At 46.9% G+C, this 60,948-nt stretch overlaps 1 pseudogene; it reads right to left on the bottom strand.

The window, feature by feature from the left end:
* Window positions 1-6,992: 6,992 nt before the first annotated feature.
* LOC117354994 lies at window positions 6,993-59,798 on the bottom strand (annotated as a pseudogene).
* Window positions 59,799-60,948: the final 1,150 nt, after the last annotated feature.

The raw sequence follows: 60,948 nt of genomic DNA, 5'->3' as shown, positions 1-60,948 counted from the left end.
ACTGACAAATCCCCGGGTCCGGATGGCATACATCCAAGGGTTCTGAAGGAATTAAAGGATGAGATAGCGGAACTACTGCAGCAAATTTGCAACTTATCCCTGAAAACAGGCGAGATCCCGGAAGATTGGAAGATAGCCAACGTTACGCCCATCTTTAAAAAGGGATCAAGAGGTGACCCGGGAAACTACAGGCCGGTGAGCCTGACTTCGGTTCCGGGGAAAATGGCAGAAGCACTGATAAAAGAAAACATCGATCAACATTTTGAAAAACATGAACTTCTGATAACCAGCCAGCATGGTTTCTGCAAGGGAAGATCGTGCCTAACGAACTTATTGCACTTCTTCGAAGGGATCAACAAAGGGATGGACAAAGGAGACCCCATAGACATCATATATCTAGATTTTCAAAAAGCCTTTGACAAGGTGCCCCATGAACGTCTACTCCGGAAACTGAAGAACCATGGGGTGGAAGGAGACGTACATAGATGGATCAGAAACTGGTTGGAGGGTAGAAAACAAAGGGTAGGAGTGAAGGGTCACTACTCCGACTGGAGGAGGGTCACGAGTGGTGTCCCGCAGGGCTCGGTGCTCGGGCCGCTGCTATTTAATATCTTCATAAATGATCTAGAAACAGGGACGAAGTGCGAGATAATAAAATTTGCGGACGACACCAAATTATTTAATGGAGCTCGGACTACAGAGGACTGCGAAAAGTTGCAAAGGAACTTAAACAAATTAGAAGAATGGGCGGCGAAATGGCAGATGAAGTTCAACATTGAGAAATGTAAAGTATTACATGTGGGGAGCAGAAACTCGGGGTACAACTATAAAATGGGAGGGATGCTATTGAATAAGAGTACCCAGGAAAGGGGCTTGGGGGTAATGTTGGACATGACAATGAAGCCGTCGGCACAGTGTGCAGCGGCCGCTAAGAGAGCGAATAGAATGCTTGGTATAATCAAAAAGGGTATTATAGCCAGAACGAAAGAAGTTATCCTGCCGTTGTATTGGGCGATGGTGCGCCCGCATTTGGAGTCCTGCGTCCAATATTGGTCGCCGTATCTTAAGAAGGATATGGCATTAGTCGAGAGAGTTCAAAGGAGAGCAACAAGTCTGATAATAGGTATGGAAAACCTGTCATATTCTGAGAGATTGGAGAAGCTGGGTCTCTTTTCCCTGGAGAAGAGGAGACTTAGAGGGGATATGATAGAGACTTACAAGATCATGAAGGGCATAGAGTAGAGAGGGACAGATTCTTCAAACTTTCGAAAAATAAGAGAACAAGAGGGCATTCGGAAAAGTTGAAAGGGGACAGATTCAAAACAAATGCTAGGAAGTTCTTCTTTACCCAACGTGTGGTGGACACCTGGAATGCGCTTCCAGAGGACGTTATAAGGCAGAGTACGGTACTGGGGTTCAAGAAAGGATTGGACAAATTCCTACTGGAAATGGGAATAGAGGGGTACAGATAAAAGATTACTGCACAGGTCCTGGACCTGTTGGGCCGCCGCGTGAGCGGACTGCTGGGCACGATGGACCTCGGGTCTGACCCAGCAGAGGCATTTCTTATGTTCTTATGTCACCCAGGGAGGGAAATTTGAAAGTCATTATTAATGCTTTTCTTAGCAAGCCTAAGGCATTCTCCTTTGCCTGGCAGTGATATGTGTAGGCTGCCGGAGGCTTTATTTTGAAGGACTGTAAATTGTGGAAACCAGTGCCAAGAACTTTATTTTGGTGGATTGGATCACCTGCGTGGAAGCAGGCTGTGCAAGCACTGAGGAGAGCTTTAACCTCAGTTGCAGTATTGACTGAGTCAGTAAGAAGGTGAAAGTTTTGACTTTATTTTGAACTATTTATTTTTCCCTTCTCTTTGAAGTTTGGCTTGTATGAATTTTTACTTTTGCCAAACTCATCTTTGTTTATGCTATCCTGACATTATTATTTTGATAAGTAAAAGTGAAAGATTTTGGTTCAAAATTCTACTTGTGTGGTTTTGATTATTGTTCCTGAACTGTGTCAGTCCAGTCCTAAGGGATGACTCCAGGCCGGGTCACATGCTAGTGTTCTTTTTCAATGTAGCCACTTGGAGTGCTGTGGAGTCCCGGTCGGACCATAGTGTGGGTTACATATTTGGTATCAGGAGTGGGATTTACTCTAGAAACTGCCTTCCGGGCTTTCTTTTGTACCCTGGCTTCTGTCCTAACTGGGATCTTGGCGGGCCTGGTGCCGGAATGGTCACATATCATGCCACGGGTGGATGAGTTACTTGATCGCTTAGGTCAGGCTCAGTACCTTACTACCATTGACCTTACTAAAGGTTATTGGCAGATCACTTTGACCAATAGTGCTAAGCCCAAAACTGCCTTTAGCACTCCCTATGGGTTATATCAGTTTACATGCATGCCATTTGGACTGCATGGGGCAGCTGCTACTTTTCAAAGGGCAGTAAATGAGGTTTTGAGGGGACACCATGCCTATGCAGAAGCCTACCTGGACGACATTGTGGTATACTCTCCCTCTTGGCACCAACATCTTGAGCATGTTACAGCAGTATTAGAAGCACTAAGAGGTGCAGGATTCACAGTTAATCCCAAAAAGTGTTTTCTGGGCCAACGGGAGGTTATGTATTTGGGGTACATAGTGGGTAGAGGACAGGTCAAGCCCATGGTAGATAAGGTAAGGTGTATTCAGGAATATCCCCAACCTAACACCAAGAAACAATTGCGAGGGTTTTTGGGCCTGTTAGGGTACTACAGAAGGTTTATACCCAACTTTGCCACTAGGGCTACCCCACTTACAAACATGCTGAAAAAGGATGTTACGGCTATCTTGCAGTGGGTTGGACTCGGAATAAAGGCTTTTCAAGATCTGAAAGACAGTCTGTGTCAACAGCCGGTACTGGCGGCCATTGATTTCAATAAACCGCTGATCTTTCAGATGGATGCATCAGGGTGTGGTTTAGGGGCTGTTCTCAGTCAGGAAACTCAGGGCATAGAGCACCCTGTCTTGTACCTAAGCAGGAAATTACACCCCAATGAAAAGAATTATGCCGTGGTGGAATTGGAATGCTTGGCAGCAGAATGGGCAATGAAGACATTGGATCATTATTTAGGAGAGGTAATTCACGTTAGTCACGGACCAAGTCGCCCTTAAATGGTTAGGTACCATGAGAAATAACAACGCTCAACTTACTAGGTGGTACCTAGCCCTACAAACCTTCAGATTTACGGTAGTACATTGTCCGGGGCGGTTGAACACTAACGTCGATATCCTGTCCCAAATTCATGAAAATGCTGTTCAACCCCATGCTTATCAGGATAAGCACCTTTTTAGGGTGGGGGTATGTGACCATTCCGGCACCAGACCCACCAAGGTCCCAGTTAGGACAGAAGCCAGGGTACAAAAGAAATCCTGGAAGGCAGTTTCTAGAGTAAGTCCTGTTCCTGATTCTGACAATTTACCAGTTAACCACCGGAGGGAGCCTGATCTTGCTGAGAATATATTAGCTGATCAGTATCCAGGTCACCACCGGAGGAGCTCTAGAGCTACCTTGAGCATTGCTGACTCAGCTAGGTTAGGGCGTGTCCCTGGAATACAAAAGCCAGTAGTGGAGTGCAGGCAGGCAGGCAGGTTAGGGAGAAGGTTCCAACCTTTTCTCCCTGAGGATCTCCCTGGGTCAAACAGGTGCAATAAGCCTACAGCTATGGAGAATGGACAAGCCAAGGAACTGTCTTTGCTGGACGTGGAATCGCCGATGGAAATCCAAGAAAGCTTTGCTGAAATTGGTGGAAACTTTCCTGAGGACATGGAAGTTGGCTTGATTACCAGCTGCAAACAGTAAGTTTTGTTTTTCAAGAAACTGTTTGCTTTTGAAACTTTGGGACTTTAGAGCTAGTTGTTTGAGCTCAGAATTTTTGGTTTTCTATAAAGCTATGAGTGTCTCTGGGGAGAGGCTTGCTGTCACCCAGGGAGGGAAATTTGAAAGTCATTATTAATGCTTTTCTTAGCAAGCCTAAGGCATTCTCCTTTGCCCGGCAGTGATATGTGTAGGCTGCCGGAGGCTTTATTTTGAAGGACTGTAAATTGTGGAAACCAGTGCCAAGAACTTTATTTTGGTGGATTGGATCACCTGCGTGGAAGCAGGCTGTGCAAGCACTGAGGAGAGCTTTAACCTCAGTTGCAGTATTGACTGAGTCAGTAAGAAGGTGAAATTTTGGACTTTATTTTGAACTATTTATTTTTCCCTTCTCTTTGAAGTTTGGCTTGTATGAATTTTTACTTTTGCCAAACTCATCTTTGTTTATGCTATCCTGACATTATTATTTTGATAAGTAAAAGTGAAAGATTTTGGTTCAAAATTCTACTTGTGTGGTTTTGATTATTGTTCCTGAACTGTGTCAGTCCAGTCCTAAGGGATGACTCCAGGCCGGGTCACATGCTAGTGTTCTTTTTCATTGTAGCCACTTGGAGTGCTGTGGAGTCCCGGTCGGACCATAGTGTGGGTTACATATTTGGTATCAGGAGTGGGATTTACTCTAGAAACTGCCTTCCGGGCTTTCTTTTGTACCCTGGCTTCTGTCCTAACTGGGATCTTGGCGGGCCTGGTGCCGGAATGGTCACATATCATGCCACGGGTGGATGAGTTACTTGATCGCTTAGGTCAGGCTCAGTACCTTACTACCATTGACCTTACTAAAGGTTATTGGCAGATCACTTTGACCAATAGTGCTAAGCCCAAAACTGCCTTTAGCACTCCCTATGGGTTATATCAGTTTACATGCATGCCATTTGGACTGCATGGGGCAGCTGCTACTTTTCAAAGGGCAGTAAATGAGGTTTTGAGGGGACACCATGCCTATGCAGAAGCCTACCTGGACGACATTGTGGTATACTCTCCCTCTTGGCACCAACATCTTGAGCATGTTACAGCAGTATTAGAAGCACTAAGAGGTGCAGGATTCACAGTTAATCCCAAAAAGTGTTTTCTGGGCCAACGGGAGGTTATGTATTTGGGGTACATAGTGGGTAGAGGACAGGTCAAGCCCATGGTAGATAAGGTAAGGTGTATTCAGGAATATCCCCAACCTAACACCAAGAAACAATTGCGAGGGTTTTTGGGCCTGTTAGGGTACTACAGAAGGTTTATACCCAACTTTGCCACTAGGGCTACCCCACTTACAAACATGCTGAAAAAGGATGTTACGGCTATCTTGCAGTGGGTTGGACTCGGAATAAAGGCTTTTCAAGATCTGAAAGACAGTCTGTGTCAACAGCCGGTACTGGCGGCCATTGATTTCAATAAACCGCTGATCTTTCAGATGGATGCATCAGGGTGTGGTTTAGGGGCTGTTCTCAGTCAGGAAACTCAGGGCATAGAGCACCCTGTCTTGTACCTAAGCAGGAAATTACACCCCAATGAGAAGAATTATGCCGTGGTGGAATTGGAATGCTTGGCAGCAGAATGGGCAATGAAGACATTGGATCATTATTTAGGAGAGGTAATTCACGTTAGTCACGGACCAAGTCGCCCTTAAATGGTTAGGTACCATGAGAAATAACAACGCTCAACTTACTAGGTGGTACCTAGCCCTACAAACCTTCAGATTTACGGTAGTACATCGTCCGGGGCGGTTGAACACTAACGTCGATATCCTGTCCCAAATTCATGAAAATGCTGTTCAACCCCATGCTTATCAGGATAAGCACCTTTTTAGGGTGGGGGTATGTGACCATTCCGGCACCAGACCCACCAAGGTCCCAGTTAGGACAGAAGCCAGGGTACAAAAGAAAGCCTGGAAGGCAGTTTCTAGAGTAAGTCCTGTTCCTGATTCTGACAATTTACCAGTTAACCACCGGAGGGAGCCTGATCTTGCTGAGAATATATTAGGTGATCAGTATCCAGGTCACCACCGGAGGAGCTCTAGAGCTACCTTGAGCATTGCTGACTCAGCTAGGTTAGGGCGTGTCCCTGGAATACAAAAGCCAGTAGTGGAGTGCAGGCAGGCAGGCAGGTTAGGGAGAAGGTTCCAACCTTTTCTCCCTGAGGATCTCCCTGGGTCAAACAGGTGCAATAGGCCTACAGCTATGGAGAATGGACAAGCCAAGGAACTGTCTTTGCTGGACGTGGAATCGCCGATGGAAATCCAAGAAAGCTTTGCTGAAATTGGTGGAAACTTTCCTGAGGACATGGAAGTTGGCTTGATTACCAGCTGCAAACAAGTTTTGTTTTTCAAGAAACTGTTTGCTTTTGAAACTTTGGGACTTTAGAGCTAGTTGTTTGAGCTCAGAATTTTTGGTTTTCTATAAAGCTATGAGTGTCTCTGGGGAGAGGCTTGCTGTCACCCAGGGAGGGAAATTTGAAAGTCATTATTAATGCTTTTCTTAGCAAGCCTAAGGCATTCTCCTTTGCCCGGCAGTGATATGTGTAGGCTGCCGGAGGCTTTATTTTGAAGGACTGTAAATTGTGGAAACCAGTGCCAAGAACTTTATTTTGGTAGATTGGATCACCTGCGTGGAAGCAGGCTGTGCAAGCACTGAGGAGAGCTTTAACCTCAGTTGCAGTATTGACTGAGTCAGTAAGAAGGTGAAAGTTTGGACTTTATTTTGAACTATTTATTTTTCCCTTCTCTTTGAAGTTTGGCTTGTATGAAATTTTACTTTTGCCAAACTCATCTATGTTTATGCTATCCTGACATTATTATTTTGATAAATAAAAGTGAAAGATTTTGGTTCAAACCTCTACTTGTGTGGTTTTGATTATTGTTCCTGAACTGTGTCAGTCCAGTCCTGTGGGATGACTCCAGGCTGGGTCACATGCTAGTGTTCTTTTTCAATGTAGCCACTTGGAGTGCTGTGGTGTTCAGTGTGGGTTACAATAGGCATAGCTTGATGTTATGTAGGCTGGGGTTTCAAAAATCTGATTCCCATTTAAACTTTTACAACATTCTGCACAGCATATGTTTTCACTCCAATATGAATCGTCTTGTGTATTTTTAAAGCTGAGGAATCACTATATCTTTTCCCACATTCTGGACATTAATATGGTTTCTCTCCAGTATGCATCCTCTTGTGATTTTATAAATGTGACTGCTAACTAAAGCTTTTATCACATTCTGAACATGTAAATGGTTTCTCTCCAGTATGAATCCTCTTGTGAACATTTAAATATGACTGCTTAATAAAGTTTTCACCACATTCTAAACAGGTATATGGTTTCTCTCCAGTATGAATCCTCTCGTGTATTTTTAAAATTGATAGCTGACTAAAGCTTTTCCCACATTCTGAACAGGTATATGGTTTCTCCCCACTATGAATCCTCTTGTGTGTTTTTAAAGCTGAGGTATTAGCATATCTTTTGCCACATTCTGAGCAGGAATATGGTTTCTCCCCAGTATGAATCCTCTCATGTATTTTTAAAGCCGATTGCTGACTAAAGCTTTTACCACTTTCTGAACAGGTATATGGTTTCTCTCCAGTATGAATCCTCTTGTGCATTTTTAAAGATGTGGGATCACTATATCTTTTCCCACATTCTAGACATGAGTATGGTTTCTCTCCAGTATGAATCCTGTTGTGATTTTTTAAATGTGACAGCTGACTAAATCTTTTCCCACATTCTGGACATGAATATGGTTTCTCTCCACTATGAATCCTCTTGTGATTTTTTAAATGTGTCAGCTAAAGCTTTTACCACATTCTGAACAGGTATATGGTTTTTCTCTAGTATGAATCCTCATGTGCCTTTTTAAAGCTGAGGAATCACTATATCTTTTCCCACATTCTGAACAGGTATATTGTTTCTCTTCACTATGCACCCTTTTGTGCCTATTTAAAGCTGAGGGATCACTATATCTTTTCTCACATTCTGGACATGAATATGGTTTCTCTCCAGTATGAATCCTCTTGTGATTTTTAAAAGGTGACAGCTGACTAAAGCTTTTACCACATTCTGAACAGGTATATGGTTTTTCTCCAGTATGAATACTCGTGTGCATTTTTAAAACTGAGGGATTACTATATCTTTTCCCACATTCTGAACAGATATACGGTTTCTCTCCTGTATGAATCCTCTTGTGTGTTTTTAAAGCTGAAGGACCACTATATCTTTTCCCACATTCTGAACAAGTAAATTGTTTCTCTCCAGTATGAATCCTCTTGTGTGTTTTTAAAGCTGAGGGATCACAATATCTTTTGCCACACTCTGAACAAGTAAATCGTTTCTCTCCAGTATGAATCCTTTTGTGTGTTTTTAAAGCTGAGGGATCACTATATCTTTTCCCACCTTCTGAACAGGTATATGGATTCTTTTCACTATGCATCCTTTTGTGCCTTTTTAAAGATGAGGGTCCACTATATATTTTCCCACATTCTGGACATGAATATGGTTTCTCCCCAGTATGAATCCTCTCATGTATTTTTAAAGTTGATCGCCAACTAAAGCTTTTACCACATTCTGAACAGCTATATGGTTTCTCTCCAGTATGAATCCTCTTGTGCCTTTTTAAAGCTGAAGAATTACTATATCTTTTCCCACATTCTGAACAGGTATACGGTTTGTCTCCAGTATGAATCCTGTTGTGTATTTTTAAAGCTGAGAGATCACTATAGCTTTTCCCACATTCTGAACAGGTATACGGTTTCTCTCCTGTATGAATCCTCTCATGTGTTTTTAAAGTTGATTGCTGACTAAAGCTTTTCCCACATTCTGAACAGGTATACGGTTTGTCTCCCGTATGAATCCTCTCGTGTGTTTTTAAAGTTGATGGATAATTAAAGTTTTTAGCACAGTGTGGGCATGTATATAGTTTCTCTCCAGTATGAATCCTCTTGTGTGTTTTTAAAGTTGATGGATAATTAAAGCTTTTCCCACATTCTGAACAGGTATACGGTTTCTCTCCAGTATGAATCCTCTTGTGTGTTTTTAAAGCTGAGGGATCACTATATCTTTTCCCACATTCTGAACATGTAAATGGCCTCTCACTCTGATGGATCCTCTGAAGACATTTTAAACCTGTTTGATGATAAAAATTGCTATCACAATAAACAGATGGAGAATGTTTCTCTCTCATTTGGATTATTTTGTGCTTTCTTAGATACTGTTTTAAGTAATTAGCTTTATTCCTGTTTGTTTTACCGTATTTTTCACTCCATAAGATGCACCTGACCATACGCACCCACCTGTAGAAGAGGAAAACCAAGAAAAATTTTTTTGAACCAAATGCCCTGTACCCTGTCCCTCCTCTGGTGGTCTAGTAGTAGGCTGGGACAGGGTACAGGGCATGTCTAGTAGTAGGCACAAATAGTGGCAGCCAGCCAGTCATCCAAACCCCTAGCCAGTTCCCCCTCCCCCCACAGGTACAATTTTTTTAACCCTCCGTCCCATTAAAAAAATCCCCCCCCCGTCAAAAGCCACATCTTTTTTACACCCCAACACCCCCCCTGCAAACACCTGCCGTAATCATACGTTATTAAAAATATCATCCTGGTGGTCTAGCGTGATTCCTCCCTGCTAGCCACCTTCTATTTCCCAGACAGGAGCAATGGAGGTCAGGCGCGAGCTTTCCGCGCTCCTGCCTGCTTTCTGATTGGTTGCCGTCAGTTCTCGTGTCTTATGGAGTGAAAAATATGGTAATTGTTGAATTGTTATGGGTGAATATTCAGCCAGGGGCACTAAGCATAAGCTGATAACTAGATTAGTCCCAGATAGTCACATACTGGGCCATACCTGGGCACCGGCATTAAAAATCTGGTTCATTGGTGCTGGCTGGAAGCTATGTGGATATTGCCGGTATATATAGTGTAGTTCCCAAATAGATAACTGGACACAGGACTGTTCTTACTTGCTCAGTTAGCTATGCGGTTAACAGCATTGAATGTCTCCACTGTACATCCGCATCATTTCGAGGTCTGACCTGACTCCACCACTGCCTGGATCGTGCTGGGATGGTCAGCGCTGCTACTGTTGCTTGTATGATGGACCATTTCCTAGTGATTGCTGCTCTGCTCCTCTCTTTCAGTCCTGAATGCTGCTGAACGGACTTTCCAGAGCGAGGGACTTGTGAACCAACAAAATGATATTATAGTTATTTTTCTTATGCTTTTCTTACGTACTTTAGTTTTTAATTAGTACTTCCTTCTTTGTTTTCTGCTATGTACTCTCGTCTTAATTATATGTGAACCGAGTATATAAACCAAAGATTAGATTAGATGTCATCTCTACTCGCCAAAGAGTGATTCTAAAACGGAATCAGGTCGTGCTCCTTGGGGTGAACTCTCGGGAGGGATTGGGACTTTTCCTTCTTTCTTTGAATTCCCTGTGTTGCTGGCTGTTGTTTTCCTTGTGCTCCTCTACAACACACAATCTCAGGCCGTGACTTCTAAAGATCTAATAAGAGCTCCAACATTTAGATTGTCTTATGCCTCACGGAGACGTGGCTGCGTCTGGGAGAGGAGGTGCTGTTACTACAATGCTGCCCCTCAGAGTTTAGGGTCTTTGATCGAAATCGCCAGTCTAGAAGAGGATGGGGACTGGCAAGACTCAGGCAAAGGAGCTGCAGTATTTGTTGACTCTCTTCCTCATTCGGAAGCTTTACTACTGGAATTTTCTTTTCCCTCAGCCATCTATTATTAGTTTATTGCCCCCCCCTCTCCCCCGTGTGCATCTGAATGGGATAAGGTCTCCCAAACCATTGCAGATACGATCCCCCAAAGCATTGTAGTATAATGTCCAAGATGTCTCCAAAACTGTTGAATTTTTGGGGCAGGCCCAAAACATATGACTTAAAGAAGAGCCTGATTACATTTCGGACAAGAATGAGATGCAGTAATCCCCATCCGGGCTGCTCGTTCCGGTGGAATGCAAAGTCTCAGAACAATTTTCAATTGCATTTCCCAGTGGGTGATGTTAGGAGACACCTTTTGAATGTTCTTCAGGACCGGCTGGAGCTGCTGAACCGTTAACTGACAGTGTAAGTCCTCAGCCCAAGCTGCTGCTAAAATGTCCAGATTGGGGCCCCGATTGACAGTCCCGGATCCCCACAATATGAAACCGTAAAGGAATCCTCTGTTGGGCTGAAAGGCTAAAGAGTTCCGAAAGAGCCTCCCTGCTGTCCTTAGTAAGAAAAGTCACAGGTAGGGACTGCACATAATGGCGAATCTGGTAATAAGCAAATAGGTCATTAGACTGTAAGTCAAAAGTTTGTTGTAGTTCCGCAAATGTTGCTAGGCTCCCCTCTTCTGAAAACAGGTGAAAAAGATACTGAAGTCCCTGTGCCTTCCCTCTAGAAAAGGCGGCAGTTTGCAATCCCGATTGAAACGCTCCATCACCCTGTATTGGTAAATATAAAGACACCCCAGAAGACAGTTGTGCAGATTTACACACCCACTTCCAGGTTCGCCGAGCTGGCGCAAAGATCGGATAGTGGGATATCAAAGGAAGTATCCGTGGATCTGCCACATGCAAGAATTAGCTCACATGATACAGGATCCAACAAAGATAGCTCCAATGGTGTAGCAGTAAAATCAGAAGTCCCTCTGAACCAATCATTAATATGTCTCATCTGACAAGCCATGGCATACCAACGTACATTCAATATACCATAGCTCCCCTTATCCCTAGGTAAGCACATCTGAAGAAATTGCATACGGGGGTCGCTTACCTCCGCAAAGAAAGTGTTGTAAATCTCGTTAACCGTGTATTATGGGTAAAACATAATAGCAGAGCCAGGACTTGAAAACGATATAACCATTTGGGAAAGAGCACCATATTAAAAAGGGCTACCCGACCCACCACCGAAAGGGGGAAAGTGGACCAGTTCTGTAGATTTTGTGAGGTATCATGAAGCAGTGGGGTGATATTGCTGTCATAGAGTCGTAAGGTCTCTAGGTATCCAGACCCCCAGATAGCGAATCGAGGTCAAGGGCCATGTAAAGGGGAAGTGGCCTCTCCATGTTTGCTGTAATGTCACTGGGCTGGCTAATGCCATAGATTTCTGGTAATTCAACGTAAAGCCCCAATAGATTTTAAATTTGTCAAGTGCTTGCAATAGATATGTAATAGAGTGCGGGGGGTCAGTTAGCAAAAATAGGAGATCATCCGCAAAGGCTAACACTTTGAGGGAATGGTTCCTGATGTCCACACCCACAATGTCAGGGTCGAGAGCTACAGTACGAAGAAAGGGTTCTAAGTACAACAAAAATAAGAGGGGAGACAGGGGACAGCCCTGTCGGGTACCTCTTTCAATAGGGATTGGGTCAGTAATAATGTCATTGACGAGTAGTCTTGCTGTAGGTGTCGAATATAAGGCACGTAATGCTGCGGCGTACCAACCAGATATACCCATATAATTCAATACCTCAAAGAGGAATTACAGCATGTTTAAAGGGAAAGCAACCCTTCAGACCGGCACTACCTTAGGATTTTTTATAGAACAGACTCCACTGGCTCTCAAAGCAGCATGCCTTGCTTCACTTAGGGAGCAAGGCTTACTGCTGAGGCACCTCTAAAAAAATGTTGGGGAGGTGGAGGAAATGGGGGGAGGGACCCAGCACGAGATCCGCCAGGTTTGACATCTCCGAGGTCGGACGGACCCCCAAACACGGCCCACCCAAGATCAATCTGGCACAAAAACGGGGACTAGGATCCCTAAACAAATTCCAACAGCCCTACCAAGGGAGATGGGTACAGCTCACTCACACCTGCTGGAGACTGAAAGAAGAATGATAGGACTAGGGGAAGGTACCTCTTATGTACTATTCTACAGTTTTGGTTTTAGTCTCTACCTGTTGGTCATGATGAGATATATAACCCACTCGTAAAGATTAAACTGTACCGGTCCGGAGAGTGCTAAAGAACATATGTTTCCTTAATAGAACAAAATATTTGGGGTTAATGTCTAGAACAAGATGTTGGAGCCATGACAATAGGTCCCTGAAAATGAGCTAAAAGTCACACTAACATATTTGTTTATAGAAACATATTTTTCCTGTTTACCTAGTTAGGGCAAATATTAAGAACATAAGAATTGCCGTTGCTGGGTCAGACCAGTGGTTCATCGTGCCCAGTAGTCCGCTCACGCGGCGGCCCTTAGGTCAAAGACCAGTTGCCTGAGTCTAGCCTTACCTGCGTACGTTCTGGTTCAGCAGGAACTTGTCTAGCTTTGTCTTGAATCCCTGGAGGGTGTTTCCCCTATAACAGCCTCCAGAAGAGCGTACCAGTTTTCTATCACTCTCTGGGTGAAGAAGAACTTCCTTACGTTTGTACGGAATCTATCCCCTTTTAACTTTAGAGTGCCGTCTCATTCTCTCTACCTTGGAGAGGGTGAACAACCTGTCTTTATCTACTAAGACTATTCCCTTCATTATCTAAAATGTTTCGATCATGTGCCGAGTATCCTCTTTTCAAGGGAGAAGAGGCCCAGTTTCTCTAATCTCTCACTGTACATCAACTCCTCCAGTCCCTTAACCATTGTAGTCGCTCTTCTCTGGACCCTCTCGAGTAGTACCGTGTCCTTCTTCATGTATTGATGAGCTCAAGATATTTCCAATAGAATAGAACACGTGTGCAAAGTCAGCATGTTGTCCACTTCCTTCTATTGCTGACAAGAGATGACGCCAATAACATGTGATGGGTTAAGTCATTGTTGCTAAGGAAGTAAAATTAATGGGAAATCATATGACTTGGATAGACCCATTAGAATATTGTTGAAGTATGCAATTTGTAATTGGAGGACCTACCACCTACGTCTGTTTAATAATGAATTAATGAATTATGTCAATTTCCAATAAAATGACCAGCCCAGGTAATATGATGAGACTTTTGACTGTGAACTTACGAACTTCAGTAAACAGTCAAATACTCCTCAAAGCTTTGACTATTTTAACCACAGTTTTGTGAGAGATTTCTTTATTTGATCTCCCCTGAGATAGAATTAAGAACTGAGGAATATATGGAAGAATTGGGGGAATGGATGTAGCCTATCCACATAGTTTTTCCAATCAAACAAGGTCTTACATAGGGGCATCAATACCTCCTTTTTCTTACTGTCCATTCCTCTTCCTATGCACCAAAGCCTCCTCCTAGCCAAAGAGGCAAAAACTCATAGTAACTTTTTCATGTACATCATTGTTGGGTTGACTTCATACGCCAGAGGTGTGTGACTGAATTTTGTGCTAAACTTGGAAAGAGCAGTTATAAAACTCTTGAAATGTTCTCAACCCTGAAAAAAACAACTGCGTGGAAAGAGTTCTCTTCAGATAATGAAGTGAAAAACACCACAGCCGTAGCGCTGAAAGCAATGTCAGACAAAAGCCTACTGCACGTGGGTTGATTCATAAGTCAGGGCAACTATTGTTTTTCTCTTGAAAATGTGCCAACACTGGAAATCTGATATATACATTTGAAAGTGCGCAACACGTACTTCTTAATGGTGCCACCAGATGAGAGATGAGTGCAGCGGTCTGGAATTGATCACGTCCCCTATGTCAATCTTTTGGTAACAGTGGTGCATTTGAAAAGTTTTTGGTAAATTTCAAAACAAGGATGTCATTGACGCCATCAATGAGTATTTTGCAGGGTTTGTCAGAACCTATTTTTCCAATGGGATGGAAAAACTGGAAACTCACTGGACTAAGAGTTAGAAAATGATACGGGGAAAAAAATTTATCCCCGTCCCATCCCCGCGACCACCATCCCTGTTACCGCCTCATCTCTGCAACTATCGACCCACCATCCCCCGCAGTATCCCTACTAGCCTCAAATAATATTAATTAATCATATTAATTAATTATGGAAACCACAAATTGAAAAGAAACACAAAGTATACTGTATGAAGAAAAAATGTTAATTATCATTTATATTTGTTTTATTTTTCAGACACTCTTAAAATCAGGCCTAATGAAAATGCTTTCTTGCAGTGTACAAATTAACACATAACAAACAAGGTTTTATTTCTTAAATATTACACTCTTGGCTGTCTTTCCAGCAGCAGTGGAAGCACCGAGCAACGCTACTCAGTCCGATATCCTCATAACTCCATCTGGACCGGCAGGAGAGAGTGGGTTTCTGTTCCGATCCAGATGGAGTTAGGATAATCCGAACTCCATCTGGATTGGAATAAATCAACCTAAGACCGGCAGTAGGGATACAAGAAAAGTGCAGAGGAACTGGGTAAAAACAATTACGATTTACCATTGTGGCATTGGGAGGGAGAAAGCCCTGTCATTTGTAGCGTGGGGCACTGAAGGCAGGAGGGGATGGGCTTCCCTCCTTCTGTTTTCTCATATGATGGTATAGGTAGTCCGGGAATGTGGGAGGGGGCCCAGGGATGTAGGAGGAATGTCAGAAAGGTCTAGGGATGTCAGGGGGATGGGTGTAGGGTTCAACGGCTCAGCTGATCCTGGCAGGGGCAATCCTTATTAGCTGAGCCACTGGGAATCCTCGAAACTGGCTCAGCTGATAGGGATTCTTTCTGCCGAGATCAAAGTAGTTGGTGGCTACATCTACAAAACTTGCTTTTGTATGTTTCTCACGTGGACACTTTTATTTTTGAAAATGAGGAATAAAGTAGATGTTCTAAGGATCAAAACTTATACCTAGCTCTTTTTCAAAAATAAAAGATAGATGTTTGGCAGCTTTGAAAATGGACAATTTCCCTACTGGGTTTGTGGACATCTTGCACAAGACATCCAACCTAAGACTTAGGCACACTTTCGATTATGCCTCTCCACATGGTTTTACTCCAGTATGAATCCTCATGTGCAGTTTTAAGTGTGATTTGTAACTAAAGGTTTTACCACAGGTATATGGTTTCTCTCCTGTATGTATTCTCTTCTGCCCCTTTAAAGCCAATTCCACCTAAAAAATTTTACCACATTCTGAACAAGAATATTGTTTCCTTTAAGGGTAATTACTCCCCATATGAAGCCTCTTGTGCTGTTTTAAATTTCATTAGTCATTAAAGCTTTAACCACATTCTAGACATGTAAATAGCCTCTCACTCTCAAGGACCCCTGAAGTCATTTTAAACCTGATTGATGATACAAAGTTTAATCATAAGATATATATTTATTCATTCATTCATTCATTTAATTTTCTATACCATTCTCCCAAGGGAGCTCAGAACGGTAAACATGAATTTATTCAGGTACTCAAGCGATGGAGAATCTTTCTCTCCCATATGGATAATCACAGTTTTTATACATAATTAGTTGTATTCCAATTTCTATTCATTGTTGAGTTGTTATAGGTCAATATTCAGCCTGAGACAGTGAGAATTGTCTATAATCTATTTCTATGAGGTTCATCCCTTCTTCAAGTCTAAAAATGTACAGTCTACACTTAAAGTTATAGATGAGAGTCAAGAATACCAAAGCTATAGAAGAATGCAGAAATGGTGTAATGTTAGTACACTCTTTAATATTAGTTTTAGCTTTGTACAATATTTTCTATCAGGAATTTCTGCTTGATAGTTGTTCCTTCTGCCACTGTTAAACGTTCATATACACTTTCTTTCTATATCTCCTGTATGACTCTTTCTCTATCTTTTTAAATGTGATACCCATTTAAGCTTTTACAACATTCTGCACAGCATGATTGTCGACTAAAGTTTAAATCACATTCTGAACATGTAAATGGTTTCTCTCCAGTATGAACCCTCTTGTGTAGTTTTAAAGCTGAGGGATCTCTATAACTTTTGCCACATTCTGGACATGATATGGTTTCTCTCCAGTATGAATCCTCTCATGTCTTTTTAATCCTGACTGCCAACTAAAGCTTTTACCACATTCTGAACAGGTATATGGTTTCTCTCCAGTATGAATCCTCTTGTGCTTCTTTAAAGATGATGGATCACTATGTCTTTTACCACATTCTGAACATGTAAATGGTTTCTCTCCAGTATGAATCCTATTGTGATTTTTTAAATGTGACTGCTGACTAAACCTTTTACCACATTCTGAACATGTAAATGGTTTCTCTCCAGTATGAATCCTATTGTGATTTTTTAAATGACACTGCTGACTAAACCTTTTACCACATTCTGAACATGTAAATAGTTTATCCCCAATATGAATCCTATTGTGATATTTTAAAGATTGCTGACTAAAGCTTTTCTCATATTCTGAACATGTAAATTGTTTCTTTCCAGTATGAGTCCTCTTGTGCCTTTTTAAAGATGATTGCTGAGTAAAGCTTTTCTCACATTCTAAACATGTAAATGGTTTCTCTCCAGTATGAGCTCTCTTGTGCCTTTTTAAAGTTGATTGCTGAATAAAGCTTTTACCACATTCTGAACATATAAATGGTTTCTCTCCAGTATGAATCCACTTGTGTGTTTTTAAAGCTGAGGGATCACTATATCTTTTGCCACATTCTGAACATGTAAATGGTTTCTCTCCAGTATGGATGTTCTTATGTATTTTTAAAGCTAAGGGACTACTATATCTTTTCCCACATTCTGAACATGTAAATGGTTTCTCTCCAGTATGAATCCTCTTGTGGCTTTTTAAAGTTGATTGCCGACTAAAGCTTTTCTCACATTCTGAACAGGTATATAGTTTCTCTCCACTATGTATCATAATGTGCCTTTTTAAAGCTGATGGATCACCATATCTTTTACCACATTCTGAACATGTAAATGGTTTCTCTCCGGTATGAATCCTATTGTGATTTTTTAAATGTGACTGCCGACTAAAGCTTTTCCCACATTCTGAACATGTAAATCGTTTCTCTCCGGTATGAATCCTATTGTGATTTTTTAAATGTGACTGCTGACTAAAGCTTTCACCACATTCTGAACATGTAAATGGTTTCTCTCCAGTATGAATCCTCTTGTGCGTTTTTAAAGTTGATTGCAGACTAAAGCTTTTACCACATTCTGAACAGCTATATGGTTTCTCTCCAGTATGAATCCTCTTGTGTGTTTTTAAAGCTGAAGGACCACTATATCTTTTCCCACATTCTGAACATGTAAATGGCCTCTCACTCTCATGGATCCTCTGAAGACATTTTAAACCTGTTTGATGATAAAAGTTGTTATCACAATATACAGCTGTAGAATGTTTCTCTCTCATTTGGATTATTTTGTGCTTTCTTAGATATGATATCAAATCGTTTTTAAGTAATTACTTTTATTCATTTGTATTAATTTGTTATAGGTGAATATTCAGCCAGGGGCACTAAGCATAAGCTGATAACTAGATTAGTCCCAGATAGTCAAATACTGGTAGTTTTCCTGGTGCGGAATTAAAAGGGATGGCAATGACATGGGAAAAGCCCAGGACATGTCCCATGTCATTAAACTAAAGCAAGCAGAAAAAAAGACATTTGGGGTCTCAGCAGCTGCCTAAGCGGCTTTTCAGAATCACACACGCACGTACCATTGATGGACAGACGCCTAACTCCACCTAACCATCCCAATTCTCTAACCGGCGTCAATGTCACAGGTGCTGGTTAGCGAATCTTCTTGCCGCTGAGCTGATCGTAACATGGGAATCTCCCTGAGGCAATCAATTTAGCAGCCGCGGCAGGGAACCCATCTCCCCTACAAAGTTGCCTGGCAGAAGGGATGCCCACTCCTTTCTGCCGGAACCCCTGAAGCTCCTCAATCTCTGGATGTCTGCGGCAGGAGGCATGCCCAATACCTCCTGCCTCCACCCCTTGCGACATCCCCCAGCAGGACGGATGCCCACTCCCTCCTGCTGCTGGCCTCATCATGCCCCGAAGCCCCACAAACATTCCCCTACTTCACCCCTGACACTCCTCAGCACCACAAGATCCCGACAGTCCCCGAATGCCTTTCGAGTGGAAGAAAATTTAGCGAAGAACCTCAAAAAGGGAGACAAATCCTTCTTCAGGTACATTAGCGACAGGAAAAGGAACACAGATGGGATAGTATGCCTAAAAAAAAACAGACGGGAAGTACGTGGAATCAGATTCCGAAAAAGCGGAACTTCTGAATGAGTACTTCTGCTTGGTCTTCACCAGCGAAGCACCGGGTCACGGTCCACACTTACAGACAAAGCAAAGAGTGAAAGACTCGTTTTGGAATTTCTAGTTCACACCCGGAGACGTCTACTGTGAGCTGACAACACTCAAGGTGAATAAAGCCTGGGACCGGACAATCTACACCCCAGAGTACTCAGGGAGTTGTGTGATGTCCTGGCGGAACCGCTATCCGTACTCTTCAATCTCTCCCTCATTACGGGGAGAGTACCCATGGACTGGAAAACGGCTAACGTCGTTCCACTGCATAAAAAGCACAGTTACTTACCGTAACAGGTGTTATCCAGGGACAGCAGGCATATATTCTCACATGTGGGTGACGTCATCTACGGAGCCCCGATGCGGACAGAATTTCAAGCAAACTTGATTGAAGATTCAAGCTTGCTGTGCTGCACCACGCATGCATGCCTCCTGCTCCACTAGAGGGCGCATCCCCTCCTCGTGGTCTCCAGTTCACATAACCAGCAAAGAAGCCAACCTCGGGGAGGCGGGCGGGTTGTGAGAATATATGCCTGCTGTCCCTGGATAAAGCACAGTTACTTATCGTAACAGGTGTTATCCAGGGACAGCAGGCAGATATTCTTTGACTGATGGGTGACGGCACCGACGGAGTCCCGGTACGGACAATTTTAGAGTGATTGCACTCTAAGAACTTTAGAAAGTTCTAGCTAGGCCGCACCGTGCGTGCGCCTTCCCGCCCGACGGAGGCGCGCGGTCCCCAGTTAGGATAAGCCAGCTAAGAAGCCAACCCAGGGAGGTGGGAGGGACGCAAGAATATCTGCCTGCTGTCCCTGGATAACACCTGTTACGGTAAGTAACTGTGCTTTATCCCAGGACAAGCAGGCAGCATATTCTTGACTGATGGGTGACCTCCAAGCTAACAAAAAGAGGGATGGAGGGAAGGTTGGCCATTAGGAAAACAAATTTTGTAAAACAGATTGGCCTAAGTGTCCATCCCGTCTGGAGAATGCATCCAGACAATAATGCGATGTGAAAGTATGAACTGAGGACCAAGTAGCAGCCTTGCAGATTTCCTCAATGGAAATTGAACGGAGGAAAGCTACAGACGCTGCCATAGCTCTAACCTTGTGGCCCGTGACAGAACCTTCCAGTGTCAGGCCCGACTGAGCATAACAGAATGAAACGCAAGCAGCAAGCCAATTGGACAGGGTGCGTTTAGATACAGGATGACCCAACTTGTTAGGATCAAAGGACAAAAACAGTTGAGGAGATGATCTGTGAGGTTTGGTGCGTTCAAGATAGTAAGCCAGAGCACGTTTACAATCCAAGGTGTGCAAAGCCTGTTCACCTGGATTAGAATGAGGCTTTGGGAAAAAAACAGGTAGAACGATGGATTGGTTAAGATGAAACTCAGACACAACCTTAGGAAGGAATTTTGGATGTGTACGGAGGACGACCTTATCATGGTGAAAAACAGTGAAAGGTGGATCAGCCACCAGTGCATGGAGCTCACTGACCCTCCTGGCAGAAGTGAGAGCTATAAGAAAGACCACTTTCCAAGTTAGAAATTTAAAATGCGTTGTGGCCAAAGGCTCGAAAGGAGGCTTCATTAACGCAGAAAGAACCAAATTAAGATCCCATACAACAGGAGGGGCCTTAAGAGGTGGCTTCACATTGAAAAGGCCCTTCATGAACCTTGAAACCAAGGGATGAGCTGAGAGGGGTTTTCCATGAATCGGCTCATGAAAAGCTGCAATAGCACTAAGGTGAACTCTTATCGAAGAGGATTTAAGACCAGAGTCAGATAAGGACAAAAGATAGTCCAACACCAGTCCCACTGCTGTAGACATGGGATTATGGTGATGCAAAAGGCACCAGGAAGAAAACCGAGACCACTTTTGTTGGTAACATTGAAGAGTAGACGGTTTCCTGGAGGCATCAATAATAGAACGGACAGGCTGAGAAAGGAGAGAGTGAGTCGAAGTCAGCCCGAGAGATACCAAGCTGTCAGGTGCAGAGACTGTAAGCTGGGATGAAGTAGAGTTTGCTGATGCTGTGTAAGTAGTGAAGGAAACAGTGGAAGAGGTATGGGTTCCCTGGAACTGAGTTGAAGGAGAAGGGAGAACCAATGCTGTCTGGGCCACCGTGGAGCGATGAGAATCATGGTGGCTTGTTCCCTCTTGAGCTTGAATAATGTGCGCAGCATGAGCGGAAGAGGAGGAAATGCATAAAGGAAGAGATTGGTCCAATCCAGGAGAAATGCATCGGGTTCCAGAAGGTGAGGAGAGTAAAGTCTGGAGCAAAACAGGGGCAGTTGATGGTTGTGGGGAGCTGCAAAAAGATCCACTTGAGGTGTGCCCCATTGAGAGAAAATGGACTGGAGAGTCGAGGGGTCGAGAGTCCATTCGTGAGGTTGAAGAATTCTGCTGAGATTGTCTGCTAAGCAATTCTGTTCCCCTTGGATGTAGACTGCCTTCAGGAATAGGTGACGAGCAGTCGCCCAGGTCCAAATCCTTTGAGCTTCCTGACACAAGAGACGGGATCCCGTCCCTCCCTGTTTGTTGATGTAGTACATTGCAACTTGGTTGTCTGTGCAAATGAGTAGTACCTGAGGAAAAAGAAGATGTTGAAAAGCCTTGAGGGCGTAAAACATCGCTCTGAGTTCCAGGAAATTGATGTGGTGTTTCTTTTCCTGGGCAGTCCAAAACCGCTGAGTTTGAAACTCGTTTAAGTGAGCTCCCCATGCATAGGGGGAGGAATCCGTGGTGATGACCAGTTGATGAGGAGGTAGATGGAACAGCAGACCTCTGGATAGATTTGAAGATGTCAACCACCAAAGAAGCGACTGCCGAAGAGACAAGGTCACAGATATGAGTTGTGAACAAGGATCTGTCACTTGAGACCACTGGTTCGCTAAGGTCCATTGAGGAGTACGTAGGTGGAGACGTGCGAAGGGAGTGACATGCACTGTGGAGGCCATGTGGCCCAAGAGTATCATCATGTGGTTTGCAGAGATGGACGTTTGCTGCAACACCCGTTGACAGAGATGCAGTATGTTGTGAAGGCGTTTTGTTGGAAGAAATGCCCTCATTTGAAGTGTGTCCAGAATGGCTCCAATGAATTGGAGCCGTTGAGTTGGAATTAGATGCGACTTGGGTCGACTGATTTCGAACCCTAACAGTTGAAGGAAGAGAATGGTCTGATTGGTAGCAAGTTGAACGGTCTGAGGAGAATGAGCCTTGATTAGCCAGTCGTCCAGATAAGGGAAGACTTGAAAATTGTGAGAGCGGAGATAAGCCGCGACCACAATCAGACATTTGGTGAATACCCTGGGGGAGGAGGCTAGACCGAAGGGTAACACCCTGTACTGGTAATGATGTTGGTTGACGAGGAAGCGTAGATATTGCCTGGACGTTAGATGGATAGGAATGTGAGTGTACGCCTCCTTGAGATCGAGGGAGCATAGCCAGTCGCCCTGAGAGAGAAGAGGATATAGGGTTGCAAGAGATAACATTTTGAACTTCTCCTTGACCAGACACTTGTTGAGATCTCTGAGATCCAATATAGGTCTGAGGTCTCCGGTCTTTTTGGGTACTAGAAAGTACCGGGAGTAAAATCCCAGGCCTCGCTGGTCTTGAGGAACAGGTTCGATGGCATTGAGAAGAAGGAGGGATTGAACCTCCTGAGCGAGGAGGAGGGACTGAGCCTTGTTGGAAGCAGACTCTTTTGGCAGACTTAATGGTGGAGGAGTCTGAAAGTTTAGGGAGTAGCCGTGGGCGATGATAGCAAGTACCCACTGGTCGGAGGTGATTGCTTCCCAGCGAGAAAGAAAAACATGGAGTCGACCTCCTATGGGTTGAGGGAGAGGACAGGAGGGAGGAAGACTGGCAATGCCCTGGAGAAGAGAGTCAAAAGGGCTGTGTCGGCTTAGGTTGAGGAGCAGGCTTTACAGTAGACTGTTGTTGCTGACGGGCCTGTTGCTGTTGTTGACGCTGTCTGCGAGGTTGAGGAGGATGAGGCTGAGCCGGTCGAGCAGAAAACCTCCTTTGATATGAAGATTGTTGCCTGAATGGACGAGGAGGAGGAGGTTTCTTCTTGTTTTTCAACAAGGTGTCCCACCTAGTTTCATGGGCGGAGAGCTTTTGCGTGGTGGTATCCATGGACTCCCCAAATAGCTCATCCCCTAGGCAGGGCGCATTGGCAAGCCGGTCCTGGTGGTTTACATCCAGGTCTGAGACCCGTAGCCATGCCAACCTTCTCATTGCCACAGACATAGCAGTAGCCCGTGATGTCAGTTCAAAAGTATCATAAATTGAACGGACCATAAACTTTCTGAGTTGCAAAAGACTAGAAGTACATTGCTGAAAAGCAGGAAGTTTACGGTCCGGAATATACCTTTGAAAAGAGGTCACCTGTTGAATGAGATGCTTCAGGTAAAAAGAGAAGTGGAATGCGTAATTACCTGAATGGTTGGCCAACATCGCATTTTGGTAAATTTATCCATGGCCTTTCCTTCTCTGCCAGGAGGGACAGAGGCGTATACACTAGCTCCTGCAGATTTCTTTAGAGTTGACTCCACCAGCAGAGATTCATGGGGAAGTTGGTGTTTGTCAAATCCTGGAATTGGGATCACTTTATAAAGAGATTCCAGTTTTCTTGGGGCACCTGGGATCGTCAAAGGAGTTTCCAAATTCTTATAAAAAGTTTCCCTCAAGATGTCATGGAGGGGCAACTTCAAAAACTCTTTAGGAGGTTGGTCAAAATCCAAAGCATCCAGAAATGCCTTGGATTTTTTAGAGTCAGACTCTAAAGGAATAGAAAGGGTGTCTGACATCTCCCTTAAAAATTTGGTGGAGGAGTGCTCTGGCTTAGCCGCAGGATCCTGCACCGATGGATCATCCTCATCAGATGAATAATCTTCCTCGGTACCGAGGGGATCAGAGTCATCCCACAAGTCAGGGTCCCGTACCGATTGGAGACGGCCCTGAGACAGTGGAGTAGATGGTTCTGTATGCTTAGTCTTGCGTACCGATTTCCCTGAACGGGTGGAAACGGTACCTGGAGAGTGTAGTATGGTACGGGGTTCAGAGAACGGTACCGGTTCAGAAATCGTGGGAGTAGTACGCCGCTTCGGTTCTGCTGACAGAACAGGCATGGACAGAGATTTGTGCGGTGCCGATAAAGTCGATGTCAATAAAAGAGGCTGATCGACAGTCGGCACCGAAGGCTCACTAGGTACCGACACTGGAAGATTCGGAGTCAACAGAGCTGGGAGCAAATGTTGGAGTTGCTCCTTAAGTTGGACCTGGAGGATAGAGGCAATGCGCTCATCCAACGTTGGTCCCGATGGCACCGGTACCGGTTTTTTTCTTGCTCGGTACCTTCGGTGCTGCTCGACGCTCGGGTGAAGTCGATGCCGATGACGAGGCAGTGACTTAAATGGGAGCGGAGCGCTTACGGGGCCGGCGCTCAGTCTGCAGGACTTGGCTCACTGCATGCTCGACTGGCGGCCCTAGAACAGTAGGGGAAGGCTTCTTAGCCGGCTTACCCACAGGAGTCGACACCAGCGATGTATCTTGCGGTGCCGAGACAGTCGGTGTCGATTTGGAGGAAGTCGTCGACGTCGATACCGGTGTAACTTCCATCGCGGTACCAAAAAGGATCCGCTGTTGAATTTGTCTGTTTTTTAACGTTCTCTTTTGTAAAGAACTACAGCGGGTGCAGGTTTCAGCCCTATGGTCCGGACCCACTGGAGGCACCACTTGTGTGGGTCGGAGAGGGATATAGGGCGCGCACACCGCTGACACTTTTTGAAACCCGGTGATGGGGGCATGAATGGAAAAACTGCTGTAGCAAAATCGAAGCCCGAGGCTTCGATGGTGCCAACAGGCCCCGCCGGGGCAGATCGAAAAAAATGAAAAATAAAACAATTTTTTTTTTTTTACACAAACGAAATCAAACAAAGAAAGAAAAGAAAATATGAAGAAAAAATACGCACGAGCGGGAAGGCAAGTGAATCAGAAAAATTTTCCAACAGCCGTTGGAAACACGCGTCTTCTTAGCTCCGCGGAATTAAGAAAACTGGGGACCGCGCGCCTCCGTCGGGCGGGAAGGCACTCGCGCACGCGCGGTGCGGCCTAGCTAGAACTTTCTAAAGTTCTTAGAGTGCAATCACTCTAAAATTGTTCGTACCGGGGCTCCGTCGGTGCCGTCACCCATCAGTCAAGAATATGCTGCCTGCTTGTCCTGGGATAACACCTGTTACGGTAAGTAACTGTGCTTTATCCCAGGACAAGCAGGATATTCTCACATGTGGGTGACCTCCAAGCTAACTGCAAAGGGATGGAGGGAAGTTGGCAATTTAAGAAAACAGATTACGTAATACCGATTGGCCAAAACGGCCATCGCTCCTGGACAATGTATCCAGATAGTAGTAAGAGGTGAAAGTATGAACCGAAGACCACGTGGCAGCCTTGCAAATTTCCTCAATAGGCGTGGACCGGAGGAAAGCTACAGAAGCTGCCATCGCTCGGACCTTATGTCCCGTTACTCGATCATGCAGCGCGAGACCAGCCTGAGTGTAGCAAAAAGAAATACAAGCAGCCAACCAGTTGGACAAGGTGCACTTGGAAACTGGGCGACCCAACCGATTAGGGTCGAAGGACAAAAACAATTGTGGAACTGTCCGATGAGACTGAGTGCGTTAAAGGTAAAAGGCCAACGCTCTCTTACAGTCAAGAGTGTGGAGCGCCACCTCTCCAGGGTGAGAGTGGGGCTTGGGAAAGAACACCGGCAAAACAATGGACTGATTGAGATGGAAATCAGACACCATCTTAGGCAAAAACTTAGGATGAGTGCGGAGAACCACCTTGTCATGATGGAATACCGTGAAAGGCGGGTCCGCCACCAGCGCCTGCAGCTCACTAACCCGCCGAGCGGAAGTGAGGGCAAGCAGGAAAATCACCTTCCAAGTGAGAAACTTAAGATGACATTTATCCAGAGGCTCAAACGGAGGTTTCATAAGTTGAGCCAGGACAACATTAAGATCCCAAACCACCGGGGGAGGTTTGAGAGGAGGATGAACATTCAAAAGACCCCTCATGAAGCGAGAGACCAAGGGATGGAGTGAAAGAGCCTTCCCATCCAGGTGATGATGGAAGGCAGCAATCGCACTAAGATGTACACGAATGGAATTTGTCTTCAGGCCAGAATGAGATAAATGAAGCAGATACTCCAGAACCAAAGACACAGGGACCGACACCGGGTCCTGGCGGTGAGAGGAGCACCAGGACGAAAATCTAGTCCACTTCTGAGAATAGCAGAGTCTAGTCGAGACTTTCCGAGAAGCCTCCAATACCTCCCTGACCGACTGAGATACAGGGAGAGAGGTCAGGGGGAGAGAAACCAAGCAGTCAGATGAAGAGACTGAAGACTGGGATGTAACAGTGAACCCCGACTCTGAGATAGCAGAGGTTCCCTGACACTGAGTTGAAGTAGTAGGGAAAACCAAGGCTGGCGAGGCCACCGAGGAGCAATCAAGATCAGAGTGGCCCGCACCGATTTGAGATGGACCAGCGTCCGCAGAATCAGAGGGAAAGGCGGAAACGCGTACAGGAACCACCCTTCCCAATCCAGGAGGAAGGCGTCGGCCTCGAGACGGTCCGGGGAGTACATCCGGGAACAAAAGAGGCAGTTTGTGATTGAGGGGGGAGGCGAACAGATCTATCTGCGGCGTCCCCCACCTGTCGAACACTTGTCGCAAGACCTGAGAATGCAGGGACCATTTGTGCGGCTGGAGGAGGCGACTGAGCCTGTCCGCCAGACAATTTCGCTCCCCTTGTATGTAAACTGCTCGAAGGAAGATGTTGTGGGACACCGCCCACTCCCAGAGACGGAGAGCTTCCTGACAGAGGGACCAGGACCCTGTCTCACCTTGTTTGTTGACATAATACATTGCCACCTGGCTGTCTGTACGGACGAGAACCACCTGGTCGTGAAGCAGATGTTGAAAAACCACTGCGGCGAGATAGATGGCCCGAAGCTCCAGCACGTTGATGTGACAGCGACGATCCTCTGCTGATCACATTCCCTGAGTGCTTAGACCATCCAGATGAGCCCCCCAAGCGTACTCCGACAAGTCCGTGGTGAGGACCTTGTGGTGTGGAGGGGCAAGAAATAGTAAACCGCTGGAAAGATTCGAAGAGTCGGTCCACCAACGAAGCGATCTTTGCAAGGAAGGAGTAACTGTCACGGGACGATCGATCGGGTCCCGGTCCTGACGCCATTGAGAGGCCAGGGTCCATTGAGGAATCCTCAGGTGGAAACGGGCGAAGGGTATGACGTGGACGGTAGAGGCCATGTGGCCTAGAAGAGTCATCATCTGCCGTGCTGATACCGAGGTCAGCAGCGAAATCCTTCGACTCAGACTTACTAACGCCTCTAGACGCGGAGGGGGGGAGGAAGGAACGGAGGCGAACCGTGTCCAGCACGGCCCCGATGAACTGTAAGGACTGAGAGGGGCACAGCTGTGATTTCGGGAAGTTTACCTCGAACCCCAGACCTTGAAGGTAAATAATAGTCTGTCGGGTCGCTGAGATAACCCCTTCCCTGGACAGAGCCTTGATCAGCCAGTTGTCCAGGTAGGGGAATACTTGAAGACCCTGGGAGCGCAAGGCTGCTGCGACCACCACGAGACACTTTGTGAATACCCGAGGAGACGAGGCCAGTCCAAAGGGGAGGACCCGATATTGTAGATGTAGGTCTCCCACCTGAAATCACAGGAATCTGCGATAAGCGGGATGCACCGGGACATGTGTGTAGGCCTCCTTCAGATCGAGGGAGCAGAGCCAATCGCCCTCGTCGAGCAGATGGTAAAGAATCGGAAGGGAAAGCATTCAAAACTTTTCCCTTACCAGAAACTTGTTGAGGCGTCTCAGGTCCAGAATCGGGCGCAGGTCTCCCGTCTTCTTCGGTACCAGGAAGTAACGGGAGTAAAACCCTTGCCCCCGTTGGCAGGGGGGACCACTTCCACCGCCCGCAGGCGAAGAAGGTCTCGAGCCTCTGAGAGAAGGAGGGGCAACTGCGCCCAATTGGGGGGACAAGCGCTCGGAGGGCTAAACTAAACTAAACTAAACCTTAGGTTTTTATACCATGCCATCTCCACGGTCGTGGAGCTCGGCACAGTTTACAGGGATTGTAATGAGAAAGGAACTCCAGGGAAAGAGTTAGATGAAGATCGGAGGGAAGAAGAAAGTTAGAGAGCTAGGATGTCAGAGAGGAGGGAGAGTTAGATTTTAGAAAAAAGCCAGGTTTTCAGATGTCGGGAGGGATCTTCCGAAAGTTGAGAGAGTACCCGGATGAGATCACGCCAAGGACCCAAGCGTCCGACGTGATGGACTCCCAACGAGGGTAAAAGGCTCGCAGGCGTCCCCCGATGGGAAGAAGGCCTGACGGAGGCGCGGAGAGGGCCAGCCCCCATCTGCGCATCCCGGCAAAAGGACGGAGATGGCTTGGCAGGGGCTGTCGGCTGAGATTTCGACAATGCCCTCGAATGAGCTTGCTGACACCGAGGTGGAGGCCTAGAGAAAGCCGGGGTAGACTTTTGTGGGTAACGGCGAGGCGTGCCCCGTAGGGGACGAGAAGCGGCCGGCTTGGGCTTCAGGCGCACGAGGGAGGCAAACGACCTCTGATGCTCCGACAAGCGTTTCGTAGCCGCTTCAATAGTGTCGTCAAAGAGTTCCTTACCGACACAAGGAAGGTTAGCCAACCGATCCTGGAGGTTGGGGTCCATGTCGACCAGGCGCAGCCACGCCAGCCGGCGCATGTCCACAGCAAAGGCGGCGACCCTCGAGGAAAGCTCAAAACCGTCGTAAGCTGCATGAAACAGGTGGAGACGGAGGTTAGAAAAATCCTCTAGGAGGCCAAAAGCCCCTTGGCGAGAGGCTGGCAAATCCGTCGTGAAGGCGCTCAACAGCCCAAGCAGATGTTTAAGATAAGATGAAAAAGTGAAAGTGTAGTTCAGCACTCTAGAGGCCATCATAGAGTTCTGATATAGACGGCGGCCAAATTTGTCCAGGGTCCTGCCCTCGCGACCCGGAGGGACCGCAGCGGAGACCCGGGAGGGGTGAGCCTTTTTCAATGAAGATTCCACCAACAGCGATTGGTGAGAGAGCTGTGGCTGCTCAAACCCCGGGCAGGGTACCATACGGTACTTCGACTCTATTTTAGATGGGACAGCCGTCACCATGTAAGGAGTCTCGAGGTTCTTAATGAAGGTTTGCCGGAGCACAGGGATCAACGGCAGCCTGAGGGACTCTCGAGGCGGAGAGGGCATATCCAGCTCCGCCAGGTACTCCTTGGAATACCTCGAGTCCGACAGTAGGTCCAAGTCAAGGGCGCGTCCCATGTCCTGGACGAACCTCGTAAAAGAAGGGCGGGACGTTCCCGTAGCCCCTTGTGGGGACGGGGAACAAGACCTGCGTCTTGCCGAAAAGGAAGGACCCTCACGCTCAGACCCTCTATCCGAGACCGGGGAAACGCTGTGAAAGCGCTCCAATGTCGAGGACCTGCGCCGCCTCGAGGAACCCCTCGGGGACACCACCGGGGTAAGAGGTACCGACCGACGGCGGGCCGGAGACCTCTCCCCGAACTCCCTCAGCGAAAGCCTGGAGCCTCGGACCGGATCCCCGGATCGAGGGGGAGTCAACAAGAGCCGAGGGTTGGTGAGCGATAACTCCGCCACCTTCAGCCGCCCTCCGGAGCGAGGAGTCTGGGAGCGACCCCGCAGTGGAGGTGAGCTCCGGGGTTTCTTCGAACTCCGACGGCCCGAGTTCTCGACATGCTTCGAGCGACATTTCGCCCCGCGGAACCCCGTGGGGGAAGAACGGCTCGAAGACCTCGGCGAGGAATCCGAGGAGGACGAGAGGCGTCGAGAGCGGCGCAGCTTGCCCCGAGGTACTTCGACGCGAGGCTCAGGCTGGTCCGGCGCACGCGAGGTCGAGGCCGGATTAAGGTGAGCGAGGGCCACGAACAGCTCCAACGATATCATCGCCCGGAGCATGTCTTGAAAGACCGGCACGGACAGGATCGAAGGCATGTCCGAGGCCGTAGTGCACTCCACCAGGGGCGACCTCGTATCAGAGTATTCCCGTGTGGTGGAGGCACGGCCAGAAGATTTGGAGGACTTCACCGGGACCGAAGGCAAGGAGGTCCCAACATGTCCGGCCGGCGTCCCCGAGGATGGTTTCTTCGCTGGTGCGGAACCTGAGGAAGGAAGAGGGGACTTACCCGGAGCCGAGGACTTCAGGGAACCCGAGGTCTTCGGGGTCGAGTCTCGAGGCGGGGCCGAGGTCAAGGCCGGGGCCGAAGCCAGGGCCGACCTCGAGGCTGAGGTCGAGGGTTGGTCGACCGCAAAAAGGTCCGCCATCCTGGCCTTACGCCGACGGAGCGCCCGGTTTTGGAAAGTAGCACACCGGGGACAGGACTCGGTGGGATGATCAGCACCCAAACACCGGATGCACCAACAATGCGGGTCGGTAAGCGAAAGCAGACGCTTGCACCAGATGCAGTTTTTAAACCCAGACAAGGGCCGGGACATAAGATAAAAATTAGGCCGTGGCAAGGGAGGCCACGCGGCCGCGACAACCCTGGAGCCCCCAGGCGGCCAAAAACGAACCGCGACTTCGCGATTCGGTAGCAGGAACAAAATGTAAAATAATAAACAGGCGCACAGCGACTTCCAACAAATTTAAAATAAGAAATTGCGGTGCAAGAAGGCACATGGGGCAGAGCCAAAAAAATACAAGACTTCTTGGCTCCGCAGAAAAACACGAACTGGAGACCACAAGGAGGGGATGCGCCCTCTAATGGAGCAGGAGGCACGCATGCGTGGTGCAGCACAGCAAGCTTGAATCTTCAATCAAGTTTGCTTGAAAAGCTGTCCGCATTGGGGCTCCGTAGATGACGTCACCCACATGTGAGAATATCATGCCTGCTTGTCCTGGGATAAAAGGTTGCAGAGAGGAGGCTGCGAATTACAGACCGGTGAGTCTAACATCAATAGTGTGTAAACTCATGGAAACACTAATCAAACGAAAAATAGACACGATCCTAGATGAGTAGAATCTACGGGATCCCAGTCAACATGGATTCACCAAGGGTAGGTCCTGCCAATCCAATCTCATCAGCTTCTTTGACTGGGTAACAAAACAGTTAGACTTGGGAGAATCCCTAGACGTAGTGTACCTAGACTTCAGTAAAGCTTTCGATAGCGTCCCTCATCGTAGGATGCCGAGCAAGATGAAATCGATGGGGTTGGGAGAAACGCATGGGTCAAAGATTGGCTAAGTGGTAGACTTCAAAGGGTGGTGGTTAATGGTACTCTCTCTAAAACGTCAGAAGTGACGAGTGGAGTACCGCAGGGCTCAGTCTTGGGCCCGCTACTTTTCAACTTATTCATAGGGGACCTGTTTCAGGGCCTTCAAGGCAAAATAACACTATTCGCCGACGACGCTAAACTATGCAACATAGTGAGCGGCTCCAATTTACACGATAGTATGACGCAGGACCTGTTTTTGTTAGAACGTTGGTCATCGACCTGGCAGCTGGGCTTCAATGCCAAGAAATGTAAGGTCATGCACCTCGGCAGTAGAAATCCGTGCAGAACTTACACCTTAAATGGTGAGACCCTAGCTAGGAGCGTAACAGAACGGGATTTGGGAGTGACTATCAGTGCAGATATGAAAGCTGCCAATCAAGTGGAGAAGGCTTCATCTAAGGCAAGACAAATGTTAGGTTGCATCCGCAGAAGTTTCGTCAGCCGGAAGCCTGAGGTCATCATGCTGTTGTACAGAACCATGGTGAGACCACATCTGGAATGCTGCGTGCAATTCTGGATGCCACATTACCATAAAGATGTGCTAAGAGCAGAGTCGGTTCAGCGGATGGCCACCAAGATGGTCTCGGGGCTCAAGGATCTCTCATACGAAGAGAGGCTGAACAAATTGCGGCTCTACTCTCTCGAGGAACGTAGGGAGAGGGGAGACATGATTGAGACGTTCAAGTATATCACCAGACGTATCGAGGTGGAAGAAGATATTTTCCTTCTCCAAGGACCCTCAGCCACAAGAGGGCATCCGCTTAAACTTAGGGGAGGGAAATTTCATGGCGACACCAGAAAGTATTTCTTCACCGAAAGAGTAGTTGATCATTGGAACAAGCTTCCGATACAGGTGATCGAGGCCAACAACGTGCAAGATTTTAAGGGTAAATGGGATGCCCATGTGGGATCCCTGAGAGGGTGGAGTTAAGAATGGGTCATTTGGAGCGGGGTCTCTAGAGCAGACTTAGGGGGTGGGTCTGTGGAGTGGGCAGACTTGATGGGCTATGGCCCTTATCTGCTGTCATTTTTCTATGTTTCTACCTTTGGCTGATGGCTGGAAAAGGAATGCCTACTCCCTCCTGCCAGCAGGCAGCCACTGCCTTCCCCATCCTTGTGCATTTTGGGATGCATTGGGGAATGGCCTAAGGCCTTGACTGGCTCAGATGCCTAAGGCTTCCTAAAACTCCAACTGACTAGATCCCATGGCAGGGGATTTAGAGATCTGGCCAATTGGAGTCAGGCCACTCCCAATTCATCCCAGAATGCACCAAGAAGGGGAACGCCTGCCATTTTGCAATGGTGGGCCTGCCGGCAGGAGGGAGTTAGCATTCCTCTTGCCAGCCATCAGAAAAAGGTATGGGGGATGTTCAAGGGTTGCAGGGGGATCTTGGGGAGTGTCAGGGTGGAGTTGGTGAGTATTTCAGGGGATTTGGGGGATGATGGGGCCAGCGGCAGGAGGGTTTGGGCATACCTCCTGCCAGGGGATGTCTCGGGGGTGGCGGAAGGTGGAATTGGGCATTCCTCCAGCCATGGAAATTTGGAGGAGTTGCTTCAGAGGTTCCAGAAGGAGGAAGTGGGCATTCCTCGGGTGGGGGGGGGGGGAAACGGTCAGGTTCCCTGGTACAGCCGCTAAACTGACCGCGGCATGGAAATTCCCTTGTCACGATCAGTTCAATGGCTGAGTCTATTTGATTGGCTGGTTAGACAGTGGTAGGACGCCTACCGCAGCCTACAATTGGGACATTCATAGAATTTGCCCCTTGGTGTCTTTTGGTTTGCCATTAATAGCGTGTTCTCTTTGCAAATACTGCACACGTGACCCACTGGAACACCATCGGAAATAGTTCCCCTTTTTTTCACCAGTGTGCCACATTTACAAATAGTTCACACTCTTGGTGATATTTGCCCTTGAAACAAAAATGAAGAGGAACTAAAATAAAAGAAGAAATGAAACTAAACAAAATGTTTGGGCTGTCCATCCCTAGGAATTAATGCTTTCATACATTCAACTCCACGTAAAAGGTTTCCCTTCTGCAAGCGTTCTCTGCTGTATTTCAGCTTCACTTTTCATTTGGAGCCTTTTCTACACTGACAACACAAAAAGGGTCTCACCCTGGGGTGGATTCTCTTGGGCAATAAGAAATGATATATCTTACCAAGGCTTTTTCCAACAGTGTCTTGCAGAATGGATTTCTTCCCTTTCCTCTTTCCCCGATGGAGCTGAAAAGCCATTTGGTCGCTGTTTTTACTTCGTAAGGGTTTCTCTTCTCTCGGGTGTCTCTGGAGCTCAGGGATGTTTGTGAGTTCCCCGTCACTTTTCTCACCCTCAGTGACTGCATCTAGAGAGTCTCTTGCAGGGTCTCTCTGCTTCTTCTCTGATTCCTGTTTATAATTCCTTGTGTTTTGACTCTCATTTCTCTGGGAAATATTCTCACCAACATTTCCTGGTTGTCTTGGGATGGGTTCAATTTCTAAAAGCCATTTTTCTTGATTCTCCTCCCTCTTCGTCTCCTGCATTGCCTCAGTATCTGCTGGATAGAAACAAAAGACGGTAATCGTGCATTAGGAACTATGGAACGCTATTAATGTCAAGAAACAAAGTTTTCTGGGCTCATACGACTATATAGGATTTCTGAGATTAAGAAAATTCCACAAATTAGCTCATAAGTCTTCAAACTTCTCTCTTTTTTTAAATTAGGTTATGGAACTAATTTTTCAAACAGCAATAAAGCTAAAGGGAAATTAAACAATTTAATTAACGAATTAACAGCAGGAAATATAGCCCACATCAAAACAGGAACTCCCCCACCCACAACTACATTCAAAATCTTGTTCCCGCCTTCAACTACCTCTGATCGCATGTTCCCTCTCTCACGGAAAATTCTAGAGCTGCCTAGGATTAGAGAGCTGCACGGGAACGGGGACGACGGGAATCCCGCGGGACCCGCGGGCATCCCGCGGGTTCCCCCTTTGGGTCACGGGGATCCCGTGGGGACGCCCCTAGGGTCGCGGGGATCCCGTGGGGACGCCCCCTAGGGTCGCGGGGATCCCGTGGGGACGCCTCCGAGGGTCGCGGGGTTCCTGCGGGGCTGGATGTACTCAGTCGCGCGGCTCTTCTCCCTACCTTCTCTGCTTGCAGCACAGAGCCAAACAGAAGTCTTCCCGACGTCAGCGCTGACGTCGGAGGGGAGGGAGGGCTTAAACAAAGCCCTCCCTCCCTCCGACGTCAGCGCTGACGTCGGGAAGACTTCCGTTTGGCTCTGTGCTGCAGGCAGTGCAGGTAAGGAGGAGAGTAGCCTCGCGGTTCGAGTGGCTACCAAGGGAGGGGGCGGTCCGCCCCGCCACACCCCGCCCCGGTTGCAGCACAGCCGGCCAGGTCCCCTTACTTTTGTGGCACTTCCCCGACCGACCGACCGACAACAGCCCCGGTCCGACAATCCTCCCTGCCCTGTAGCCGCGAATCTAAATTATCTTCTTACAGCAGCTGTAATAAGGTAATTTAGATTCGCAGTTAAGGGCAGGGAGGTTTGTTGGACCGGGGCTGTTGTCAGTCGGTCGGGGAAGTGCCACAAAAGTAAGGGGACCTGGTCGGCTGTACTGCACCCGGGGCGGTAGAGAAGGAGTGGGGAGAAGGACGCTGAAAGGCCATGGGGAAGACGGGAGGAGGGGGGGAAGGACTCTGAAAGCACTTGAAGACAGAGGAGGGAGAAGGACGCTGAAAGCACATGGGGAATACAAAGGGGTGGAGAAGGACGCTGAAAGGCCATGGGAAGGGCGGGGGGGGGTGAAGGAATCTGAAAGCACTTGTGGAAGACAGAGGGGGGAGAAGGATGCTGAAAGCACATGGGGAAGACAAAGGGGTGGAGAAGGACGCTGAAAGGACATGGGGAAGACAAAGGGGTGGAGAAGGACGCTGAAAGGCCATGGGAAGGGCGGGGGGGGAAGGACTCTGAAAGCACTTGTGGAAGACAGAGGGGGGAGAAGGATGCTGAAAGCACATGGGGAAGATAAAGGGGTGGAGAAGGACGCTGAAAGGACATGGGGAAGACGGGGGGTGGGTGGAGAAGGACGCTGAAAGGCCATGGGGAAGACAGAGAGGGAGAAGGACGCTGAAAGGACATGGGGAAGCAGAGGGGGGAGAAGGACACTGAAAGCACATGTGGAAGACAGAGGGGGGAGAAGGACGCTGACAGGACATGGGGAAGATGGGGGGGAGAAGGACGCTGAAAGGAAATGGGGAAGAGAGAGTAGGGAGAAGACACTGGCAGGGAAGAAGACAGATGCCAGACTATGGGGGAGCGGAGAGAAGAAGATGGGTGCCAGACCAATTTGGAAGGGGGAAGAAAGGGAGAGGCACAGTAACAGAGCAAATGGAAGATGCAGAAGGAAGAGAGACAGTGGATGGAAGGAATTGAATGAGAACATGAGGAAAGCAGAAACCAGGCAACAAAGGTAGGAAAAGAATTATATTTCTTTTTTTTTATTTTGCTTCAGGATAAAGTAGTATATTAGTTGTGTTGATAAAAATTTATAAACATTAGAGGCTCTGGTAGAAACCCATTTGCAAAGTATGTATTCTTCCCAATTAATATTTTCAAATTAATAAAGTCTTTTTGCTTATTTGTAAATGGGTTTCTACCAGAGCCTTTAATTCAGTAGCATAATTAAATGAAATAACTATTTCTGAAGTTTATATGGACGGGCGGGGACGGAGGGGATTCCTCGCGGGGACGGGTGGGGACGGAGGGGATTCCTCGCGGGGACGGGTGGGGACGGAGGGATTCCTCACGGGGACGGGTGGGGACGGAGGGATTCCTCACGGGGACGGGTGGGGACGGGTGGGACTTGGGTGGGGACGGGTGGGATTTCTGTCCCCGCGCAACTCTCTACCTAGGATCCAAAAATACATAAACCTTTTGTTTTATAAGCAAGTCCAGTAGTTACAAGAGAACTCCAGAAAGAAGATGCTCCCAAAGAAAGAGCAAGAAAAGATTTAAACCTAAGCATGTTATTGCCCGTCTGGGGTTTTTAATCATTTTGACGGAGACTTCAGTAGATGGAACCTAAGCACAGTACCGGGCAGAACTTTGGGTTCTGGCCCAGAAATAGCTAAGAAGAAGAAATATTTAAATTAAATCAGTAATTTAAAGAGATGGTAAGGTTAGACAGACTGGATGGACCATTCGGGTCTTTATCAGCCGTCATCTACTATCTTACCATGTTAATATTTATTTATTACCGTATTTCTCACTCTATCTTTCGTGAGAACTGGGACAGCAATTCACAGAGCGGCGCGGGACAAGGCAGGAAGCAAAAAATTCACACCTGCCTGCTTCCCACTGCCGTTCGGGAGGAGAAAGGAGAGAAGGACAGGAGGTTGTAAGGCTGGACCGCCATTCAAAGAGTGGCATGGCAGGAAGCGAAAAAATTGCGCCTGCCTTCTTGCCGCTCCGACTCTGCTTGCCGCTGGGTAGAAAGTCAGATGGAAAGGCAGGAGGCTGTAAGCTTCTGCCCTACAGCGCTGGACTGCCAGACAGCTGGAGAAATTAAGGTAAGGGGTGCCTGCCTGTCCTGCCACTAGGCTTGCCTGTCCTGCCCTGTCCCCTGTCCCAGCCTACCATTAGACCACCAGAGGGGGGGAAGGGTACAGAGCCTGGCAGGGAGGGGGACAGTGTGCAGAGCCTGACAAGGAGTGTGGGGTTGGGTGCAGAGCCTGGCAGGGAGAATTTGGTTCAGAATGTTTTTTCTTGTTTTCCTCCTCTAAATCTTGGGTGCGTCTTATGGTCAGGTGCGTCTTATGCAGTGAAAAATATGGTAATTATACTTGATATATTGCCCTTCTATTAGGGACTAAACAGCACAGTTTACAATAATAATTTACCCCAATATAATCAATAACACAAAAGACAAAACAACGATACAGGAATCAGTAGGGTTGATCCCATAGCTATGTATAAAAGTCTACCGTAATATCGGAGCCCCAAAAATGCTAAAGAATAAAAGTGAGATCAATCTAGATGGGATTCTAACTGTAAATGTTGGGGCAGAGAATTCCACATGGCTGGTGCCCTATAAAGGAAAGCAGATTCTCTAGTAGGATCCGATTTTGCTCAAGACACAGATAGGATAAGTTCTGGTTCAAAGATCCTAAAGTGGGATGGTAAGGGATTATCAATAAATTACCCAAGAAACCTCAGTAAAAGGCTCTGTGTGTCAGAACCAACATCTTAAATGTGGCTTGATAAAAATATGGTAACCAATGGACTCCCTTCAGGAGTGGAGAAACATGGTAAAGTCTCCCATAAAAGTCTTAATAGCTGTATCTTGAATGTTTTGGAGGCAGTTAATAGTATATTTGGATAGTTCAACAAAGAAGGAGCTTCAATAATCAAGTCAACTCAAGACAAAACCATGAACCAACTTGTATAACGAAGACTTGTCAAGGGCCATAATTCCCCAAAATACCTCTGAACTACTGATTATTCCTGGCGGAATTCTAAACAAAACATTTCAAAATTCTGCAAGTTTGACAACATTTAACCATATTTGTACTTAATTATCCAGAATTTCAGTACATTTCCGTATTTTTATTAAATTCCACTAGCGAAAACAAGGGTTCTTCAAGTTTTTCTCACTTAGTGACTTTCTTCTAGAAGCACAACTTTGTAAAAGCCCAACATAGTGAAGTTTGGTTGATTTGTTTTCATAGTACTTCACATTGCCTTTTTTTTTTTTTTTTTTTATTTATTTATTTATAAAATTTTACAATATTTTCAAGCGTATACATCTTGTACAGTAAAGTGAGATCAAACAACATATTAAACTAAAATTGCAAAATTAATTACTACAAGGAAATACTAACCTAGCTAATCTCACACTAGTCCTCAATTTTATTGGATCCATAATTAAGAGTAGAACATATATAATTCAAATTAATTAATTAGGAAAAATCCTTATCTGACTAAAGTGCAGGAAACTAACTTTCCATGGACGTTGTTGTTATTCCTTTTTCTAGGCGTTTCATTGAGAGAAAGCTAATCAGTTGAGATGGCTCTGTAAATATATACTTCAATGATAGATATCTAACTACACATTTACATGGATATCTCAAAAAGAACATACCCCCTATTTGAGTCACACCAGGTTTTAGAATTAAAAATTCTTTCCTTCTTTTTTGAGTCTCTCTAGAGACATCAGGAAAAATCTGAATGTGCTGTCCCAGGAAGTCTTTGGATCTATTTTTAAAGAAAAGTTTTAATATCCAATCCCTGTCTGGAGCCAAAGCCACAGACAACAAGAGAGTAGCTGGAACAGCCAATTCTCTATCTGATTGTTCCAGTATAGCCGAAATGTCCAATGACCTCTCCCGGGGTTCCTCAATTTTGTCTTCTTCTTTGAATTGGGGCTTAGCAGGTAGGTAATACACTCTTGTAAGAGGAGGTAAGGAGTTTTCAGGAATTTCCAAAATTTCCATAAAATATCTTTTCACCATTTCTCTAGGAGAAGTTGACAGGATTCTTGGAAAATTTATAAATCTCAAGTTATTTATTCGGCCATTATTCTCCTGCACTTCCAGCTTCTTCCTGAGTAATATATTATCTTTAACCAACATATCTTGATTTTGTTTCAGTAGCATTAACTCCTTATTTGTATTTTGTGTCTCTGTTTTAAATTGTGACATATCCTGCTTTAAAACTTTTATTTCTTCCTTTTGTTCTTTTAATTCTTTATCCAAACTTTTTATTTGAGGATTTAAGGAATTCCCCAAATTTACTACCAAGTCCCATAATGCTTCAAGTGTGACTGTAGGAGGTTTTGTAGGTGAGAAAAGTTGTAATGGTGTAGTATCTAAATGTTCTGAAATTAGCTTTACCTCAGTGACGTCTTGTATTCCTCCAACCTCTGTTGTCCCGATCGCAAGTCCCGTTGTCATATTCAGCGAGCCCTCCATACTAGCCTCTGTGGACACAGAAGAAACCACCTCCTCAGGTAGATTCTGGTCCCGTGGGGAGCTGGCATCTTGCGGCGTCGGTTGGAGGGGTGGCGTCCTAACGTCGGGGCTAAGAGTGACATCATGCTCAGGGGAACCCACCGCACTACTCTCCGGCAGTGTCCCCAACGAGCTAGCACCCGACCCTTCTTGTTCCCGTTGTAGGCGTCGGAGAAAATCATCAATGGTAACCACTGGGGTTAAGGGTCGCCGGGAGGCTCCTCCGGTGTTCCTTCCTCGTCTTTTCGGCATTATTAAGAAAGAAAAGACTTCAACGACGTCCTCACTGCAGCAGATATGGAATAGACTTCTTGGATCCAATAATGGGGAGCAGGATCCAATCCGGGTCTATATATCCCAAATAAATTCCCCACTGCCGGCTCCCGGACTCTACGTGGCTCCTAAGGGGCTCCCAAGGGGCCTTGCGTGCCCCTTAGGGCACGCCCCTTCGGCCACGCCCTGCGGCCGCAACCGCAGCAGCGGGTGCTTTTACGCTGTCGGAGACGGACCCAGTGACGTCAGGGATCCGTCTCTGTAATTGCCTGTCAGCGCCACCGACCAGGAAGAGGAAACCGCCGCTGTACACCCGGGACCAGCAACGGGACACTCCTCAGCTCTCCTCCAGCCCGGTAAACTGCTCCCAATGTGGCTACAGCAGCGGGTGCTTTTACGCTGTCGGAGACGGACCCAGTGACGTCAGGGGTCCGTCTCTGTAATTGCCTGTCAGCGCCACCGACCAGGAAGAGGAAACCGCCGCTGTACACCCGGGACCAGCAACGGGACACTCCTCAGCTCTCCTCCAGCCCGGTAAACTGCTCCCAATGTGGCTACAGCAGCGGGTGCTTTTACGCTGTCGGAGACGGACCCAGTGACGTCAGGGGTCCGTCTCTGTAATAGCCTGTCAGCGCCACCGACCAGGAAGAGGAAACCGCCGCTGTACACCCGGGACCAGCAACGGGACACTCCTCAGCTCTCCTCCAGCCCGGTAAACTGCTCCCTCACATTGCCTTTATATTGTCGAAAAACATATCTGAAAGCTGAAATATTTCAATAGATTCAGAATTTAAAAAACCTTTTTTCTATCTTTTGTTGTCTGAGCAGCTTATTTCTCCATTCTCTGAGGTCCCAGAGTCCCTTTTCTGCTTTTCTTCTTCCTAGGATCGTCTGTCCATTTTGTCTCTATGTGTCCTGTCCAGCATCTGTCCCTCCTGTTTCTATCCTGAGCTTCTGCCCTCTGTGTCTCTCTCCATTCCCCTGCATCCATCATCCCTCTGTCAGAATCAATGTCCCTGTGTCTAGCAGTCCTTTCATGCCTCTGTCGCTCCCCTTCAAGCATTCTTCTCCATGTCTGTCCCTCTTTCTGCTTCAGTGTCCCTGTCTCTATGCTCAGTCCCCATCTAGGATCTCTTCTCTATGTTTCTGTGCCTCTCATTTAGCAGGATCTTCCAACCTCAGCCAGCCTCTCTCCCCTATCCCCTCTCAAGCCAAAATCTCTCTCTCTATCCCTGAACACCCGCAGCCAGCATCTCATGCTATCTCTCTCCCCAGCCAGCATCTCTCATCCACCCCCACCAGCTAACATCTCTCACTTTCTCCCCATTGTCCACTACCACAGTCACGCAGATTCCACTCAATAGCAGCCTCCCACCAGCTCTGCAGGTTTTCCTCTACTATGGTTCTGGCAAAGAAAGAGGAAGTGACATTATTGAAGATGGGACTGCGGTAGAGGGAAGCCTGCAAACAGGCTGCTCGAAGTGATTCAGAGAGGGAGTGATTCAGAGAGGGAGTGCAACCCGATACTAAATTCTATGCCAACTTCAGGTAATTATGCGTCCCTCGAGAATTCTACGCTAAGTTATGTTCTTAGAGGTGGAGCACAGCCATTGGGATACAACCCATATGTCTAGAATAGCTCGCACTGGAACATGTATTCTGCCTATTCAGCAGGATATAATTTCTCACAAGCCCAATTCACCTTCCTTGGGAGCTGCTTCTCTGTTAAGCAGGAGACAGGACTGAGGTGCTCAACCGTGAAGACACAGAATGGGAAGAATTAGAGATTCAAGGTCTGCAGCTCACGAAAGCTCTAGAAACTTCTGTGGCTTTGTAAACTCTTTCCAATGCTGGGCTCCATCAGTTGACATCATCCACTTGGGAGGACTTATATACTGCTCTCTGTACAGATAAGTCATTTGTTTTACTCTCTAATACCTCCTTATACTGCAGAGTAGTTATTGCTCACCAGTACACTGAAATACCTCCTCTTATTCTGTATTGTAGTTATTACTATAGCCCATATCATTCTGTAGAGTATTTGTTACTCACCCGTGTCTGAATGTCTAACTTCTCTCTCTCCTGACTCCTGGGGATCCTGGATATGTGTCTCTCCATCTTGTTTAATCCACGATAACAGATCAGGACTTATCCTTACAGAGCCTGTTTCCAGGAATAAACATAAAAACTCAGTTATACTTCCCCTTTGTTCAAAGAAAAATATGCAAACCAAGAAGACGAGGACTTCCTTATTGTATAATCATCCTACCCAGAATGACATATGGGTCTACTATGGATGTTTCTAAGACTACCACAGGCTAACTTGAGTGTGTCTATCTTCATTATTAGCTGTTCCCAAATAGAACAAAATAAGCTACTATCTTTTCCTAAACCGTAGATTTACTTGCGGTAAGAGACAGGCGTATCATAATTAAGAACATAAGAAGTTGCCTCCACTGGGTCAGACCAGAGGTCCATCGTGCCCAGCAGTCCGCACACATGGCGGCCCATCAGATCCATGACCTGTTAGGTGGTCCCTGACTTTTCCTATAACCCATTTCTACTTCTATCTGTACCCCTCAATCCACTTATCCTTCAGGAATTTCTCTAAACCTTCCTTGAACCCCCGTAGCATGATCTGCCCTATCACAACCTCCGGGAGCGCGTTCCATGTGTCCACCACCCTCTGAGTAAAGAAGAACTTCCTAGTAGAGAGCTGCACGGGAACGGGGACGACGGGAATCCCGCGGGACCCGCGGGCATCCCGCGGGTTCCCCCTTTGGGTCACGGGGATCCCGTGGGGACGCCCCCTAGGGTCGCGGGGATCCCGTGGGGACGCCTCCGAGGGTCGCGGGGTTCCTGCGGGGCTGGATGTACTCAGTCGCGCGGCTCTTCTCCCTACCTTTTCTGCTTGCAGCACAGAGCCGAACGGAAGTCTTCCCGACGTCAGCGCTGACGTCGGAGGGGAGGGAGGGCTTAAACAAAGCTGGATGTACTCAGTCGCGCGGCTCTTCTCCCTACCTTCTCTGCTTGCAGCACAGAGCCGAACGGAAGTCTTCCCGACGTCAGCGCTGATGTCGGAGGGGAGGGAGGGCTTAATCAAAGCTTAAACAAAGCCCTCCCTCCCTCCGACGTCAGCGCTGACGTCGGGAAGACTTCCGTTTGGCTCTGTGCTGCAGGCAGTGCAGGTAAGGAGGAGAATAGCCTCGCGGTTCTAGTGGCTACCAAGGGAGGGGGCGGTCCGCCCCGCCACACCCCGCCCCGGTTGCAGCACAGCCGGCCAGGACGGGCGGGGATGGAGGGGATTCCTCGCGGGGACGGGTGGGGACGGAGGGGATTCCTCGCGGGGACGGGTGGGGACGGAGGGATTCCTCACGGGGACGGGTGGGGATGGGTGGGATTCCTCACGGGGACAGGTGGGGACGGGTGGGACTTTGGCGGGGACGGGTGGGATTTCTGTCCCCGCGCAACTCTCTACTTCCTAGCATTTGTTCTAAACCTGTCTCCTTTCAATTTTCCGAGTGCCCCCTTGTACTTGTGGTTCCCCAAAGTCTGAAGAATCTGTCCCTGTCTACCTTCTCTATACCTTTCAGGGTTTTGAAGGTTTCTATCATGTCTCCTCTAAGTCTCCGCTTTTCCAGGGAGAATAGCCCCAGCTTTTCCAACCTGTCAGCGTATGAAAAGTTTTCCATACCTATTACCATTTTAGTCGCCTTTCTCTGGACTCCCTCAAGTATCGCCATATCCTTTTTGAGGTATGGCGACCAGTACTGGACGCAGTACTCCAGATGCGGGCGCACCATTGCACGATACAGCGGCATGATGACTTCCTTCGTCCTGGTCGTGATACCCTTTTTGATGATAACCAACGTTCTGTTTGCTTTCTTTGAGGCTGTTGCACATTGTGCCGATGCTTTCATTGTTGTATCCACCAACATACCCATGTCTCTTTCAAGGTTACTTATCCCTAGCAATGATCCCCCCATTTTGTAGCTGAACATCGGGTTCTTTTTCCCTACATGCATGACCTTGCATTTTTCTATATTAAAACTCATTTGCCATTTTTTTGCCCACTCTTCCAGTCTCGTTAGGTCCCTTTGCAGGTCTTCACAGTCTTGTGGTTCTAACCCTGCTGCAGAGTTTGGTGTCATCTGCAAATTTAATAACCTCACATTTCGTCCCCTTCTCCAGGTCGTCTATAAATATATTGAACAGGAGCGGTCCCAGCATCGACCCCTGCAGAACTCCGCTTGTGACCCATTGCCATTCTGAGTATTGGTCCTTTTCTCCAACCCACTGTTTCCTGCCTGACAGCCAGTGTTTAATCCATTGGTAGACATCCCCTTTCACCCCGTGGTTCCACAGCTTCTTAAGCAGCCGTTTGTGGGGTACCTTGTCGAAGGCTTTTTGGAAGTCAAGGTAAATGATGTCTATGGATTCCCCTTTGTCCCTCTGGCTGTTTATCCCTTCAAAGAAGTGCAGTAAATTCGTGAGGCACGACCTTCCCTTGCAGAAGCTGTGCTGGCTCGCCCTCAGCTGTCCATTTTTTTCTATGTACTCACAGATGCTGTCCTTAACCAGTGTTTCCATCATCTTACCCGGAACCGAAGTCAAGCTCACCGGCCTGTAGTTTCCCGGGTCACCCCTCAATCCTTTCTTAAAGATAGGCGTGACATTTGCTATTTTCCAGTCCTCCGGGACTGGATAGGTTATATATTTGCTGGAGAGTTTCCGCTATTTCGTTTCTCAGTTCTTTTAGTACCCTTGGGTGGATTCCGCCGGGCCTGGTGATTTGTCGCTCTTCAATCTGTCTATCTGTCGGAGGACATCCTCTTGGCTTACCTCTATTTGCTCAAGCTTTTCATCCTGATCCCCACTTATGATCTCCTCAGGTTCTGAAACATTGGATGTGTCCTCGCTCGTGAAGACCAACGCGAAGAACTGGTTCAACCTGTCAGCTACCTCTTTTTCCTCCTTTACCACTCCTTTTCTGTCTCCATCATCCAAAGGTCCCACTTCCTCCCTCGACGGTTGTTTCCCCTTCACGTACCTGAAGAACGGTTTGAAGTTTCGTGCTTCCCCATCCAGCCTCTCTTCATATTCTCTTTTTGCTTTCCTAACCGCTCGGTGACATTCCTTTTGGTGTTTTTTTGTTCCTTCTGGTTGTCCTCAGTTTGGTCCTTTTTCCATTTTCTGAACGATCTTTTCTTGTCACTTATCGCCTTCTTCACTGCATTTATTATCCACATCGGGTTTTTTGTTTGATTCTTTTTCTGGGGACGTACAGGTTTTGTGCTTTGCGCACCGTGTCCTTAAGTAGGGACCAGGCTTTCTCTACGGTCTCCATCTTCCCTGAGCTGCCTCTGAGTTTCTTTCCCACCATTTTTCTCATAGCATCGTAGTTCCCTTTGCTGAAATTGAGCGCTGTCGTTGTAGTTCTCTTCACTTTTGACGTTCCTACTTCTAATTTGCACTGGATCATGTTGTAATCGCTGCTTCCTAGTGGCCCTATTACTACCACCTCCTTTGCGGATCCCCCTAGCCCGTTGAGGATTAGGTCGAGAGTGTCATTTCCTCGCGTTGGTTCCATGACCAGCTGTTCCATGAATTTTGTTTCCCTTGCGCAGTTGGAGTGTCCAATACTCCAGTCTATCCCAGGGTAGTTGAAATGCCCCATCACCACCACACTTCCGCTTTTGCATTCCTGTCTCAATTCTGCTTCCAGGTCTTGGTCGTTTGCTTCTGGTTGTCCAGGTGGGCGATAGTACAGTCCCAATTTTATGTCAGCTCTATTTCTTCCTGGTAACTTAACCCATAGTGATTTCAAGCCATCCACCCTTACTGCTGTTTCCATCCTCGTCGAGTGAATGGAGTACTTTATATATAATGCTATTCCTCAACCCTTCTTGCACGTCCTGTCTCTCCTATAGAGTTTGGACCCTTGTAGGACCACATCCTATTTGTTGTCCTCAGACCACCATGTTTCTGTGACTCCAATTATGTCTAGGTCCTCTATGACTTCTAGCTCTCCCATTTTGGCTCTTAGACTCCTTGCATTGGTGTAAAAGCAATTTAAGTCCCGGTTGTTTACTTTCCTTGCTGGTTTTCCTCGTGGTTTGTTACTACTGTGGGTGATCAGATCATAGGACCTCTTGTAATTGCTATATTATTTCAGGTCCACATCCTGACTCCAAATTTTAATCACCTACACCTGTCCCATCCTACCTGCCTCACCTATTTTGTGTAAAGAACTACAGAACCACATCTGCAGGTGTATGCTTCATGAGCTATATCATTGAAATATATTGGGTAATAATGAAAAAAAATCAAAATACCACTAATCATGAAAGTGGTAAATACAAACCCTCAGATCTTGGAAAGCAACATTTATCTCAAATGGTGTAACCCATGAACCAGCGCTGGTTGAGAATATACAATTCCCAACGCCTTTCTGACAGGAGAAACAGGCGTTTCAATCTGTCCAAAGCAGATCTTCCTCAGGGGGTAATAATCTTCCTCATTAAATTCTTATTTCAAAACATTACCGTTGTGGTCTAACGGCAAACGCAGCAGCGCAATGTAGTTGCTTTGAAAAACTGCTAATGAAAGAAAATCATCTCTCATTACAAGACTGCCCACCACTGAAAGATCACTTGGACACACAAAGTCAGAGGCGTGAAGAAAGTACAAGAAATTTATTACGGTATACCGGACTCTAGTGCAGTTAATAGCCTGCCTACTAGTGTCAGAAACAGGAAATACAAGGACTTTTATGCCCTTTTCGCAAACTAATATATGCAAAAACTACAATTTTCATTTGTTACTTCTATAACTTTCTACAATTATTATTGGTCCTAAGCCAGCACTTATGATAGGTTCAGGGGTACAACTTATAGTCCTATAGGAAACTAGCTCATTTCTCTGCTTATCTAAATCTTACAGGTCTAAATGCTACATGTACAGAAGGGCAGGGCACATCATGCCTCAAACTCTTATCTATTCAGCTTACAATGTGGTAAGGTAGGGACATACATTTTAGGCAGATGAAGTCAATAGATTGTAAACTTTCTTCAGCTATGTAGACCAGAGCAATATTTTAAACAACAGTTAACCATTTCATGACCCTACATTCCCCCCTTTCAGGCTGGCGTACCTAAGGAGCCAAGCCTGACAAAATAAAGTTAGGGGTCAGGAAAGTCGGTGTCCCCAGTGGGTAAGGGATGATACTGGGAGAGAGCAAGGGCCAATGCAGCAGTGGAACAGTTGACAATAGAGTCCATAATTCAGTGGAGCAGCTTTATGGCTATGGGGACTACACAGGGCAGGCAGCAAAGGAGCAGAGAAGACAGGGCGGCAACCAGCAAGATGATCTTCAGTGCTGAACCAGAGGGCAACCAGGAGCCGAAGGTACCAGAGATCCAGTCTGCAGTAAGGTCACGCCAGGTCTGGTCAGGAACATGAGCCAGTTTGGTGATACGATCTACATCGTCCTCAATCATTTTACTCAAGTTCAAGGCAGCAGTTGAAGAGGTTGAATTTGCCACAGACACCACCTTCTGTCTAGAACTAGGCAGTTCTGATAGATAGCAGTGTGCATTTTAGCATTCGCTCTGACAATGGTACTCAAAGCTCAGGTGGTCTCATTAGTTATCAGTTCGAATATAGCTTGTAGACAAATAATGCAGTTCAGCATATAGATTGGGGTCTGATAGCCCCAGGTGCCATCTTCGGTCCATGTGGCAGGTCCATAAGCAGCAATGATCCATTTTGCAGGACAGTCATCACCCCATTCACCTATTTTAAGGGAATTGGTGGAAGTAGACCGCTTTTGGCGACCTCTGGTGTTGAATACAGGGGCTCCCCATGTGTTCACCATCGGCTAGTGGTAACAGGAAGAAGCTGGGACGGATCATACAAAGCACACATGTACCAGTCTAGTTAGCAGGCAACCAAGAGTAGGCAAACAGATCACAGAGCCAGTATCAACTATCAGGAGCTGACCATCATTCATAGGAAGTTCCATTAAGCAGTGTCTGAAGGGCGCTGAAGACAGTGGGAAGCAACAATGGAGGTTTACAAGGCCCATCGTGAAGGTCGTGGACCTGACGTAAAAGTGAGGGTCTGTGAAGTCAGGTTTAACATGTCCAGCTGCATTGCCTCCCATAGCCACTGTTCTCCCATATCAGTCCCTCCTCATACAAAACAATTGCTAACATTAAGAGTCTGACCTATAGTTTCAGCAAACTGTATAAACAGATTTCTAGTGATTACAGGATATTAGTATCTACTTTCATAATTTCATAAAACTGGGGAAACACCACAGAGTGATGGACAGAAGCACATGAGTGGGATACAATTCGGACATATACAACAGTACCTGGGTCTCACCTTTTACCATCAATATACAATGCCATGCAGTCTCTGGCCTTCTGGACTTGGACATTGGCATTCCAGTTATATGGGTCAGTGGTAGTGAAAACCATGGGATTACAGTAGCCTGTAGTACACAAGGGGCTGGAGCTAGTAAGGGAGGCAGACGGGGTGTTAGGGGGATATTTGTGTGGGTTATTGTAGGTGGCCCACAAGACACTTTCTCATAAAGGACAGGCTCCACCATTAGTGAAGGTTTCCTCATAGGGGCAGTTCTTAAAGGCATCAGGTTATACAGACATATATACTTAGCACATTTGGTATAATAACACAGTTAATCTAGGGAGCCACACAAAACTGTATTAGGGGTAGTACCATGACCTTGAGAAACATCAAATAACACACATGTATCACAATACAAAGACACCGGGCGAGTGGGGTCTACAATAAGAGTCTAGTTGATAAGTGGACCCTCAACATTATCAATGCAGATTTCCGCCCACTTTTAAACTTCATCACCAGTAGGTTGGAAACAGAAAATACCCTCAAATGTTTGACACTTTCTGTACTTAACTCCTTCTTGCAAACAAACATCAGGCAAAAGTTGTACTTGTTAAGTACAATAGGAAAGAAATACAGAAGAAAGAAGCATAAGTAAGGGCAACACAAATATCATATATATATATATATATATACTAACATAGGAAGCTCATTTTTCTTTCAGGCACAACTTAGAAAACTTCAAACAGTTATACTCAAGACACTTGCTAAAGGCAGTGGTGAACCCCAGGCAGTCAATTAAACTCAAACACTTATAAAGAATTATATTCAGAACACCTGCTAAGTACAATGGTAAATATTCAGAACTTTTGAGGTCTTAGAAAGCTTCAGCTGAAGATCCGTTTTGTAGTGGAACCAAGTTTCATGTCTGGACACCTTGACAACTGTAAGAGAAGAAATTAGGACAGTAAAAGGACCTATCCACCTAGGTTTCAGGGGGTCTGACTTCCAAGTTTTAGCCATACTGTATTTCCAGGGACATACCCATGGACTTATGTAGCTATCGATATTGGGGCCCTTTCCAGGACCCATTTGTGGAGCTCTTGATGGGCCTTAGCTAAAGATTGGACCTGACTCTGGAGGATATCTGATCCCAGAGTAGCAAAGGAACCAGGATCTGGGTTCACAATGGGTGGAACAGAAGGCAGCAGGACAGGCCAGGACAGATTAGTTTCTTCAATTCATTTCATGAGAAGGGTCTTAAGAGTTCTGTTCATTCTTTCGACCTGACCAGAGCTCTCAGGATGGTAAGCAGCATATAATTTCTATTCAATTTGGAGGGCCTGAGCAATTTGTTGGACGACATCGGCAATGAAAGCAGGGCCATTGTCACTGCCTATAGAAACAGGGAGACCAAAGCACGGAATTATTCAGGAGGTGTTTGGTTACTTCCCTGGCGCGTTCAGTGCAAGTAAGGAAGGCTTTGACCCATCTAGTCAGGGTGTCTGTGAAGACTAGGAAGTTACTGAGGGAACGGGAAATGGGCATGTGGGTAAAATCTACAGACAGAACCTGCATCGGATATGTTCCAATAGGTTGGTATCCAAGAGGTGGCAGTCATCTGATTGGGAATTTTATTCTAGAACCGACAACACACTGTGGGACCATATTCCGGACTAGCTGATCAAGGTGATTGATAAAGAAATGTCTCTTGAGAGTGAATTTTATAGCGAGTTCTCCAGAGTGTGCCAAATCATGGCATCTTGTGACAATCGTGAGGGCCAGGTGTTGAGGAATGAATATGAGGGTACCCACTGTGCTCGTGTTTGAAGTATCAGTGTGTGGGTCCAGACTGGCACTTGAATTGGCGCATTTTGTATCCACCCCCCTTTCAGGACAGACTGGCCCAAAATAATGCATGCCCAAGTCTGTTCCTGAGAAGTGTACTGGGGTGTAAGGGTGTCCAGAAAAGGAATGATAATAATAATAATAATAACTTTATTCTTATATACCGCCAACAATCTTGCGACTTCTAGGCGGTTTACAGTAAAGAGAAATTGTACAGACGGCGACTTAACAGAATATTGCAGTGTACATCTGATAGTAACAGCATTAATGATAATAACAACAGTTTATGTACTGTAGGGTCTTGAAGTACCTTGTGGTTTGCACAGGGTTGGAAGTTAGTGATTGGGGTTAACAGTTTACAAGAACAGATTTGGGGAGTGATTACGAAGGGGGTTATTGTCCTTGTTCGTTGCCTAGGTATTTTGTGAACAGGTATGTTTTCAGGTGTTTCCTGAATTCTCCATAGTTGTTTGTGTGTGTAATTAGTTTATCTAAGTCTTTGCCCCATAAGGCTGCTTGATAGGATAGAAGTTGTTGATGGTATCTCTTATATTTGCATCCTCTGGCTGGTGGGGAGACGAATTTCAGGTGTATTCTTCTCTCATGTCTGTTGGTTGGGTATGAGAAGAGGTCTGTTATGTATTTAGGGGCTAGACCTGATAGTACTTTGAAGCATAGACATCCCAGCTTGAACTTCGTACGTGCCTCCATTGGTAGCCAGTGCAGGAGTCGGTAGGAAGGGGTTATATGATCGGACTTCTTCAGCCCGAAAATCAGCCTGACTGCTGCATTTTGTATCAGTTGTAGTCTCTGCATTTGCTTCTGGGAAATTGCCAGGTGGGTGATGTTACAATAATCAAGGTGGCTTAATATTAGGGATTGTACCAGTATTCTGAATGCTGAAGCGTCGAAGTATGCTCTTATGGACCTAAGTTTCCAGAGAGTGAAGAACCCTTTTTTGACTAGGGAGTCCACATGGTCTTTCATAGTTAGACCTTGGTCTAGTATTACCCCCAGAACCTTCATTGTTGGTTGAATGGGGTAGTTAAGATTGTTTATGCGTAATGATTTTGTCGTGATATTTGAGAGTGGTGAGGCTATAAAGAATTTAGTTTTGTCTGAATTGAGTTTCAGTTTAAATTCTGAGGTCCATTGTTCCATCAGGTTTAGTGCTTGTGTTGCTGTGGGAGTGATTTCGGAGGGAGACGTATTGAATGGGATGATTGTGAAGTCATCCGCGTAGCTGAATACTTTTATACCCTGTTGGGCCAGCTGCATGCCTAGTGAAGATATATAGACGTTGAAGAGTAGTGGGGATAGAGGGGACCCCTGTGGAACGCCTGATGGATTTCTCTATGTTTTGGAGAGGCTGCAGTTGAAGCGTACTTGATAGGTGCGGGATGTGAGGAATCCTCGGAACCAGTCAAGTACTTCACCTCCGATGCCGATTGCGTCTAGACATTGTAGCAATTTTTTGTGATCCACCAGGTCAAAGGCCGAGCTCATGTCAAATTGCATGATTAAGGCATTATATCCCTTGCTGAGTAAGTTGCGTGAGTATTCTAGGGTTGCTGCGATCACCGTCTCTGTGCTAAACAGAGGTCTGAAGCCAGACTGGGTTTCATGTAGTAGCGAGAACTGATCAAGGTAGTCCATCAATTGGGTGTGTACTAAACCTTCCATTATTTTTACGAAGAATGGAATGGATGCTACCGGTCTATAGTTAGTTACTGATGATAGGGATTGTTTATGATTGTTCCCTTGTTCCCAGAACTCATCCCCTTCGTTTATCTCCTCGCACGATTCGTAATGCGCCCAGTATCCCTCTGGGTTTATGTGTCCCCTTGTGAGATGTTCTTTTTTTATTATCTTTGGGTGAGTTTTTTCTTTTGGTTGGTTCCAGATTAGGTTAAAGTAGTAGGTGAAATGATCGGACCAGATGTCGTGGTGCCAGATACCGTCGGATATAGAAATAGTGGGATTTAGAATTTCTTTTGAGGACATGGCTACCAAGTCTAACTGATGGCCTTTTTCGTGAGTTTGTGTGGATGAAGGGAGATTGTAGTTGAGTGAGGATAGGAAGTTTTTGAAATCTTTTGTGTCAGGATTGTCCTCGTTCTCTAAGTGTAGGTTTGCGTCTCCTACTATAATATTGTAGGGCGGGGTGATTGAGTTATGTAGAATGAATTCGTAGAAGTCTTCTCTGGCCTTTGACCAGCATTTTGACGGGACATAAAATAGAATGCAGGTGAGGTATTCTTCTAGATCCTTGTTACTAATTTTGCATGCTAGTGTTTCTAATTGGTTGGTTGTCTTGGAATCTACTAATTTAAGTTCAAGTTCTTCCTTGAGGATGACTGCCAATCCTCCCCCTCTTTTGTCTTCACGGTTTAACATGAGAATTTTATAGTTATTTGGTATTAGGTCGTTTAGTATTGGATCCTCTTCAGATAGTAGCCATGTTTCCGTTAGAAAGAGGCAGGCTAACTTCTTGTTGATGATCCAATCTTTGATTAGGAAAGCTTTGTTTCTTACTGATCTAGTGTTGAGGTAAGCGCATAGAACAGTGGTAGTTGTGATGGGTATGATGGGTGTAGTGATTTTGATGGGTTTTAATTCCCTTGTTCTTTTTTTGAGGGTACGGTGAGGTCTACTGTTACTTGTGATTATTTTAATATGATTTACTCTTTCTTCCTGTAGGTTAGTTAGGAGTCTGATGGTTGTGTCCGGGTATTGAGTGGAGTGAAGTTTTGGATGGAGTGATATAAAGTTCCCAACGTTATTGCTTAATAAATAGATCAGTAGGATCAGTAAAAGCTTAATGTTTGCTGGTTTTGTTGGCGCTGGGCCCTTTTCAATTGTGTGTCCTCCGGCTGGATCAGGGGGGGGGGCGGAGCAAGGCTCCCACGCCGGTCTCGATCTGGCTGGCTTGTGTCGGGTGAGGGCGCTGGGCCCTTTTCAATTGTGTGTCCTCCGGCTGGATCGGGGGGGGCGGAGCAGGGCTCCCATGCCGGTCCCGATCTGGCTGGCTTGTGTCGGGTGAGGGCGCTGGGCCCTTTTCAATTGTGTGTCCTCCGGCTGGATCGGGGGGGGGGCGAAGCAGGGCTCCCACGCCGGTCCCGATCTGGCTGGCTTGTGTCGGGTGAGGGCGCTGGGCCCTTTTCAATTGTGTGTCCTCCGGCTGGATCGGGGGGGGGGGCGGAGCAGGGCTCCCACGCCGGTCCCGATCTGGCTGGCTTGTGCCGGGTGAGGGCGCTGGGCCCTTTTCAATTGTGTGTCCTCCGGCTGGATCGGGGGGGAGGGGCGGAGCAGGGCTCCCACGCCGGTCCCGATCTGGCTGGCTTGTGTCGGATGAGGGCGCTGGGCCCTTTTCAATTGTGTGTCCTCCGGCTGGATCGGGGGGGGGGCGGAGCAGGGCTCCCACGCCGGTCCCGATCTGGCTGGCTTGTGTCGGGTGAGGGCGCTGGGCCCTTTTCAATTGTGTGTCCTCCGGCTGGATCGGGGGGGGGGGGGGGCGGAGCAGGGCTCCCATGCCGGTCCCGATCTGGCTGGCTTGTGTCGGGTGAGGGCGCTGGGCCCTTTTCAATTGTGTGTCCTCCGGCTGGATCGGGGGGGGGGGGCGGAGCAGGGCTCCCACGCCGGTCCCGATCTGGCTGACTTGTGTCGGTTGACGGCGCTGGGCCCTTTTCAATTGTGTGTCCTCCGGCTGGATCGGGGGGGGGGGGGGCGGAGCAGGGCTCCCACGCCAGTCCCGATTTGGCTGGCTTGTGTCGGGTGAGGGCGCTGGGCCCTTTTCAATTGTGTGTCCTCCGGCTAGATCGGGGGGGGGGGCGGAGCAGGGCTCCCACGCCGGTCCCGATCTGGCTGGCTTGTGTCGGGTGAGGGCGCTGGGCCCTTTTCAATTATGTGTCCTCCGGCTGGATCGGGGGGGGGGCGGAGCAGGGCTCCCACGCCGGTCCCGATCTGGCTGGCTTGTGTCGGGTGAGGGCGCTGGGCCCTTTTCAATTGTGTGTCCTCCGGCTGGATCGGGGGGGGCGGAGCAGGGCTCCCACGCCGGTCCCGATTGTATACAGAGGAGCTGAAAGAGGGGGCAGAGACTGGCAGCTCGGGTTGTGCGGTCGGCAAGGGCATTGCCATGAGAGACAAGGTCCGTCACGCGTCTGTGCATAACAGAAACACGTGAGGGTAGTTGTACGGCCTCAAGAGGGTCAAGAATGAGGGGAGCATGATGGATCAGGCGGCCGGAGGCTGTAATGAAACCTCGATATTTCCAGATGGCCCTATGGGAATGCAAGGTAAAGAAAGCATATTTGGAGTCAGTGTAGATGTTGCAAGACTAAAGAAGCAGAATATCGCAGGGCAGAAGTGAGGGCATACAGCTCAGCTTCTTGGGCAGAAGTGCCAGAGGGCAGGGGCCTGAGTCAGAAGTTTTTGGAGGCAGCGAAAAGACCGCTCTTGAAGTTGGGTCCAGACAAAAGGGGCTGAGTCAGCGCCTTTGGTGGAATCATACAGAGGACGAGCAATAGGAGAGAAATCAGGAATCCAGATGGGACAGTATCCTGCAATACTGAGAAAGGTGCTCAGAGCCTTGCAGTTATCAGGGACAGGGAGACTACAGACAGCCTGGACCTGGGTGTGGGAAGGGACCTGGTACCCTGGGAAATATGAAAGCCAAGGTAGGTGACACAAGGAAGGCATACTTGAAATCAATGTAAATATGGCCACAGGAAAATTTAAAAGGCAGACCCACTATCTGAAAGACTCAGATAAATAATAATAATAACAGTTTATATACCGCAATACCATGAAGTGCTATGCGGTTTACAAAAGATTAGAGAAGGTACAAAATAATTGAACTTAAGATGTCTACTAACACATAAGAATTGTTCTCAATCCCTAGTCTATATCAGGTTCCTACCCCAAAGAGCTGACTTGTAAAAATTAAGTAAAATGCAGTTCTGGATCCACCCACTAAGCAGGGTAGTCTGACACAAGCGCTCTCTAAAGCAGCAGTCCCTTCACTATCAGCTGACTGGCAAAAATATTTACTTCCATACAAAAGCATTCCTAAAAATTACATTCTTATTCCTAAAAGTTACATTTTTATACTAAGCTTACATGATTTATAAAAAGAAATACAAAACAAAGATTGGAATATTCAGTAAAACTTTGGATTGCAAATAACTTGGTTTGCAAGTGTTCTATAAGACAAGCAATGATTAAATTTTATATACCAGCAACGTCTTGCAATACACATACATACAGTATAGAAGCATCACATTTTCACAACTGAGCCAATGGTTCCTTTCTATATGACGCTGCAGAAATGCAGTGACTGTTCCAAACGAGCAAGGGCTTGCAATACAAGTATGTATATTTTTGTACACGAGTGCCCTGGACTACAAGCATGCTTCTGGAACAAATTATGATCCCAAACCAAGGTTTTACTGTACTCACAAGTTTAAACATTGTTCATTTTTATTTTTTTTTTTACAATCAACATGGGTCTCAGTAGAGACTTACTCCCCCTTCCTACAGAATTTCACAAAGGAGAGAGAGTTGCTTAAAGATCAAAGAGATCAAATTATAGATGTAGTCCTTTTCAGAATTTTTAAATTAGACAAATAACTTCTAAATTTGGACAAAGAACTTCTTTTTAGCATGGAATATAATTTCCAGAAATCATATTTTTCGTTTATATTTATTTCTGAATATATATAAACATTTTATAACATAGCCAAAAACTTCAAATGCAAAACCACTTATCTGTTTCAGGAGAAACCGCATTTGAAGTGCTAAACACTTCATGGCCCTTATCAGCACAAAAGGAAAAGTACTCTCCTCTCATGCTGTGAACAACTGACAGTTTAAACTTCACTGATACATTTGGACAGACAGAACTCATAAAGAACCCGGGATACTGCAGGACTTGGGAATCAGATGAAGGGAAGAATTTGGCAAGGTCTGAAGCAAGGGCGGTGCTGAATAGAGTGGGGCTAATTTTAAAGCCCTGGGATAGACGGGTCCAGGTTACTTAGGAGCTTTATCCAGTGGAAGGGTTTTCCCATTGGAATGCAAAAATTGGCTGACTGGAAGAGGAACCGATAGCAAACGAATGCATAAAAACCTGACGAGTTATGTCCTTTTCCAGGGAGCCAGAGGGGGCCAGCCCACACCAAATATCGGCCATTCTAACTGGCACAGACAAATAAGGGTTGATTTGTTAAATGTAATCAGAGATAAATCCCTTTTTAAAATTAGCTAACATATCAAGGGATCCCCCACAGGTAGACAGACATCCCCCCATTGTGCAATGGAGGACAAAAACACTTCCCTGAATTCCTGGCCCTGCCCGTCTCTGGACTAGGGATACGCAGTACTAACAGGTCCACACTCGCTTCGTCCTCAAGGACGTCTCAGACACTCTCAAACACACAAAACAACAGATGTCAGTTCAGTTACTCAACCAGAAAATAACAGTTTCCTAGAATCCTTCCCCCACGACTTCAGCGACAGATCACGTGGCTTACTAGGCAGGAGACGAGAGACAGGATAGGGATGATCAGTTCCCACTTACCAGATGGTGGCCACTCCAGGACAGAATTAAACTGATTAAACTGATACAGATTCTGGTACTTTAAACTGAGACTAGATAAGTCAGTTGAAGCGGTCCAACGTCCTGAGGTCTGCCAACCCCCCAAAAGGAAGGCAGCCGGCTAAGCAGACACATCAGCCGTAGGACCAGAAACAAGTGACCAATCGAGTAACCAGTGGTCAAGAGACCTTCAAGTCCCTGTTCGGAAGCCAAATGAAAGGTCACTTGGACACACAAAGTCAGAGGCGTGAAGAAAGTACAAGAAATTTATTACGGTATACCGGACTCTAGTGCAGTTAATAGCCTGCCTACTAGTGTCAGAAACAGGAAATACAAGGACTTTTATGCCCTTTTCGCAAACTAATATATGCAAAAACTACAATTTTCATTTGTTACTTCTATAACTTTCTACAATTATTATTGGTCCTAAGCCAGCACTTATGATAGGTTCAGGGGTACAACTTATAGTCCTATAGGAAACTAGCTCATTTCTCTGCTTATCTAAATCTTACAGGTCTAAATGCTACATGTACAGAAGGGCAGGGCACATCATGCCTCAAACTCTTATCTATTCAGCTTACAATGTGGTAAGGTAGGGACATACATTTTAGGCAGATGAAGTCAATAGATTGTAAACTTTCTTCAGCTATTTAGACCAGAACAATATTTTAAACAACAGTTAATCATTTCATGACCCTACACCACAACTGTACAATGTAATCTTCTGCAGCCAGGTTCTGACCATTTGGGCTACTCTGACCCTGCATTTTAGCTCTTCTTCAAGAAACAGAGAATAATCTGTCTCTGATTTCAAAGGGGAAAAAACAGTAGGACACACAAGATGGTCTTATGGTCCCTCCCACTGTCAGCTTAAGATAGAGGTCAGTATTAGAGAGCTGCACGGGAACGGGGACGACGGGAATCCCGCGGGACCCGCGGGCATCCCACGGGTTCCCCCTTCGGGTCACGGGGATCCCGTGGGGACGCCCCTAGTGTCGCGGGGATCCCGTGGGGACGCCTCCGAGGGTCGCGGGGTTCCTGCGGGGCTGGATGTACTCAGTCGCGCAGCTCTTCTTCTCCCTACCTTCTCTGCTTGCAGCACAGAGTCGAACGGAAATCTTCCCGACGTCAGCGCTGACGTCGGAGGGGAGGGAGGGCTTAAACAAAGCCGTCCCTCCCTCCGACGTCAGCGCTGACGTCGGGAAGACTTCCGTTTGGCTATGTGCTGCAGGCAGTGCAGGTAAGGAGGATAGTAGCCTCGCGGTTTGAGTGGCTACCAAGGGAGGGGGCGGTCCGCCCCGCCCCGCCCGCAGCACAGCCGGCCAGGTCCCCTTACTTTTGTGGCACTTCCCCGACCGACTGACTACAGCCCCGGTCCGACAATCCTCCCTGCCCTGTAGCCGCGAATCTAAATTACCTTATTACAGCTGCTGTAAGAAGATAATTTAGATTTGCGGCTAAAGGGCAGGGAGGATTGTCGGACCGGGGCTGTTGTCGGTCGGTCGGGGAAGTGCCACAAAAGTAAGGGGACCTGGCCGGCTGTGCTGCACCCGGGGCGGTAGAAAAAGAGGGGGGAGAAGGACGCTGAAAGCCAATGGAGAAGACGGGAGGGGGGAAGGACTCTGAAAGCACTTGAAGACAGAGGAGGGAGAAGGACGCTGAAAACACATGGGGAATACAAAGGGGTGGAGAAGGACGCTGAAAGGCCATGGGAAGGGCGGGGGGGAGGACTCTGAAAACACTTGTGGAAGACAGAGGGGGGAGAAGGATGCTGAAAGCACATGGGGAAGACAAAGGGGTGGAGGACGCTGAAAGAACATGGGGAAGACGGGGGGGGGGTGGAGAAGGACGCTGAAAGGCCATGGGGAAGACAGAGAGGGAGAAGGACGCTGAAAGGCCATGGGAAGGGCGGGGTGGAGGACTCTGAAAGCACTTGTGGAAGACAGAGGGGGGAGAAGGATGCTGAAAGCACATGGGGAAGATAAAGGGGTGGAGAAGGACGCTGAAAGGACATGGGGAAGACGGGGGGGTGGAGAAGGACGCTGAAAGGCCATGGGGAAGACAGAGAGGGAGAAGGACGCTGAAAGGACATGGGGAAGCAGAGGGGGGAGAAGGACACTGAAAGCACATGTGGAAGACAGAGGGGGGAGAAGGACGCTGACAGGACATGGGGAAGATGGGGGGAGGACGCTGAAAGGAAATGGGGAAGAGAGAGTAGGGAGAAGACGCTGGCAGGGAAGAAGACAGATGCCAGACTATGGGGGGAGCGGAGAGAAGAAGATGGGTGCCAGACCAATTTGGAAGGGGGGGAGAGGCACAGTAACAGAGCAAATGGAAGATGCAGAAGGAAGAGAGACAGTGGATGGAAGGAATTGAATGAGAACATGAGGAAAGCAGAAACCAAGCAACAAATGTAGGAAAAGAATTATATTTCTTTTTTTTTTATTTTGCTTCAGGATAAAGTAGTATATTAGTTGTGTTGATAAAAATTTATAAACATTAGAGGCTCTGGTAGAAACCCGTTTGCAAAGTATGTATTCTTCCCAATTAATATTTTCAAATTAATAAAGTCTTTTTGCTTATTTGTAAATGGGTTTCTACCAGAGCCTTTAATTCAGTAGCATAATTAAATGAAATAACTATTTCTGAAGTTTATAGGGACGGGCGGGGATTCCTCGTGGGGACGGGTGGGGATTCCTCACGGGGACGGATGGGACTTTGGCGGGGACGGGTGGGATTTCAGTCCCCGCGCAACTCTCTAGTCAGTATAGGGAGATCCAGATCACACTTGGAAGTTTCTGGAGCAAAGGAAGTGCAGAAAAATGTCTCCTTACCTAGGGAGATCAGAGTCTCATAATTATCCTTCATCACCTCCCTGTAAAGCTCCTTCTGCCCTTCATCTAAATATTCCCACTCCTCCTGGGAGAAAGAAACAGCCACGTCCTCAAACTTCACCTGCATCTGAAACACAAACCAGAAACACCCTCAGCCCTTCAGCATCACCATCAGACATTATTGTAGACCTGGCGCAGGTAAGTTGCTTAGTGAACATGTGGATGGAGCGTGGAAGTGGCGCCAAGTGACCTAGTGGAATTGATCAAATCACATGGAATGAGAGACTGGATTGTTCTGTTGGACCATGAGGTGAGGAGAGGCTGAATGGAAGCCCAGGGCAGCCCCTTAAGCCTCCAAACGAAGTCATTCCAAGTCCCCTCCCCTCCCCCTGCCAGGAAAAGTGGGGGTGGGGGAGGGGGAGCTCCTACCTGAGCAGAAGCTCCTTTAGCCATTTCCCTCTTGGGGCTGGGAAGAGAGAGAAGAGCACAAGATGGACGACTCGCTTTCCTTCTGGCCACAAAGACTTTTCCCGCCCTCAGGGAAATTCTAGCAATGAGCATTCTGACCAATCAGCAGCGGATGAAACTGAAACTCCTCCTCCTTTCTCCCTTATCCAGGCAAAGAGCGGACCCATTCTGACCAATCAGCACTAAAAGGGGCAGAGCCAGAAGCAAAGAGCGTCTCTCAGCCTTCGTTGTGAAGTTCCGCCCTCTCCCTTGTGACGTCACCCGCCTTCCAGCTCGCATTCTTGCTTTCCCTGGCAGCGCTGGCTCCTGAGCTAGGACAAAGCTCAAACTCCTCCTCCTTTTCTCCCTTAGTCTTGCTAGGGGGCGGCCCATTCTGACCAATCAGCACTAAAAGGGGCAGAGCCAGAAGCAAAGAGCGTCTCTCAGCCTTGGGCGTGAAGCTCCTCCCCCCAATTCCTTTCTAACCCTGAGGGGGGGAAATTTCCCCCAGCAAGCACTGCGGCAGCTGCCAACTTGGGCTCCTGGGGCTGAGCAAAGCCTAATCCTGCTCTGGGCCAGTGAAGTGTCTCTCCCTCTCCTCTGGCTCAGGGAACCCCCTGAAAGCCCAGACCCAGCCCTTGGCCCAACCAATGAAGGGTTCAGCCAACACTCTCCCGCCTTAAAAGTCAACCTTCATGGAAAGGAGCCATCTTTTTTTGTGTGCAGAGAAACCATAACAACATATCATGAAATAGAAACACAGCTTCCAACAAAACAGTAGAATGCTGATAGGTAACAGAGGGTGGTGGTTAATGGAAGTTGCTCGAAGGAAGGAAAGGTGACTGAAACGGACAAGATTCGTTTCTAGGTCCCGAAATAACATTCTGTCATCTGGAGGCAATTCCCCCCAGAAAGAAAGATAGATAGCCAGTATTCTGAAGAGATTTTTTGCCTGGTTTATTATGAGTCTGCAAAACATTTATATATCTGTTACATGGGTCAGTGGTAACCATCACAACAAAAGGGGGATGGACAAGAGAGGGGAAGGGGTGCGTACTTCATTGTTTAAATCTTAAAGGTGTTAAGAGCTGTGGGGGGTTGAGCCTTCCTGTCTCAGACAACTAACCTAGTTAACATAAATTAAATGACCTCTTCCCAAACCATTAAGAAAGTAAACACCCAACATTCTACATTTGATTACTTCCAGCACAGGCAGGAACAAAAGACATAAATATGTGTGTCCTTTTCAAA

Source organism: Geotrypetes seraphini, chromosome 2 (assembly GCF_902459505.1).
Source record: "Geotrypetes seraphini chromosome 2, aGeoSer1.1, whole genome shotgun sequence".
Lineage (NCBI taxonomy): Eukaryota > Metazoa > Chordata > Amphibia > Gymnophiona > Dermophiidae > Geotrypetes > Geotrypetes seraphini.
The sequence above is the reverse complement of the archived record's forward strand: the minus strand, read 5'-3'. Positions and strand labels throughout refer to the sequence as shown.